Consider the following 62,963-nt stretch of genomic DNA (forward strand, 5'->3'; position numbering starts at 1 on the left):
GAGAGCATTTGGAACAGCTGCAGAGCCATACCAACAACCTCTTTTCTGAAAAAAAAATCCCTAAAAAACGTTCAGCAGGAACCACATGTAAACAAATTGTCTGAAAACCAGGGAGACATTTTATAAGACATTTCACACTCACCAGAAGACAGATTCACTTTTCTCAGAAAAAATCAAATAGGCTTAGGGGGTGTTTTTCCCCAATTCAACACACTGGATCAGCTTACCAAGGGATCAAGGACATCTGAGCCAATTCAAGAGGCACTGGAGCGTGGAGGATCATATGGCCAGCAGGCAAATGCTCCAGAAGTAAAACCCTTTCCTGACAGCAGAGATCTGGTAGACATGCTCTTCCAGTGCCATGAAATTACACCTCCATTTGAAGCATAAACACTCACTAGCAGAGATAATTTTGGCCAGCGAATGGATGAAAGATAAGGGGCTGTCTTCCAAACAGCAGTGTCTGGCTTATCCAGGAGGATGGTTAATCATGCAGCAGCAGAAGTTCCCAGGCAGAGGGATCAGCACAAAGCCAGCATTCTCCTGGGCAGTATTTAATATAGGTAACTTCAGGACCACCATTACCACAAAGCAGAGGCACACAGCAATAGGTGAAGTGTTTGCTGCCTCTCAGCAAACCATCATTTTTGTGAAAAAATTATGAAAATGCTAAACAAAATAGAAAACACATTTTTGAAGGTGTCTGTGATGTGCATGATTAGCAGCACCAGATTGCAAAACCTTAAGGTCTTTTGTAACCCACTACCCAAATCAGTGCTATTTTCCTGTTTTCTGGTGTAGAAGACCTGGCCCTCAGACAACAGGAATCACAGAGCACACATAAGCACTGATGTGCACAAAAGGACCTATCTGGAAAAAGTTACACTATGAATTCTCAAATTAACATAACAGAAATAAGGTTGTTTCCAAACCTCAATGGAGTTGCCTTTGCAGTCGTATAAGGTGTCCTTTCCCTTCCCTAGCTCCACTTTTTCAGAAATTAGAACTCACTGATCAGTCTTTGAGAAGCATCCCATAATGAATTATTAAACTTTTCAAAACCAAAATTATCCTTTGATAGGCATATGAGACTTGACCCTAGCTCTTCATAGTCCAGGACTTCTTAAAGCTGAACATTTTAACTCACACAAAGAGCCTTTTTATTTTCCTTCTCACAAACGGCAAGAGCCCCTTTCGCTACCAGGATTCTATAGCATACACCTGTTCACTTGAGCAGACAAACTTTGAAAAATAATGTAGGGAAAAAAAATCTAATTTGAGTGCAAAGTCTTGAGATTCGTTCCTGTAATCCTGCAGAGAGTCTCAGCATAGTTCATATTTTACAAATAATTCAATGTGGTTTTCTAGAGTTCATTTACATAAATAAGAAAATCCAAATATACAGAGTTCCCCTGCTCCCACCATACCAGGAAGGATGACACAGTTAAATAAAGATAACCTGAAGTTTTCTGTGGAGATTTGATCATTTTCATAAATGCCATGGAGAAAAGATCGACTTCTGTGCCTCAATTCCCAACTTTTCCATTGACTGAGCAAGTGACAATGCTACAAGCAGGATTTTCAGCTTACATCCACCCTGTGATATCTTCAGAGACCAGAGAGCTCTCCATGCACCTGCTGTGACAACCAAACTGAAGTCCATAACTAAACAAATAGACACACAGCCAGAGAGGACTAGGAGAGGACTCATCAGCATGTGTCCTTATCTCCCATGAGCTGGCCTAATGCTCTGCTTCAGACTTATTGCAGAATCCTGTGTCCAGTTCCTGAGATTTCCTTCAATTCTATGTTTAATTTAGAAATTAGAGTAGCTATCTTTTCGCTTCAAGGAGGAAAGTAGCAGGGCAAAAAACAAACTCAAGTGCAAGCATTCTAAAGGCATTATTTTCAGGATTGCCTGATTTCAATTAAAAAAATCAAACCAAACATGAGCTATTTTGATTCAGAAAAATCCTTAATAATATTTGAACCCTTAGGTTGTCCTGGGGTTGGGACCCACAACCATATTTCAAACTCCTTTCAATCACCTTGACTTATGAAAACAGAGGTCATATAATACCAGACTGTCCAAAAGGGATTAAACAGCAGTAAAGTAAAAGGAGCAACAGGCACAAAAACTGCCAGGAGCTACTGAAGCTGAATTTGAAAACTCAGTTGTACAGACATTGACATATACTGACATATCCTTGCACCCTTTTATTCTTTACTGCCTAAAGCATCTCCATGGACTTCACAAGTCTCTTTCCTCTTTACTTGCCTTCATACTGTGCTGCCATTTTGCTATGCATTCATGCTGGCTTTCACACCAAGAAAACTATTTTAAGAACCTCAGATCTTGATATAGTTGCAGAATGCCCAGAGCATAAAAATTAGTGCCCCCTTCTAAATCCTGGTACTGCTAGGCACAAACATGATAGATTTCAAAAATACCATAAACTGAAGACATTTTTATGAATTTAAAACTCACCAAATCTACCCATATGAAAAATTTCAGGTTTGAGCTAGGTCCAGCTGGGCACCCTGCCTCCCCAGCAGCCAGAACAGAAGCATCAGTGCAAGAAGAACGGCACCATGGTGATAATTTCTATGGACATTGTACCTACAGGCTTTCCCGAATCAGAGTTTGTGTATTCAATCTACATCCATTAATTTTAACAAGGACTTCTTGAACCATCTTAGCTCAGCAGTTAATTATTTTGTTCCAATCCAGCATCATGTTTCTTTCCTAGTGCTGTTACAGAAAACAGAGGGCAAATCTGAATTTCCATGGCTTCACCTATATAAAGCAGAAACAAAAAGCAGCATAGGGAACAAAATAGGAATACACAGCCAACCTCAATGTGAACCAAACCAGCAGGGTTATTTTGGCTACTCTGTTTCATGTCCTTTTGAACTTCTAGGACTTACTTAGGCATCTTGCTGCTTCACTTTCATGTGGGCAAGAAACCTGGCAGGAGAACAGAGAGGCAATGACTCTCATTTCAGTCTGAGATTTGGCTGAGTTTTGTTGCTCCAGGTGAAACCTGAGTGAAAGGAAGGGAGTCCCAAGTCAAGCCTTCCATGCACTTCAGACATCAGTAACTTTTACCCTAACCAGTCTCAAAATAGGACTATTCAGAGTCCTGGTAGCAGAGGATGAGATCTCCATGCTCAGGTCTGTGCTTGCAGTGAGGGGTGAGGGAGGGGAGCAGTACCCACTCCTACATCTTGGACCCTTGATTCCTGTGTTGCTACAAACTCTTGCTGTCACCTAATTTGATACTACTGCAGTTTGATGAGCACATGTTGGTAAACAAAGCAGAAATGGAAGGGCAGCATCCTGTTTATATTTCACTGCAGGATGATTCATTTACAGTTCTTCAGCAGGGCAGAGTCTGTAATCATGCAAAAGGTCAGCAGTTTCTGCTAGGGCTTTTGCATTTAGTCAGATTCTGTTTAGGTTAAAAAAAAAATCTGGTGTTGATATAATCCTGCTGAACAATCTTCATCTTTCCTGGAAATCAAGAGTTTGACGTAGATGGAGCTTCTTTAATTTAAGGTATGGAAAATTACTCCCAATGTTTCAAAAGGAAGTTGATTGTCTCCCAGTACATCTAATGCAATCTGCCTTCAAACTGTTCCTTCTGGTGGGCACTGGCAATGTGCCACCTCCCACAGATCTCCAAAACCAGCATTGCAAGACTTGCAAGGTGAAGGAACAAGAAATCACCCTAGGCAGTAATGTCCTCTGTTAAATGGGGCTGGGGGAAACTCTGCCATTGGTTGGATAAATAATTACAATAGGCAAACAATCTAAAGCACTTACACTTCTATTATAAAGCATGGGGCCTTCAGGATCAGCCACTGAACTTCAGCATCAAGGCGTTGAACACCACATCCAACACAGTACGAGCTCATTTGTTTCTGATGAGCTGATTTCCTCATGCTTAGCATTTGCCTGAAATCTTGTCTTCCACCCCAGTCACTGAGCTGCAGCTTTCACATGCATTATGTAACATCTTTTCATGGTGAGGTCTCACAGTGAGAGCAACACATGTAGGCAGTGCTCATCCCCATCTCTGCAGGAACACACTTCATGAAAACCGTGCACGAGCTCCCAGATAAGTTATTGATTTAGAACTTGACACTAACTCCTAAATATAGCAAACCCTCCAAAGGTGTATCCTCTTCAAACACTAATCTTAGCTCGCCTTTACCAAACACACACAAGGAACGACCTTCCCCAGAGCCTGACCTTAAAATGCTGCATTATTTATATTACAATCAAACAAACATGGCCTCTGACAAGATTAGAGCTACTTATTGCTTTCCAAATACTCCCTCACATGCGTACTTTCAAGCCAAAGATGTCCTTAAATCAGTAACTACTTCAACAAGCCCTGGAGGAACTAGGATGTAATTATTACAGCACTAGATCCTGATTAAGGACTTATTTGAAATAGAGTTCATTAGTTTTCGTGCACTTCTGATTGACTGTGATGGAAGGGATCAGACAGAGAGCAAGGCACTCCTTCCCCTGCACAGTGCTTACAGCATCAAAATACACGTCTATTAGAATTGTCACCTGCTGATTTTCCACCTCTGCTATATCTTAACCCCCAAAACCTCAGATCTCTCCTTTTCTTGCTGACCAAATTATTGTTAATAGTTCTGTGCAAGTCTGTCCAGATTGTAAAGATATTCACAAAAAAAGAGTGTTTCGATGTTATGTTATCGGTGGAAAGTCTGACCTGCTTCCAAAGAGTGCACAACAGGAGGGTGGGACACCAGCATGGCTGTGGAAATAACCTGCTGCCTGTTTTCCTCTTCATTCTTCTGCTATATAAAATACAGCCATCTTATAGTGATATGAAAAGTAACTCTCTGCAACTGCTGATAGCATATTAAGCTATCAGCACAGGAAAATGTGAAATTGTGAAATGTGAAAATGTGAAAATGTGAAAATTTAGCTATTTTCACAGGAAAATGTGAATACAGCTCAATTTTATGAGTACATTATAATAACAGAAAGATTTAAATACAATTTTTCGTCCACCATGAAAAAGTTTTGAACTCTTCAAATAGAGCTTATAAGCTTATAAGCCAGGTCTATGCAATTGAATTGTCACAGGCCAGTTGGCCAGATTTACCCGGATACCAGAAGGAAGGCAGCTAAAACCTCACTACTTAAGCAAGACAAAGCCATAGAAACAGGAACTACAGGAATAAAAATACTGGTCAATTTGCCTGGCAATGTTCCCCAGCATCACCTGACAACACCACAAACCCACAGGAAGGAGGGAGCCCTACATGCAGGGAGCCCATGTGCCAGAAAAAATGTCTCCCTCTCTGGTGCCACTCTTGCACACGTGAACAGTTACTTTGCCTCCAGTTTCCCAATACCTGCCTACAATCTTGCTTGAAATACCCTGGAGCTGGTTCTATTTTGATGGAACATTCTGTGAAAAAATGGGAAGAAATGCTGTAGGAATGTCAGGAAGGCTCATTTTCTTCATGTCCTGAAACAGCAGAAAGGCAGAGCTAACAGGCAGAGCTAAAGTTTGCCCTCTCAGATACTTCTACATTTCTTCAATTAGTATAATATTCACTATTTTAAGTCAGACACTAGTGCTGCTTTCAAGGAAGTGGCACATCTTGCAGACAAAATTCTTCACTTTATTAATTCCAGAGAATTATGCCTTGAATAAATGGTCGCAAGCTGTCTGGGAGCAATACCTCTCCTCTATCCTTGTTGAACAGTGTTTGATATTATCAAGTCCTTCACTTGTTTTAACACTTGTTTTAACAAGCCTTTCATCTGCTGCTGATTCCAACCATCCATAAGGCTTTTCCCCCCAAACTCTAGAATTTGTTTTGTTTCATTTTCCTAAATACCCACTTTGCTTGTTTGTCTTGGCAAAAACATTCCTGTGTTCACAGTTAAACTTCCAAGAATCTGGAGGAATCTAAGAGACAACCACCTTTTTCTCTATGCTCTCAAAGTGATGGCATTGGCAGCTGTTACTGCTATGCTGGACATGGGATACACAGCTCTCCCCAAGGCCTGCTTTTCTGCCTCTCCTCCTCCCTAAGGATCAATTCTCATACTCCTGGCAACACAGAACTGTTGGATATCTTGACTCTGGAGAGCAGCTAAAAGGATCACCCCTGAGGTGGTCAAATGCCAGGTATTCAGCCCTGTTAAAACTTTTCCTACAAATACTGTAGAAAGACAAAGAAAAGCCTGCTCTGCTACCTTCCTATCCACTATGCTTCCAGTCTGCTTCCCTTGCTGTGTGTGCTTTTGTTGCCAGTGATAAACACAGAGGATGGACTGATAGCAGTGAACACAGGCAGTCTCTAGTGCCAGTAGTTATTTAGCACCAAGCAATCACAAAAGGCTTAGCAGGGTGGCCACAATCACAGAACCCTAAACTGGCAATGAACTCTCCCCCATCACTGCTGAGGCTCTGGAAGGGCAACGGCCAGAACTGACACACTGCAAAGCCCAGGGCAGCTTTGCAGATTTCTGTGGGCAATTACATTTGAGGAACACAAAGGCTTTCAGACTGTCCCTACAGCAGCAATAACAGGGAAAAATCTCAGAGCAGCAGGGTGGGCTGGCAGCTCTGAGGCTCCTTTGGGCAGCTCTGTAGAGCAGAACTCAGTGCCAGGGCACAGGGCATTTTGGCAGAGGTCACACAGGTTGTGCCCTTGCTGCCCCTGAGCCACAGTGACACAGCCCCAGCAGTGGCACCACAGAGCCTGGAGCCCAGGGGCATCACCCTGGGAGTGACCCCCAGCAGAAGCCCAGGGTCACATTACACCCCCAGGCAAGAGAAATCTCGGTGAATTTTAACCCACTGCCCATCCTTGGGGATTCTCAAAAGCTATGTGGATATGATGCTGAGCAGCCAGCTCCAGAGAGCAAAAAGGCTGGGAAAGATGACCCTCAGCAGTCCCTGAAAGCCTCCATGATTCTGAAATTTGAAGTTCTGTCAGTTCTTACTGACAGAAAAAAGACAGAAGAAAAACAGAAGAAAGCTGTGTAAATCCTTTTAAGCTATATATAATATTCATAAGAATTATGTGACCAACTCCACCCAGTGCTTTTGTTGAGCATTGTAGAACTAGAATAAAACAAGATTTTGAAACTCATAAAACACAAATCAGCATACTTATATGAACAATGCCAGCTGGCCTTAGATCCAAGAAAATCTTCATTTTCAGTAGAAAAAAATAATGGTTTAATCAAGCTGTCCCTGCACGGCTGCAAATTAAATATTATTCGGATGCATGGGATCTTTGCAGTTTATAAAACCTGTGTATAGGGATACTACAGAGATCAAGAAAGAAAAGTAAAAATTGTTTAAATCAATATGAAAATGCTCAAAATCAATAAGACATGAAGTAAATTACTTACATTTCTCAATAAACAGAAGAAAATAAAGATTTAAGATCTGCGGGTGACAAGTCACAGAAATATTGGTTTCTAAAAAAATTGGTTTGCCCCTACCCATTTATTTCATTCATGTGATGGTTTAAAAAGAACATAATAAATAATGTCAACACAAAGCTAATTACTACAAAAGTGTACTTGCATTCCATTTAAGAAAGATCTGATACACAAAAGGCAAGAGCTACTGATTACTGCTTTTGTTTCCCAAATGTAAACCCAAGCATGCTGTAAGGTCTATAAAACCAACAAACAAACATGATGAGTTCATTGGACTAAGTGTTCACTTTAACCCCAGAATATATTAATCTTGGTGTACAAACACTGTGTGAGAAGAGCTCTCTGTTTCTCAATTACGCAGCATATTTTTTAGACATATGGTAAATAACCTTTGGAAAGGTTGCCTCTGATTTCCTTGCATAGTGAGTTGATGCAGTGCTCAAACATAAATATAAATCACATACTCCAGGAAAAAGAATACTGGTTTTCTTGATATGTCCTGAAGAGGGGAACCATTTGTCCTGTGCTTGGTGGGTGCAGTGGCATTAGTGGGTCCCAGAAGTGACCCCAGCAACAGCCTCATGCCCTGCAATACCCCTCACATATGGGAAAGGCATGGCAGAGGGACACACCAGCCTCCCTGCTCTGGGGGGGAACTGCCTGACATATTTAAAAGCCAATGTGTGGTTTAGTAATACTGAAAAATGAGTGGCCAACACAAGGACTGGCTACTGAAGAGCTGCTTTGAGAGAGAGCTGCAGGTATTACACCTGCACAGGTGCCATTTGCAGGTGATGGAACTGGTAGGTCAGGAAGGAGACAGCATAGCTACACCTAATCTACTCTCCCAGATCCTCATTTAGATTTATTCATCCCATACCTACCACACTTGAAAAGAACCTGTGAGTACTCAGGCCTCAGAAGAGAGTTTATAGTTTGGTTCCTCGAGGCAGGATTTTAATCAGTAACAAACATGGACAGTAAGTTGTTATTATTCTCAAGAGGTAGTCTGAACCTGGAGGGAGGATAAGGACACAATCTGTTTACACAAAGCAGCACAAGTTGCAGTCAGGCACTCCTCTGAACTTTCTCAGGTTGTGTCAAACCAGGCACCTTAAGAAAAAGCAGGTTTGCCCACTACAACCACCTATGTACCTTTGGGTACCTGGGGCTTAGAGCCTAAAACAACAGCGTTAAACTTCTAAACAGCATGTCCTTTAGCAGAGAAAGCAGAAAAAATTAAACACTACACAAAAAATGAGATGGTTCAAAAAGTAGCTAAGGGCTGAAATACAATCTGTTCACAGAGTCCTCATATAATTAAAGAATTCTACATATATGCTTATACACACACACTCAGATGCATTTGTTTAAAGAGTTTACTATGGGATAAGAAAAAAATAATTAGAAAACCCACAATGTGTTTTTTTAATAGATTTCATATTTTTGCAACACCATCAACAGGTCACAAAAAGTTTGACAAGAAGAAAACTTCAAGGTTTCAGCTGAAGAAAACTCTATTTCCTGCTTAAAACTCTCACTTTCCAGGGCCTGCTGCACACTTTCATCACATCACAGAGTGACATTTGTGAGATGGTTAGTTACCTCTCCTGTATTTCACCTTGCTCTATTTTCCATCCACTGTAAACCCAGGTGTCTTCCTTCAAGCACCTGCTGTCTCAGAAGCTGATCCCTCGTACTTTGATGTGCCTCATGTATCCTGCCTTTACCAGTGGAGCAAGATCGATTACAAAATGTTCCTTCCTATAAAAAGGAATTATTTGGGCCTGTTTTAGAGGCAATGAAAATGATTTTATGGGCCTGGAGCTGTTAGAATTCCCTCTGCCACACAGCTCTGCCTCAAGCACTGTGATGCCATCTGCTCAGAGCAGTGAGATGCACCCACCACACACACCCCAGCCTGGGCACCACTGCTGCCACCACCCACCTGTGAGAGATGTAATCTGCTCTGCCTCTGGCATGATCCAGAAAAATCCTCAGTTCTGAAACACTTGGGGCATTGCTGCTGAGAGAAGGGAGAACTGAAACGCCCAGGCTCTGTGCAGGGCAAAAAAAGCAGTCAAAGAATTGAAAAAAGACAAGAGCAGAGGATTTCTTTCAAATTACCCTTTTCAAGTGTGTCTTGGATTGGTGTTTTTTCAAAGGTGTGAAAATCTGAGCCCTGATCTGAGTGGCGAACAAAGTGGAGGCTTGCATGAGAGAGAAAGAGAGAGGGTAGAAACTCTTGTGTGGGCAGATGGATTAATTCCTCCAGTACAGAAGTAACACAAAAAAGATCTATGGATTTACTTTCACATTCTTGGATAGATACCTGCTCTTTCCCAAGGAGATAGAGACAAGAGTGGCACTTTTATTTCACCTGGACCTATAGGAATCCCCAAAGCCCTATCATAAAAGAGTTTTGTGCTGTGTAAATGCTTGACCTCCATCACACATGTAGCTTTTGACTTTTATTTATAAAAGTGCTTAAGCAGCTCTCCAGCCCCACAAAGCAGGACAATGTGCCCACAACTACAAACAAACGTGATTGAGGAACTGAAGGGCATTTAACCAAGGATACAAACATCTGCAGCATCTCATTCTCCAATGGTGTAATTAAAGAAAAAATTAGGGAGTGTTGCCCGTCTCCCTAAGAAAGAGAGGCAATATCACCTCATGTCTATAGGGACAGGCTGGCACATTAATATATCTTATATCTTAACTCCCTTAGGTATGGATAGCTAAAGGAAATTTTCTTCTAGTTAGAAGTCTAAAATCAAGTCATGAAGTCTTGTTTTCAGTCATTGTACCTGTTACTCCCACTGGTGAACAGCAAGGGATTTGGTCTCCATCTCTGAATGAGGCAATTACATCTCCAAATAAAGGTGCCTAATGCTAGCCCCTCAAAATTGAAGATTTTTGTCCAAAAGCTACAAAAACATGTTATAAGTGCTCAGGGGTCCTTTCAAACAAGCATGCATCAGCACCAAAACTGCAGGGCAAGACAGAGACTATAACTTCTTATTAAAATCCACTGTAAAAGAAAACTCCTAGAAGTGAGCTGCAATTTGCAGACTACAGAAAGCCATCTTATCCCAGTTCTGAAGAGAAGCCATCTAGCTGCAAATACAAAAATGAGAGTATATTTCAACTATATCTTTTCTGTCCTCTAGTGTCAGCTTTTAGTAATTAACAGAATCAGAATAAGCCTTTTTCTGTTGTCCATTTTAACTGTTTTTTTAAAGCAAGGAACTATCTGTCCTATTGTGAATTGGCAAGCACACATCTCAAAACAGGCCAAGTTTTAACTGAAAAACATCAGCTTTATCCAAACCTAACTGCAAACATTTAAACAGCATCATTGCAGCACACAAGGCAACCTGCAAACCTCAGACAGGGGATTTACTTCAGGGGAGAATCACAGCAGAAGACAGAATGCAACTGATTTTACTTCCATCTTTTCTTTAAACTAATGTTCCTGTATGCACAGAGTTTTTGCAGCTAAAAATATGTCAGAATGTTGTTTCCCTCCTTGATTTATAACAGACCTATCCATGCAGGCTGTTCTGCTTAAGGACATGTTTAGCCAAACTCCAATTTACAACAGACTGCCATTTCATGTATTTTATGAGTACAGGCATGTTTGTATCAAAATAGAGTAGTTCCATGAACAGTGTAATTGTCTCTGAATTTAGGTGCTGGCATAGAAAACTATTAAAAAAATCCTAGAATACTTAGGTACACTAGCTGAGAAAAACAAAATGGTATTAATAGTAGTTCCACGAAAGCTGGGAGCAGAGCAGGAGGAGAGCAAGCAGAAGATCTCCAGCACCCTCTCCTGGCTTCTAGAGCCTGCAGGCACCACTGCAAAAACCTCCCTTCTGCTCGAATGACATCAATAGGCACAGGTAATTAATACACAAGTTGAGGGGAGTGACGGGGTGCTGGTGCCCTCTGCAGCACTGACTTGTATATGTTGTACTATTGTTTTGAAAATTTCAGGAAGAAATTCGAACAGTAGCAGGACCTTTCCTCGCAATCACTGTGCATTAACACGTGATGATGGCAGCAGCCAGAACGTTGCTGCTGCTGGGCACTCCTAAGCTTAGAACTGCTATGAAATACCTTTCCTGGGCCTACAGTGCTCCCTGCATCCTCCATGGAGCAGGGCTTCAACCCACCCACCACCCACATCCCCACCACCAGGTCCTTCAGCTCAGTAAAGCCAACACCACTGTCCCCTGTCACACCGCAGCTCCGCCAAGACTGACACTCTTTCAAAAGGTTTCAGCTTTGCTGAGGCTTGCTACATGCTAGTTTAAAAAGATATCTGTCCTTCCTGGTTTGGTAAATCCTACCAGGATAGCTACCTCATATAGCAGAGAGTGGTTCTATCATCTTTTTGAAAAAAATCAACAGTGAAATAGTGGCAGTATCAGGCTCCTTTGCTCAGCTTTCCTGCCTCCCCCATCCACGTACTGTTGGGAAAGATGAGAAAAGCTTACAAATATGATTGCCTGGCAAGAAATATTAAAGATATAAAGCCTGTGAGTGAAATAGAAATGAAAGCCAGCTTTGAGATGTGATCATGGCAGGCAGGAAGACAGATTAGTTGGAGATGGGTTGAGGGATAGAAAACAAAAGGACCCAAGAATGTAGCCCCTCTCCACCCTGCCAAGGTATCAGGGAAAAGGTAGATAAGAAAAGTAGTCTTTAGAGTTCAGAATATAAGATGATATGGTAATATAGTAGTTCTCATAGGCTGCATGCAAAGTTTGTAGGTTTTGTATCTTGTGCTGGTTGGTCACTGTAGATCAGAATATTCAACACAAAAGGAGATAGAATGTATTGTAATAAGGTCCTTGCTCTCTTTCCTGCCCCAGCGCTCTTAGCCTTCTCACCTCCCTTACCCCTGCTATCTCCCTTACCTCATACCCTCTCTCTCTCTCCCTTTGGGGCTTCCCTTCAGCCCAGGCTGGTGGCTGGAGGCCAGGCCCTTTTTACCCACAACCCTTGCAATAAAACAATAAAACCACGTGTTCTTCTAGAATATCTCAGGTCTGTGGAGTTCCTTCTCCCTGCTGTCCACAGATGCTCCTACAACATACCACTGAGCAAAACTCAGGGCTAAGGCAGTGAATTTCCCCCACATTTCCTCTGCTTCCATGTTTACTCTTTGACGGGGGTTAAACACCCTGTAAAGTACTCAGACATCCACTCATCCACTTGCAGGTATTTGACGCCTGCACCAGACGAAGTCTGCCCTATGCAACAGTAAACACCCACCTTCCATCGGTTGCAGAACCGTAGAAAAAAACTGAGTTGAAAAGGAGCCACAAGGATAACTGAGTCCAACACCCGGCCCTGCAGAGCACCATCCCCAGGAGTCACACCTGTGCCCAAGAGCATTGTTCAAATATTTCTTGAAATCTGTCAGAATTTCTGCTGTGACCACTTTCCTGGGGAGCCTGTGCCAGTGCCCAGCCACCCTCTGGGTGAAGAACCTCTTCCTAATATCCAACCTAAACCTCGTCTGACACAGCTTCAGACCATTCCCTCAGTCCTGTCACTGGTTACCATAGAACAGAGATCAGTGCCTGCCCCTCCTCTTCCCCTCACAAGGAAGTTACAGGCTGCACTGAGGTCTCCCCTCAGTCTCCTCCAGGCTGAACAAGTGCCCTCAGCAATTCCTCATACAGCTTCTCCTCACAGCCTTTCACCATCTTCTTTCACTGCTCTCCTTTGGACTCTGATAGTTCAGCATCTTTCTTACCCTGTGGCACCCAACCCTGCCCCAGCCCTGGAGATGAGGCTGCCCCAGCCCAGAGCAGAGGGGACAATCCCCTCCCTTGCCCGGCTGGCCGTGCTGTCCCTGATGTCCCCAGGACACGCTTGGCCCTCCTGGCTGCCAGGGCACTGCTGGCTCATGTTCAACTTGCCATGGCCCAGGAGCCCAGGGCCCTTTCCCTGGCACTGCTCTGCAGCCTCTCATTGCCCAGTCTGTCTGTACATCCAGGGCTGCCCCAGCCCAGATGCAGGATCTGGCACCTTCCTTTGCTGAATTTCATATCATTGGTTCTTCTCCTTGCAGCTTCTCTTCCTCCCAGGCACATTTCTGGCCTGAGGTGTCACTGTTTGTCCTCATGGCTCTACCCCTGCCTGCTCCCACAGCGTCACCAGGCAGGTCAGACCCAGCTCATGATCCACAGCTGCAGCACTGCTGAAGCCCCTCTACTCAGCACAGCCAAGCTGACCATCCTTCATTTTGACCAGCTGTTTCCACCACCCAGACCTGAGAACTCTGGAGAGTCCTCTTCACCCTTGGTTGCCTCTATTTCCACTCTTCATTGGAGCAGGTTCTGCTCCACCCTTATCTCTCTACCCTCACTCCATGTAGCCAGCTCTACCCATAGGTGTTACCTGTCTTTGGGCATAGGGGAAAGAAGCCAACAAGTCCTAGTGCATGAAGGTGTCTTGTCTATGTCCTGCTCCCTCATTCCAAACATTTTGCTACCAGTTGGCATCACAAAATCTACCAAAAATTCAAAGGTAAGGCCATCTGCCTTTCAGAAGTTTTAATAGCAGCCAAAAGTTCAAAGGCAAACCAAGAAAATGACATCCCAGGAAAAAAATAAAGCAAAAAATAAACAAATAAAAAAATCAGCAAAAAGCAAAAAAAAACCCCACAAACAAATATAAAACCCCAAACACAAACAACCCCCCAAAAATATAACCCAAACCAAAAGGTGAAGAAAAATGAAGGTTTAACATATATTGTAGCTACCCAGTGTTGACCTAGGCCAGACTGTGCATAAATTCTCATTACTCCATTTCAGTTAAGTACCAGTTCACTCTCCTCAGAGAGCTCTGGCCTCTCTCCCCCCTACTAACCCTACTCTAGCAGTGATGCATCTTTTAGATAGGCACACTCCTATCCCCTGGGTTACTTGGAGGATGCCCTCTGAACCTCAGACCCCACAGAACTGTGTCTGCTCCTAAAAATACCTTAGCAATTACACATAAGCTCCAGCTTTTTTCTCATCCCTTCTTCAGTCTTAATTTTCCCATTCATAGGACATGGAACTAACATCTGGACCACCTTTGTGAGGGCTTTAAACTAGGTTTGAAGGGGGAAGGGGATGCAGCTGGGCTGTCTGGAGGCAGCCCCAAGGGTGGCAGGCCTGAGTTGGGGTGAAATCAGCAGCCCAGCTGAGGTGCTGTACACCAATGCAGGCAGCAGGGGTAACAAACCAGAGGAGCTGGAAGCTCCAGGGTTCAACAGCAAAGCTGTGATGTAGTCACCATCATGGAAACGTGGTGGGATGACCCACAGAGCTGGAGCCCTGCACTGGATGGTTACAAGCTCTTCAGAGCACACAGGAAAGGGAGAAGAGGTGGAGTATATGCCCTTCATATACTAGGGAGGCTTTTGATATATTGAAACTAATGATGATGGAGTAGAATGCCTATGGATAAGAACTCAGGGGAAAGCCAGCAAGACTGACATCCTCCTGGGAGTGTAATTGTCCACCCAACCAGGAAGTAGAGGTGGACAACTTATTCTATAACCAGCTGGAGAATGTTTCAGGAACACCAGCTCTTGTTCTTGTAGGTGACTTCAACCTACCAGACATCTGCTGGGAACTTAATACAGCAGAAAGGAGGTAGTCCTGAAATGTGGGGGTGCTGAAATTGTCTCATAGGTTTTTTAGTTGTAAGTTTGATGTGATTTGGACTTTAACCCTAGCCAGGTAAAGTTCTTGTCTTGGGTTGTTCTTATCAGAGGTTGATAAGAGTTGCCAAGACAACCTAATCCTCTGCCCAGAGTTTCGGTCATCCTATTATATTTTCCCCCATCACAATGTATTCTCCCCCACATGCCCATCATCCCCCAGGCCCCAAAACCTTCAGGAGAGGTGTCTGACAGTGATTGGTGGATCTCCCAGGACCCCATCCCAAATTCACCTGATTTGTTAATGTTGTGTATTGCATTTTGGCCTTACCCACCTGGCTTTGTTTCATTGGTCTTGTAACTTGTGTCCACCCCTGAGATTTTAGGGGAACAAAAACCCCCTGCAAAGCAGGCCGGGAGTCACTCCCCAGAGGCACAGGCCTGGAACCAGGGGCTGCCCCTGAGTTTCCCCGAATAAAACCTTTCTCCCTGAGCCCGAGAGTGTCCCCTCTTTCGAACCACGGCCGTGACAGCCAAGGCAAAAGGACTGCGGAGCCAAAGACCCACGCAAAGGTACTGTTGGGCGTATCACAGCTAGCAGGGTGGCCCAGCCGAACGCTGAGCTGACCTGAGAGACAGATACGCGAAGCAACACTGAAAGTTCTTAAGAGTGTGTGGAGGAAAACTTCTTGTTACAGCTGGTGAGTGAGCCCACCAGGGGAGGGACTGTGTTAGACCTGTTGTTTGCAAATAGAGATGGGCTGGTGGGAGATGTGGTGGTTGGTGGCTGCTTGGGGCACAGTGATCATGAATTTACAGATTTCTTGATATTTGGTGAAATCAGGAGGAACATCAATAAGACTTTTTACACTGGACTTCTGGAGGGCAGACTTCGGCCTATTTAGGAGACTTATTCAGAGAGTTCTTTGGGAAGCAGCCCTCAAAAAACAAAGGAGTTCAGGAAGAATGGGAGTGCTTCAAAATAGAGATCTCGAGGGCACAGGAACAGACTGTCCCTGTGTGCTGAAAGATGAGTCAACAAGGCAAATGTCCAGCCTGGATAGGAAATAAGGTTTTGAAGGAACTTAATAAAAAGAGGACATACCATCCCTGGAAGGAGGGTCAGGTCTCTCTGGAAGTATTTAAGGTGATTGCTAAGGCATGTGGGGAAAAAATTAAGGACACCAAAGCTCAGTTCAAACTTAAATTGGCAATGCTCGTAAAGGGTAAGAAATGTTTCTACAAATATATTAACGGTAAAGGAAGGGTAAGACCAACATTTGCTCCTTATTAGATGAGAGAGGGAACTCAGTAACTGCAGATGAGGAGAAGGCAGAAGTGCTTAACACCTACTTTGCCTCAGGCTTTAGTGGGAAGATGGCTTGTCCTCAGGACAACTGTCCTCCTGGGTTGGTAGATGGTGCCAGGGAGCAGAATGGTCCCCTTGTTATCCAGGACGAGACAGTCAGAGAACTGCTGAGCCACTTGGATGTTCATAAATCTCTGGACCCAGATGGGATCCACCCCAGGGTGATGAGGGAGCTGGGAGATGAGCTTGCCAAGCTGTTCTCCATCATTGACCAACAGTCCTGGCTCACTGGTGAGGTTCCAGGTGACTGGAAGCTGGCTAATGTGACTCCCATCCACAGAAAGGGTGGGAAGAAGGATCCTGGTAATTACAGGTCAGTCAGCCTGATCTCAGCACCCAGTAAGGTGATGGAGCAGTTTATACTGAGTGTCATCACACAGCACTTTACAGGATGGTCAGGGTATCAGACCCAGCCAGCAGGGGCTTATGAGGGGTAGGTTGTGTTTGACCAATCTGATCTCCTTTGATGACCAAGTGACCCTCCTGGTGGATACAGGGAATGCTGTGGATGTTCTCTTTGGACTGCAGCAAGGCCTTTGACACTGTCTCCCACAGCTCACTCCTGGATAAGCTGGCAGCCCATGGCTTGGACAGGAGCACTCTTTGCTGGGTTAGGAACTGGCTGGGCCCAGAGAGTGGTGGGGAATGGTGCTGCCTCCAGCTGGGGACAGTCACCAGTGGTGTCCCTCAGTGATCTGTGCTGGGACCAGCTCTGTTCAATATTTTCATTGATGACATGGATGAGGCTATTGAATCTTTCACTGGTAAATTTACAGACAACACTAAGCTGGGAGTGTGTGTCAACCTGTTGGAAGGCAGGAGGGCTCTGCAGAGACCTGGAATGGTTGGATGGACGGGCAGAGTCCAATAGGATGAAGTCCAATAAGTCCAAGTGGTGAGTCCTACATTTTGGCCACAATAACCCCCTGCAATGTTACAGGCTGGGGATGGTGTGGCTGGACAGTGCCCAGGCAGAAAGGGACCTGGGGGTGCTGGTGACAGAGACTGAACATGAGGCAGGGTGTGCCCTGGTGGCCAAGAAGGCCAACGACATCCTGGCCTGGATCAGGAATAGTGTGTCCAGCAGGAGCAGGGAGGTCATTTTGCCCCTGTACTGGGCACTGCTGAGGCCATACCTGAGTGTTGTGTCCAGCTCTGGGCCCTCAGTTTGGGAAGGCCATTGAGACACTTGAGCACATCCAGAGGAGGTAATGAGGCTGGTGAGGGGCTGGGAACACAAACCCTGTGAGGAACGACTGAGGGAGCTGGGGTTGTTTATCCTGGAGAAAAGGAGACTCAGAGGTGACCTTATCACTCTCTACAACTCCCTGAAGGGTAGTTGTATTCAGGTGGGGGTTGGTCTCTTTCTCCAGAAAGCAACTGACAGAACAAGAGTAACACAGTCTTAAGCTGAGGCAAGGAAAACATACGCTGGACATTTGGAAAAAGGTTTTTACAGAAAGGATAATAAAGCACTGGAATAGTCTGCCCAGGGAGGTGGTGGAGTCACCATCCCTGGATGTGTTTAAGACTGGACATGGCACTCAGTGCCATGGTTTAATTGAGGTGTTAGGGCATGGGTTGGACTTGACCTTGAAGATCTCTTCCAACCTAGTGACTCTGTGATTTGTTAAGTGGCATAAGAAAGGTATCCAAAGAAAAATCAAGGTCAAGACTATAAACAGAGAACTTTGCAGAAGGCCAGGAAGCACAAGCACGTCCAACCTTCAAGCCCTTGCAGGCATGTGTTACTGTTTTTATTGCATACACACATACCACTTACCTAGCAGGACATGGACCTAATGCATTATTTGGTTCAGACTTACTTAACACATCATCCATGCCATGCACAAAACACAGAACTACTCCCCTCCTCTGGTACTCCTGTGCCAAGTCCTTCAACATTAACTTACCTTTGCGTCCTTGTGCTCAGACAGCAGTATGGTTTTCTTCAAGTAAATTACCATGGTTAAGATAAGAATTTGCACAAACATCCACTAAAATCAGGATCTTGCTTGCTCATTGCTATACCTGGCATGTCCCAACCAGCTTATCTCAAAATTAATAATAAAAAAAGGAACAAGACATAAGAGAACCACATCAAACCTCCACATAAATCAATAAAGACATTAACTTTTTTACAATGAAACAGCATAATCTGCGATCATCACATGCAACAATGTTCACTGTAATCTAACACAACCAACCACTAAGAGGCAGGGAGGAACACTTCACTGGCATCAGAAGACTCACTTTCCAGCTACATGATCACTACAAACTTATTGCAGAACTTAGTTTTTCAAAATTATGAGACTGTTTGCTCCCATTCATCCTTATCACTGAAATTTTTTCCCCTCTTTTGCCACTGAGTTGTCCACAACTGTATCTGCCTTCAGCACATCTGCTGGGCTCTACCAGCCTGCCGCTGCAGACAGGGAAAACTGGTCCCATAGTATATTCAGCAGTAAGTGACCAGGAACAGATTCTTCCAGTGGAAACATAAGGTAAACATAACCACAGCCAATATCACCAGTTTCATCTACAACAATGTGCTTGTTTTTCAGCAGTTTATAAAATGAAAGACTAAAAATTAAATAATACTAAGTTATAATTTATCTGGAGCAGGAACATACTTACAAACTGCATTTTCAGAATAACTAATTAGTTTATCTCAATTATGAAAATGTGTTTATTCAGTACAAAGATTTGTGCATGCCCACTTTGGAGATGGACAATAAAAGAAACAGAAGCAAAGAAGTGTCCTGTGAGGATTTAGTAAAATTTCTGTGTAATTTACATTCATACTTGAGCTTCTTTTTGAAACAACCTTCCAATGCAGACAGAAGGGTTTCTCAGCTTTTGGTAATGAAGCTTTGCATAAACAGCGGCTTGACTCAGGAGGCTGCTTATAGAGTATGTCAATTTCTTACAGATCAGCTCATTTCAGACAGCTTTCATTTTCATTATCCTTTCAAACAGTATGAATTGTTACCTAAAACAATGTTGTAGGAAAATAAAAAATTAACCCAGTAATTGAGAAAGACACCCTTCAACCTGGCTATAATTTAAAGCAAGAAAAAATGTGATGGTCATGACAAAAGGCAACACCAACAAAAGCAACACCAACCAAGCACAAATGGCAAGCACAGAAAATAAGTTACAGCGAACAATTCTACAATATCCCCCTGGTATTACATTCTAATAGAACACATCTCTGTAACACAGTGTGTGCACATGTAGGCTAAACAACTCAAAGTTCCATTTTTCACCTATCCACGATGCAGTCAAGCCTGGCCAGGATGCTCCTTGACTTGCTAAAAATGGTTCCTCTTCAGCAGAAAGCAACTGCAGATGGAATACACACAGATTACAGTAACACAGAGCCTCCAGACTTGAAGCTATCATACAAAAGGAATAAGGAAGCCACAATACTAAAGTCACCACGCTGGAGTAAGCAGGATCAGAGCTGCATATCATCTCCGATACTGGCAACACTGAGTAGCTGACTGGAGGAAAAGCTGCACCACCTTCCCTGACCCAACTGTAAAAACAGTAAGGCAACACTGGTACTCTCTGGGTTCAGAGTCAGCCAAGAGCACTGTGTTGGTACCTAAGGCACAGCTCTGTTTCAGAACCTCTAGCCTTAGAAGATCACAACTCAGGACAGGACATCACCAGCCTGGTAAACTAGCAAAATGGAATAGCTCAGGCCACCAGGCTGGTCCAAGCTCTCAAGCCTGTGCAATTTCCTGCAACAGTTCTCGAATCTGACACTTCCTGGCAGCAGGAAAGGAGTTTGTTTTCCTTTGCTTCCCAAGCTGAAGCTCCGTAGTGCCTTGCTTAGTACTCACAGAAAGTTCTCTCCCCACATCTCCTAAGGGGAACTCAAGTTCTCCCATACTGACCCAAGCTCCATCAGACTGTTAAGCAGGTGCCTGTCTGGACATCAACAATCGCCAGTTACCAAAAATACTCTTTCACTTCAAAGGTTTATCTTTCATCTGCATAGGAGACAAAACTAAATGAGCACTTGTCCTGCAGGTATGGAATGTCATTTCTCTTCAAAAATTATGCTAGAGCTAGGGAAATAAATAGTTGCATACTAAGAATATCCAGGAGAATGAAGACTACACAGCAAGCTTACTGTCAGGTAGCTTTTCAGGAATTTAAGGAAGGCATGCTGCTCTCTCTAGGAGAGAGACCTGTGAGACCTCCCACATCCAGTAGATGATCTGACCTGCACAAGGGACTGCAATGGAAGCAGACTGTGGTTGACACTGAACTCAGTAACAGAGCAGGAAACTCTTACTGATCCACTGGTTGAAGGAGTGAGTTTTTCTTTAGTCTCAAGATCTCTGCCAGATGGCAACCCAGTAAGAGACAGACCTCAGACCTGGCTTACACATCTCCCGAGGAAGTGCAAACCTCCTAAGTCAGAAGAGTTTGTCACTGCCCTGTGCCCCATCCAGAGCCAGACTGCTTTGCAGATCACTGCCAGAGCTGGTTTAGCAAATGCATTTCCAGGTACCTCTAATGAAGGCAGCAGAGAGATCCAGGCTACAAAACAAATCTCATTCAGTTTGCAGTAAAATTCACCGATAACCAAGAACAGCAGCATGAAGAAATACGACCACCTAGTCAACATATTTATTAACCTAATGAGCTAGGAACCCTTGGTGCTCAAGTGCAATAATCCTTAACAAGATCAAAAGTTCCCTGCAGCTGAGTAAATTGCCTCAGCTGCTGCCTAGCAGCAAACACATAATGGAAAAATAAAGGCATCCTTGACTAAACTCTCCTAGTTTCCAGCAGGCAGCAGTTTAAATGTATTTCCTGAAAAACAGCTATTCTTTTAAAAAGAAATATTGAAGTTGAGGTCCCCATCTCAAATCAAGGAGATGTTCTTCTCCCACAGGCAACTGCATAGGGGAGTAAAAATTAATTTCCTTCACACTTGGTAGGCATTTCTCAAAGACTAGGATGACCATTAAAGTCTTGTTCAGACTCTTGATTGGGTCCAATGAATCAGTGGACAACTTAACTTTCCTGAAAAGAGTGCTAAAACTACAGTAATCTTTCTTCTATCTATTATCTAGCTTCTCTTAAGCTTCAAGAGAGGGAAAGGCCCGGTACAAGTCAGTTAGGGAGGCCTCTGGTCATTCTGCATGAGGCAAAGGACCTCCAGCTCCCCACCATAAACTCAGGCACCCTCCATGCCAGCAGCAGGCAGAGAATACATTCTCCATCAACAAGAGATCAGAAAAATCAGAGTGACTGATCGCTCCTGTTAGCTTTTAGAGAGGGTTTGAATAGGGAGCCAGGAATACATGGTTCTCTCCCAATAAAGGCTGGAAGATGAAGAGAAATTGTAGTGACTTCATGTCTGCATGCAGCCACCTGTGATTACCATCACTGAAGTCAAGCTCTGTCAGCCCAGCACTGACAAACTATCTCCAAAGCTTACTAGTGTTCACTAAGGAAACAGGCAAGCTTAGTCACCAACTTCTCAATTCTTTAAAGCAGACGCCTGCTCAAGCAGAAAAACAAAAGAGGACTTATTCTGGAAATAGATCATGGTTTACGTATGAGAGAACAAAAAGGCCAACACATTACTTGAATTGCCCTGGGAAAGGAACAAAGTAAAAAATGGATAGAGTTGCATTGTTAAATACTAGAGAATCAGATTTCATTCTTCTCTACATCATCAAGCATAAAAAAAAAAAAAAGGGAACCATACAATAAAATGCTTTCATACATTTTATGAAGTATACTACAACAGCCATAGATTGTTTTTAGTGACAACTCCCAGGAAAATAAAAACCTAAAAAGTTCCCACAGTAAGCAACCAAGACTTCCTTAAGGTGACACAGAAGATGACAGATACTCTACTCACCTTTGTCATAAGTAAATATAACATAAGGGGAATCCAGTTCCTCAGTAGAAATACCAAATCTCACCCATTCCGACACTGCCATGAAGGGGAACAGAACAGGCAGATAACCATTTAAGCCTGGGGCCACACAGACCTCTGAGGGGGTCTCTGAACTGGCAGAACCAACCACTGGTACAGGAACAGAAATTAATCCACAAATATTTGCAGACACAAGAGGAGAAATCACACACAAAAGAGTTACAAAGGCTGTAAAAGTGTTTCACTCTACAAAGCAAACCACTGCCCAATTCCTGCTACCTTCATTACAATCAGTGGTTCCATTAACAGTTTCAGGATATAAACTGACAAAAAAGAAGTAACAAGTAAGACTAGTACTTCTGCTTTCTCTAAAGAGGATGTTCTCAATTTCCAAAGTAAATACAATTTTAACACAGCTCCTCTATAATTATATTAACTTCTCAGATATTTAGATACACTTATTACTAAATTAATTAAAGAAGGGAAGAAAGCCTTTTTGGGGCGAAGACACTTACTACTAAACTAAAAGAAGGGAAGAAAGACACCCCACTCTGAGAAATGCTAAGGCAAAACCATTTTCACTTGGTATTAAAATAGTATATCCACATATCACTACACAATTAGGATAGGCAGAAAATCCTTTTGATAGTATGTGAAAACCAAAAACTGAACAAACCACACCTATGTGTCAAAGTCAGTTAAAAAAAATAAATCAGGAAAGGGAGAGGAAAAAGGTGTATAAGGCATGCAGGTAGAAAAAAACATCATTACAGATATGGCAGTTTTCTTTTTAAAAAAGAAACATTTTTATCCCCTTAAATTGAGATTAGAAATGGAGTATTTCAATACACCATGCCAAAATTAACTGCATCAGTATTTGCAAGCCTCTTCTAATACAAAAACTAACCCCTAGAAAAGAAATATCTATTCAAATTAACAATAAATAAGAAAGAGAAACATTGCAAATTTGGCCCAAAATTGATGCCACCTTATAAAAAAATCCAACTATTTTCCTAAAGAAATATGAACAGAATCTCAAGTTTATAAATATTTTTGCTTTCAAGTTCTAAACTACAAATAATTTACTATAAGATGTAGTAGAATTCAAAAACCTCTTGACAGGGAAGCGTCTATATATATATATATGCTATATTATAAACATATGTGATATCCCCAAGAGCAGTTGTGCTTATGAATTAATGCTACACAGCTAGTACAACTGTGGAAAATATTTAAAGAACTAAAATAAACCAAATAAAATTATAAATAATACAATATTGGTTTTTAAATATGAGATAATAAAGAAAAAAATCTGACAGAGTAAGCAAAACAGGTGGTTATTGCACAACCTATACTTCTGCTACTATAAAAGCAAGATCTGGTGGTGAAAGCATTTTTACCTTGTTCTGAAATGCACAACTGCATTGCTGACAGAGTATATGTAATATAAATGCAAACAAACTTAGCAGTTTTAAAAACAACACTCATGATACTATGCACTGAGACAATAGTCTGTAAATCAGTTTATTTCCCAAGTAGTGAAGAAATCCAGTCAGTATAACAATTTCTCTGTATGTTGAACAATAAAATCTAACTGCTTATTTTCCCACACATTACTGTGAGAATAAGGGTCTTTCTATACCTCTTAAAGCTTTCAATTTAAAAGTTAATTCTAGAAATTCGGAACTGTAACATCAGGGTCTTTTGCCATTAATAACAACAACACTAGAAATGGCTAAAGAGCAGTTATCTGTAGAACAGTTCAACAGCGCAGTAAAGGAAAGGAATTTTAGTGCACTTTGCTCATTTTAGCCAACACGCTACATTGCCCTTTTTACGTTAAAAGTGGACACATTGATTTCCACTAAGAAAGAAATGACTTGGCAAGAAAAACACTGTGTCAAGCTGCCTTCTGTTTCCTTAGACATTTTAAGACAGAAGCTTTGCAAGACATGACACAATTCTTTGCTTTTATTATTAAGTGAGAAAAAAATCTGATTTGTAGCATTGTCACATTGCCTAGTCAGAAATGCTTCAATGAGCGAAGTCAATGCTGGGTCAACCCAAGGCCTCATTCTACAACATTCATCTACAGAAAAATTATACTGAGTTTCAACACACCCAATAAAACATTCCTTACTTCCTCAGAGGTAAGTCCCATAATTTTTCCTGTAGTGGGCATGTTACTAAATAAATTACATTTATTTTTGGACAAAACATCCCCAAATCTTCACAAGAACAAATGGGCTTCTACAGGTGTTACAGAAGTCTTCACACATCATCATCATCTGATGTATCACTGCTGCTTGTCTCTGAATCCTCATTCTCCAGAGCAGGTTTGAAAGTGCTGTTTTTCCAGGGGCTAAATTTAAAATTACAGATGAGGCCATTCTTCAAAATGCCGTTTTTCCGAAGGCCATTTTTTTTTAACTGAAATGTGGAAACATGACACATTTAGAGAAAGAAAGTGCCAAACAACAATCTGTTGCAATTCAACACTCTTTGCATCTTCACTACTGGGCTACACTGGATCCACAGCTTTTCCTGTGTACACAGAAAGGAAAACTCCCCTGCAAGCCTTCACCTCTGGCCAGCCACCCATATCCCAGTGTCTCCAGTTGTGCTGAACTCCTGCAGTCACTGAGTGCACCCTGCTCTCACTCATGTGCCCATACAGAGATCCTTCCTCTCAAATGGTTTCTCCCTGCAATCCAGTCCCTTTTCCCACAGTGCTGGAAACATCTGTGCTAAGAAGGGCAAGGGGCAATAGGGAATGGGCTCAGAAGAGATGCTGCTGAGAGGAATAGGTATCTCAGCAACTGGAAAGTCAAAGACACTGAAGAGAAAGGGAACAGCTCATTCTGCAAAAAATAAAGGAATTATTGCATTTTCAATATCATGTAGAAGGTATGCACTAAGGCAAGCACTTCAAAGTTTAACATTCGAAATTCTCTACTCTGTGTGTGTGTGGCTAGACACGGAAATACTGAATGTTCAGATTTAGCACAACACACTGGTCTGCTTTCTGATTACTTCTCACTAACCCCACCAGTATATTCGACACCTAATTTTAAAAAAAGGGAAAGAAAAATCAAGTCTAGATTACCTTTTCATACTTTGTTACTAGGAAATTAAGTGTCTCTCCATTCCCAAAAAAGAAAATGCAACTCTCAGAGTAGCAATGAAACTGCATAAAAACCTTCAAAGAAGACTCTTTCTTTAGGCTAAGGAGGAGCTTAGGAGGCTAAAGCTAAGGAGGCTTTCAAGCCTGTGACCTTCTCCCATCACCAATACTGAAACTACTCAGAAGTACTCTCTACCCCTCCCCTAATACTCCTTGTAAATAGGCCTGAGCTACAGTCAGCACTGGTATCCCTATTTTTTTTGAAGCAACTATACTTCCAAAAGCACAGTACTGAAATGGTAGTGGAACAACATTCCCTAATGATCAAAATTACTGCAAATCCTCCTCAAAGGTAGGCATCTAGGGTAACCAACTACAAGTTCATAATGGAAAATTAACTTAGTCTTACCTGTTCACTAATGACTTGGAATTCCCTCATCTCATCCTCAGTTAGTGGAGCACATGTTTCATCATTTTCACTGTCTTCCTGCCAGCCCATCTCCTTTAACAATCTTTAAATTAAGAAGGACAACATTAAGGAATTTGCTACACACACTCAGACATTTCAAACTCTGCTTACATACATGTCTAAAGACCTGTAATAAATGCATTGATTAATCAGCCTGGGTTTTTTTTAAATGCTTGTGTGAGTTTAAGTCTTGTAGAAGGTATATAAAGCACAGAAGCTGAGTTCTCAGGTCCCTCAAAGATGACCCTGTTCTACCACTGTACGTAGTGAAAACTATACCTTCATTCTAAGGCAAGTGATCTGTGTCAAAACAGTAAGAATGTATTTTCTTAATACAATTTATAACTGTTAGTGAAGCAGCAATGTACTCCCCTGAGAACAGTGTGAAGAGACAAAGGCACAGAGGGACTCTGCAGGTTTTCCTGAATAAAAAAGCAGAGCAAAGCACGAGGAATATTGGTGGTGTCACTCGATGGAAACCAATCCAGGGATGCCCCAGCCTCGTGATTTCTTTTTTATACCACATGCTAATATCAAGAGCTGTGTCAGGCTTCTTCACAACTGAGTCTCAGCCAACAGCACACACTGGTATTTCAGCTCAAACAGCTAGGAGGGAATTTTGGGATAAGGGGAAGAAATGAGGAGAAGATAAACTCTCATAACTAAGCTTGAGATATACAAAGATGCAATAATCAGCATGTTTTGGCTAGTTCCAAAAGAAGTATGGAGCTTCCTTCTGAGCAGGAAGAAAGTGGTTTTACACTTGAAGATGCTGTGGCAACAGGGGTTTTCTGAGGGTAAAGACAGTGACATTTAACAGTGAAGTTTATTTGCTGCAAAGTTTTTGCAAAAAGGATTAGCCTGTTCCCCAGGCAAACCAGGTATCTTTTGACCTTAAACATTAAAGCAGACTAAAGCTATTTCATAAAAAATATACAAGTTTCTAAAATGTATGCCAGAGCTGACACTTAAGAGCTAAAAAACAGTGAATATATTAAAATAGGGAAGTAAGACAAACTCACAGCTGATACCATATCAGTTACCAGGCACATCATTTAGGCAGATATCAGCAAAAAATGCCCTTCAACACAACCCTCCCCACTATATCCCAGTACAGTGGATGTGCACCAGGCAAATTTGCAGATAACCAAAGCCACCAATGACTATTTTTAGAACCATAACAAAAGCCCGCAATTGTAGGAGAAAAGCACTATGCTTAATAAAAAAGTCAGCAGGACAATTACAGAAATGGAAATTGTATCCCCTGTTGCATTTGGATCAAACTGGAAAGCATAACAGGCAGGAACAATCAAATAATCAGGATATAAGTCATCCAAAACTCTAACAGAATAGATTGCACAAAAAACACAATGCCAAATGCAGTTCAATGATAGTCAGTTGAGTTTAAAAGTTTACTGCAAGCAAGCTCAGACCTTAACACTGCATTCAGTGAAGTAAATAGTTACAGAGTCCCTGTTAATGTAAGTTAAATTCAGGGTAATGGCGAATTAACTTTACAGCAACATTCTGTAATGTTAGCAGCACCGCTGTCCCTTTAAATTGACACTATTCTAGAATGGTTAAAAGTGTGAACAATAAAGAAAATTATTTTGGATTAGCAAACTTGATACTGACAGGATTGCTGCATGTTGGAAACTTCCCCAGCAGGAAGGAAGCCCTTTTGTACCAAATGTGCCTATATTGTTACTAGGTATGCAAAAATAACCTGAGAGCTAAGGTGATGGCCCAAAGTACAATTTCCCACATCTGTCCACACACATGCTGAACTCACAGCCAACGGGCTAGGGCAGCATGGACACACAGCCTGCCTCCCTGGGATACCACAAAAGAAAGATATCTGCCCAGAAATCTTAACAAGGCTATTTAAAGTAATTTGAATTGAAAAACTGACTTAGATTTTACTCCCATCTTCCAGTCAAAAAATCATGAGCCTCTAGTGGCCAAAGTTTTCACAGACTCCCAGAATATCCTGAGTTGGAAGTGACCCACAAGGAATGCAGCATCCAACTCCTGGCCCCGCACAGAATCACACACTGTGACTGAGAACACTGCCCAAACACTTCTTGAACTCTGTCAAGCCTGTCTGTTATGATCAGTGCCCTGGCAATCCTGTACCAGAACCAACTATCCTCTGGATGAAGAGCATTCTCTCTGAAGTCACAGATTTTTCTCTCTGCAATGGCAAGCAGCCTTTTTGTAGTCTTCATGTGTCCATGTGTGACTGACATTTAGTGAGGAGGGAAGAAGCCACCCATTATTTTTTCTAAGAGGAGCGGCTAAGAGTCTCCTCTGCACCTGACAAAACCCATCGGTGACTAGTTTTGAATACTGACACCTTGTTAAACTACCAGGAAGCTGAACACTCCTCTACCAACACATGTTAAAAGCTAAACAAACCCCATGAAAGAGCTTTCTTGTCCCAGCCTGGAACAGGTAACAGGCTGGCTCAGGGGAGGCCGAGGGGCTGGGCTGGGCTCCAGCAGCTGTAAACATCCCACCACCAGGCCGGTTCCAGCCCTCCCGCCATCTCTGCCTCCCGAGGAGCCTGCCACCATCCACAACACTCCACTGACAGAACCCATCACAGCTGGTGCCACTTACAGCAATGATGCTCCTACTCCAAGACTAGGCCAAGCCTTTCTGTTTCCAAAGCCAGTGGTGGGGAAAAAAGGAACAGAGCAGGGTGCTTTGTATTCCTCATACTTATGAGGAATAAGAGGAAATGAAAGTTTCTTCTACAGGCACTACAAAATGAAGAGCTGTCTAGTCCAATGTATAGACTCTATCACCAAAAAAACCCCCTGTCTAATCTATCACTGTAATTCTGTAGTGTTGCCAGAAACCATAACAATCTGACAGAGTTCACGACTAGCTCATTTTCAGACTGGGTTGTGATTTTCCAGCAGTATCATTCTCATATCTAACAACTGCTACGTATCTACCAGCTGCTTTACTGGGAAATTAGAATTATTTCAATCCTTTTCATTAAATTGCTCTCTGACCTTCCAACAGACTGTCTTGTGATATCACTAATAGTGTAAACGAGTCAGCTACAAAAATAATTAATTAACTGAATAATGATGAAAAGCTCATTGGAGTTTTATATAAAGTGCAGCATTTAAAATATTATTAATACAAACAGCAATTACATATATTGCTCCTCCCAGACACCTAGACCAAAATCAGAGGGATGAAGTCACTATGTAATTTGCTATATTCTTTACTAAGGAATAAATTTTCTTTACTAAAAATTGGATGCAAGTCAGTACACAGGTTTAAGAAACAAAGTACATCTCATGTTAAATTAGTACATGTCTAAAAGATAAATTTGACATTACTCAAGAAACATTTTATATGTTCTCAGTTTTCAGATTCTGACTTCTGAACTAGTAAGAATTTATGAACATCCTCAGCTACCATGAAGGAACACTCTATGTTCTATAAAGTACATACCTATGCTCTGCCTCAAGTGAGCTTGAAAGAACATCTGCCTGAGGGAAAGCTGAAGACTGAATGATCTGCTGAGGTGTAATTGAAGCATTGCCATTCTCCTGAAGAATCTCATTTTCAAAGTTTCGGTTTATATCTCTCTCACAATGAGGACTGTTGCTGTTATGCAAGTTGAAGGATTCATCATCCTAAACACAAAAATAATTTTGCATTAGAAAATGTAAAAGTGAATTCCATCCAGAAGTAAATACCCAGAAGTGCTGCAATTAAATGGCTCTGTTCAGTTTAAATTAAGTTTAAATGGAAAGACTCTGTACTTCACCCTTCTGGCATTTGCAATACTTGCATACTACAGAATTCCTAAGATATGCTACTGATTAAGTAATGCAGAAAGCAACTCACATGCCTTTCCCCAATTTTTCTGCAAAGTTCACACATTTTATAATTCCAACATACTTCATCTGTCCTTCATACTTACAGAAATAACAGGCTGTTGATTTTTTAACTCCTAATTAAATATCAGAGCTGTATGTGTCAGGAAGTCTGAAAGTAAATGAGTTCTCAAGCTGATTTTAGTCTAAGGGACAGGTCACAACATCCCAAACAGCAAATTCTCTGCCATGAATTCAGAAAGACTACATACTGCTCTTAAAATCCAGACAAGTTCACTTACATACATGCACTCAACCCCAACTTCTCAGGCTGTTGTGAACAGCAACTGTAAATTATTAGCCATGAAATACAGAACAGGAAGAAAACCTATTTGAAAAGCAGACTGTTCGGATTCACTCAAAGATTAAAAGGTCTTTAGCTTATAAGCATGAGGTATTTCTTTCTACTCTGTAAAAAGGTATTTCTTTCTACTGTAATTCTTATTTATGAATGAGCCAAATAGCCTCAGAAGTCTTACCAACTGTAAAAACAAACTACAATCATTATCTAGTTAACACCTTTTCAACAACAAAATCCCTAAACTGGGCATATAACAGCATCACCCATAGCAGAAGGAAATCATGCAATCTTCTGCACCTGTAAGAAATCATACTTCAGAGCAAAGGATCAAGGCCATCATCACTTCCCTCCCACTCACATGTGGTCTGCTTTCAGAAATTTTAGAATAGTCAGCAAGATAATATTAAGAATACATATCCCAGTAAACATACATTCAGCTGTTACATTATACACCTGAAAAATATGTCACATAACACAAAGAAAAACTTACAAATTTATTAAGAAATTCTAATATATAGGGCAAAACAACTTCTTCCAAGTGTGACTCAGCTGCTGAGTACAATTTGCCTCATTATTTTATAATTCTAAATCTCTAGATGGTTCCCAAGATCTTTCTAGTCTTAAATCAAAATCTTTGTGTATTTCCTGAACACACAAACAAATCTACCCCCAATATCCATCTCAGGGCACTCAGTCACAGAACACCTAATGAAAATATGTAAGCATTTTTTAGCTCATACATACAGCTAAGTACTACAGTCCCATTACAGCAAATTGCATTCTGCTTAAATAAGATCATGGTCAAAAAAGTCAATCTTACTTTTATGAGCAAGGTATGCTGGCACTGTTTCCTTTTTAATACCTCAGAAGCCTAATATCTCTCCCTCAAAATCACTTTTTTATCTGGTTGATTTGTAATTTATAGGATTTTTTTGTTTTAATAAGACATTTTAAACCACTCATTTACACAAACAGGCTTGTAATCACTTCATTCTGAATAATAACATACTTATCTTCACTTGGACTATGTATTATAACTTGTTGGTGACTGGTAAGCATTTGACACAAATACTCTCTAATATCAATCAAGCACTGCATAAACCAATGCAGATTGAAAGAAACCTGATGCATAATATACACAGCCATTATAGGCCTTCAAGTTCTGAATTAGAAAAAAACAGTGGTTTATGCATATATTGAGATAATGCTCCTATGATTAGACCAAAACCAGAGAACTTCTGGCTACCTAAACAATAATTAGAAAGGAAAGGGGTTGAGAAGCAGAACCAACTTTTTTGTTTTGTAGGATAACTAGCAGCCAAGGTATGAAACATTGCTCTCCACAAGTCTGTTGGGGCCAGGTGGGATTCATACAAGAGTACAGGAACAGCCAGTTCACTGAGCCACTTCCCATCATTTACCAGCAGTTCTGGATTACCAGAGAGGTCCCAGGCAACTGGAGGTTGGCAAATGTGAAATCCATTTGCAGAAACGGTTGGAAGGAGATTCCAGGGAATTATAGGCCTGTAGAATGGCCAGGGTACCAAGGAAGGTCATGGGGCATCTGTGGCTGTGAGTGACATCACACAGCACATGCAGGACAACCAGGGGATCAGGCCCAGCCAGCACAGGTTTAGGAAAGACAGGTCCTGCTTGGCCAACATGATCTCCTTCTATGATCAGGCGACCTGCTTAGCGGATGAAGGAAAGGTTGTGGATGTTTTCCGCTTGAACCTCAATAAAGCCTTTATTTGACAAGTTTCCCAGAGAATTCTGCTGCAAAGCTGGCAGTCCATGGCCTTGGACAGGTGCACTCCTCACTGGGTAAAAATAGCCTGGATAGTTGAGCCCAGAGGGTGGTGGTGAGTGGAGTTACATTCAGCTGATGGCTGGTCATGGGTGAGGCTCCCCTGGGCTCAGTAGTGGGGGCAGTTCTGTTTAATATCTTTATTAATGACCTGGATCAAGTGCACTATCAGTCCGTTTGCAGGCAAAACCAATTTGGGTGGCAGTGCTGATCTGCTGGAGGGCAGGAAGGCTCTGCAGAGGGATCTGGACAGGCTGGATCATGGGCTGAGGCCAGTGGTGGGAGGTTCAACAAGGCCAAGTGCCAGGTCCTGCCCTTGGGTCACAACAGCCCCAGGCAGGGCCACAGGCTGGGACAGAGTGGCTGGAAAGGACCTGGGGCTGCTGGTGACAGTGACTGAACATGAGGCAGGGTGTGCCCAGGGGGCCAAGAAGGCCAAGGGCATCCTGGCCTGGATCAGCAATGGTGTGGGCAGCAGGAGCAGGGCAGGGATTGTCCCCCTGTGCTGGGCACTGCTGAGGCCACACCTGGAGTGCTGTGTCCAGTTCTGGGCCCTCACTGCAAGAAAGACACTGAGGGGCTGGAGAGAGTCCAGAGAAGGGCAATGGAGCTGGGGAAGGGTCTGGAGCACCAGTCCTGTGAGGAGCAGCTGAGGGAGCTGGGCATGTTTATCCTGGAAAAAGAAGGCTCAGGGGAGGCCTTACCACACATTTCAACTGCCTGCAAGGAGGCTGTGGCCAGGTGGGGGCTGGCCAACATTGTGATAGGACACAAGAAATGGCATCAAGTTGTGTCAGGGAAGATTCAGGTTACACACCAGAAAGACTTTCTTCACAGGAAGGGTAGTCAAGCACTGGAATGGGCTGCCCAGGGAAGTGGCTAAGTCACCGTCCCTGCATGTATTGGAAAGACATGTAGATGTGACACTTGAATACATGGCTTACTTGCAGACTTAACAGTACTGAGTTAATGGCTGGACTTGATGATCTCAAACGTCTTTTCCAGCATAAATTCATCTATGATTAGGTTAGTTTACTAAGCCTATTTTATCCTTTTTATTGCTGCTAAAGACAATACCAATGTCTTGAACATTGTAAGTACCAATGTCATGAACATGCACTAACAGATACTGTAGAAAGACAAAAAGAAACTACAAAGCAGCACTGGAGGAAGAGTAGTACTTCAAACTATGTTATTAAATTCATCAAAAGGTAATTCCATTCCTTCATTTAGAGATCCAAGACCATTACTTAACATCTGATAATTACTTACAGCAAAATAAAAAGTAGGTTATAGTTTGTCTGAAACCTACTGGATCTACAGTAAGTATGAGCAAAATTACCTTCTCTTGCCCATGATGATTCTCATCTTTACGTTCCTCTTTCACTCTCTCCCTTTTCAATGCTTTCAAAAATTCACTCTTCTTATCAGTCCTCATTCTTGTCAATTTTGTTAAACGAGGCTGACCAGATTTGTCAACAGGGGATGAAGAATTTGACCGATTACACTAGTGTAGGAAGTCAGAAAAAGAAAGAATGTTATAAGTGTTTTCATTTAGAAAAAATTTTAAACACAGTTATCTGTTGTTTCAGGTTTCACATATATTCAGTCAAAAGCAGAGGGAAGATCTGCATTTTGGTATATACAGTGTGTCGATGTAAACCCAGAGATGCAGGTTTATGGAGCACTGCTAATGAACAGTAGGCCTTCTGAAATATTTAACAATACCTTTAGCAGTTTTGAAGGCTAAATGTATCAGGCTGTACTTCCTAATATGGGTTTTTATTCTAAATCAAACCTACAAAGGAAACTGTGCCATACTTTAAAGCTGGTGATGTGCCTTCCATCTTTCTCGCACATTAAGTTCCAAAAAAAAACCCCACATTTAATACAATTCTGCATAAAGTTTATCCTCATTTAAACAAATTAAATGTCTTATAGATTTAACTACACCCCACTGCTTTACCTCTTTAACTGAATTTTGTGTTACAGTAAGCGGCTTGACAGTTGATTTGAAAGGACTGAAATTGCCAACACCATATGCAGATTCATGAGGAAATGCATTCCCAAGTTTATTTTCTTTTGCTTGGCTTTTCCACTGTGTGGGCTAGACAGAAATATAAACAGAGATGTAAAGAATCATTAACTACAAAAGGATTCTTTTCAAGAATCTTCAGAAAAATGATTAAGCAAAAGCAAATCATAACTGCAACCTTAATGTAGTGCAAACATCTGTTTTTCTTGTGGAGAGAGGCTGTTTATCAGCAATTCATCTGCTCATAAATACTGTTCACACTGTTTATATGAAGACTAAAATTTCAAAACAATTAAGATCCTCATATTTGAGGTATTGAAAATTAAATATGAGGCTTCAATGCTATTTATTATCTTAGATTATCTATATATTTAGATTACCTATTATTTTAGATTCAAAATGTTACAGAGTTAAGAACTAATCCATTATACGTTCGCAAGGGCACAGAAAATTCCTGAAACAATAAAATAGAGATGAAGCCAGTGAGAACAGCTCAGCTGGTTAGAGCCTGGCACTAATAATGCCAGGGTCATGGGTTTGAGGTCTATATGGACCATTCACTTATGAGCTGAACTTGGTGATTCTTGTAGGTCCCTTCCAACTCAATATTCTGTGATTATGCATATGGAAAGAGACAAAGTGAAACTAATAGGTTATAACATCATTTCTGTCCATAACAGAGAAATTCTGAATGTATTATGCTGACTATACCTCTCTACTATGTACGTAATTTTGTTCTGTTAAAACCATATATACAAAAGGGACTGCTATTCCATAAGTTAAAAACACCATTTTTACTCTCACTTGTACAGCTGCAGCACTTCTCGAAAGCATTAGATGAGAAGCAAAGAGAGATAATTATAATTTAAACAGAAAAAGGCAAAAAAATTGTTTCTATTAAATTTTGGGGTGTGTTGCATTTTTCAAGTGTTGAATACATGATAATCTAGGAACAGTATTCTCAGGAACAAAATAAGCACATTCAGAATGTGCTTATGATTTTTGTAGGCATGTTTTTAATAATACTGGCATCCAATACTCACCTTAGCAGGTGGAGTGACAGGTTTGGGCACTAATCCTTTATAAACACTTGTGCCAGTGCCATTCTTTCCTGGCTGTGAGTGAAGACTTCCCACTACTGGAAATCCAGATATCCGCAGTTCTTTCGTACTGCCTTTTTTAATGACCAGCATTCTCTGAGATCTAGATTTAGGATTTAAAGGATACTCTAGAAGAAAAAAAAAAAGTGTGTATGTATTATAGATATGTGCTTGTGCATATGTGCCTATGTACAATCTCACTAAATTTTAGTTCATAAGGTACAGGATAGCCACATGACCCAGAGCAAACAGGCAGAAATCAGGAACTTAAATCAGTATTAGTCCCACAAATAATATACTGTGGAAATCTGGAACAACACAGGTTCTGTTCCGTTTTCTACAAAAATTTTAAAAATATTTCATTTGGTGATGCAGGAATTGCACTATTTGAAAGAAAATAAATTCTTCCAAGAAGCCTGCTACACAGTTCTAGAGACTGCTGCATAGCAATTCTAAAATCAAAATACAGTTAGTTGTTGATAGTTACACAAACTTCAAAAGAGATTACGGCTTTCATATTCCCCTTAAGGTTTCCTAAAGAATAATTAGCTATATATTTATTCACAGCTCAGTTTAGAGCTCCGCACTGAGGTTCTATAAACATGAGATAAGATGGGCACTGCATGTTAGACCGTGGCAATGGCCAGTTCCTCTAGCTCCATGCTTCAGATGGACATAACAGAACAAAATTTCCATGTTCACTGGAGCACAAACTAGGAGACACAGTCAGCTGTCAAGCTAGAGAAACTGCCACTTAGCAGTCTTAAGGAATGCCTATTAAAAACAGTCCTAAAATTGTCAAAAAATGAAAAAAACGTATTTCTTGTACATGCATTCCAACATTGAGTATAAAGCCTTTTCAAGGATTATGTCCTCTCTCTGCAAGCAATTCTACTTCACTATATCCTCAGTTTAAAAAAAAAAAAAAAAAAAAAAAACAAATCCTATCTAAAAAACATACATGACTTTTGCTTTGTTTAGCAGGTAGATGTTACAAAATAGTTATCATAACTGTAAGCTTCATTCTCATGAAACCTCATGACAAGATTTTTCAGAATACTCACAGGCCCCATCACATATACTAAATAAAATGGAATCTAGGAGATGCCTACATTTTTAACAGATATTAGAAGGGACTGTGACAGTCCTCTGTCCTGAATATTGTTTCCTTCTAAATGGAATAATAACAGCCTTAATGTCAGTTTTTTCAATTACAAAACTCTTTCATTGAACGATAGATTATCACATGAAAGCTGCTAACAATACAAAACCAGAAAGCTGTCCAGCTATTTATGATGCTGCAAAGGTTTACAGCAATGAGATATTTATTTTAAGGGGTTGGCCTATATCTAATGTAACTTCAGCATGCAAAAAATACCAGTTAAGTATGAGAAAAAAACCAGCAAATTAAAATACCTTTAAAATCTCAGTACTAGCATTTGTTTAGGTCAACAAGTAAAAGTTTTCATGTTTAATTATTTTTTAATAAAGAGAAATCTTCTTATTTTGAGTACATTTATTACTTTTAAACCCCTGCCATCTAAAACTACCACCTTCTTAAGGGTAAACAATTGACTACATAAAGCCCATCAGAATTGTTAAGTGACAGAGTTACTCAGATGAGGATGAGAAAACAATCCCAGCAACAGGTCTAATCAATGCCCATGCTCAGGTTTGCATTTGTCATACAAAAACCACACAAATACAACCAACAGCATGAGACATTTGCTTCCAGAAAGAGACCTTAAATCTCTGCAAGCTAACCTACTCTTCCAGCTCTCCCAGATTTCTCTCCAAATTCTTCCAACACATCTAATCAGTCAGAAGCATTCTTTTACAAAGACTTCAGCTAGCAATCAACATCATTAATTTAGATGACCAACCTTCATTGCACTTCCTCTTGAAAATAAAGATGAAGGTTTCTTGACATCTTTACAAAAAAAGAGATGTATACTTGCTCTGGGAAAGAATACTAGTTGTGGCTGCATCTACAGACTAGGTGACTGATATGGAAGTGTTATCCTTGAACAAAAAGATACCTACATTGTAACAATATTGAAGTCTTCTCAATCTCTACCTTTGTAATTCTAAACAGAGGCTTGTATTTCAAATAAAACAACTTCATATCTGCTATATTTTTGCACCTAAAAATATCAAAAATACTCACCCCACACACCTGCAGCTAGAGATTTATTCTGGTTTGGTTCCCTCTCGCGTTCAGGGTTTAAAGATGGCTGAAAGAAAGTTTGGTCATTATTTAATAAATAACTCTTGAATTGTGGGATGAATGAAATAAAGAATCACAGTAACACCAGCAGCATGACCTCTGCTGACAGACTAAACATCTCCCCCATGAACCAAACAGGTCAATGCTCACTTTTTGTTTCTTTTCACCAACAAAATATCACAGGCAACAGCCAATGTCGTTACATGAACTGCCCAGACAAAGCAAAAAATAGAATGTATATTTCTTCAGAGAGTAAGATCACCCTTCCCCTTACATCCTAATTGTAGGTTGAAGCAGGGGATCTCAGAAGGCCGCAGGCATGAAGATTATTTTGTTACTATTTCAGATTCCAATAAAGTAACTGTAGAATTTAATACATACACATAATACAGCAGATGGGAACTCAACTGTAGTTTCACTTAAATACACAAGTAACAAAAATAAACATACAGGGACAAAATCTGGATATAAAATGAGAAGTTAATGGACAAACTACTAACACTCCCTTACCTACAGGAAATTCCTTATATGACAATCTGAAACAGGTGATTTGTAATCGACAAAATGGTACTTGCAGACAAAATGAAACCTTTTTTAATTGTAACTACAATTTACTTACAAAATCCTCAGCCTCAAATTGGTTGGGTACTTCTTTGTCTTCCTTTTTGCGGGTTTCATTATCAAGTACAGTGTTTTCATGCAGTCCCTGACCTTTTCCACAATGGAAGGTGCTGGTACGAGTACGGGAACCTCCACCATGGCTCCCTCCACGAGGGTTTATGTTTTCTGGACCATTTCTGCCTTGTGAACGCCAGCCACTCCTCTCTTTTCGCCCGAAATGCCCTTGATTTTTAAATTTTAAAGAAATGTAATTACAAACTATTTAAAAAGAATATTTTACTCCGCAGAAATTACAAACTATTTAAAAAGAATATTTTACTCCGCAGAATTGTTATAAAAGGTAACCCATAAGCTCTATATACTGAGATACAGTAGCATAGGAAACAGGTTTTCATTTGCATAAGCAGCAGGGAAGAATCTTACAAAACAGTGCCAGAGAAAGAAGATAGCCAGCCAATCCTACAACAAGTCAGCCTCTTCTGGCTGCTCATTTATATGTTGGCTAGAGTATTAACTTTACCCTTTTTCTGCTCAAGACAGAAATGCACCTGGAATCACATTACTTTAACCAATCCTTAGTGCTCACACCCTCTCCCAGATGTGTCTTTCCATTATCATTCTTTTACTGCAGAAAAAGAATTAAGCACAGATGAGCTATCATCAGACTTCCTTTCTAGCTAGCACTACAAAGAAATGACGCAAACGTATTCACAGTGTTCCATAAATTATACCTCCATTTGGCCTTCCATTGTTGAGATCAAAACCCTCTGAAGAATTGTGTCTTCTGCGATTTGCTTCACAACGATTTTCTGTCCACGAAAAATTTTCAGAATGTTTCTCAAAATTCAGCGACGACTGTAAAGAAGAGTAAGTGGTAGACCTGAGATCTAATTAATAACAAAATCATCAGAACTGTAACGTGGACATTGTTCACGGTATATACAATTCACTCTTACAAGAACCTTGAATGGCAGACAATGCAGCAGTCCTCACATTCAGACCCATGTCACCATCTCCCAGGCTAACAAAGTGGAAGCTGCATATTCTGCTCCAGGACACTGAAACAGCCCTCAAGCCACACGTTTGTGACACAAGGTAAAAAGCGTCTACTTTGTTTTGGCAGCAAAACAGGGCACAAGTGACATGTTGCAGCAGAAGAAAATTTTAAAAAAGGTAAGAAAGGACAGAAGATCACAATTTGGAAGGCAGAAAAGAAGTCTGGGATCTTAATCTGGATTTTCAGAGACTACACAAATGCATTCTATAGAAAGCAAGGAATCACTTCCACCCAAGGCAGCTATACCCAAACAAAGCCTAATTCATTATTCTTGCCATTATAACTTAAAAAGGCAAACTTTTAAAATCTTGAGAATAGCACCAAGAAATCAAACCACACCCTGACTAGAATTCATACCCAAAGGGATTAAAGCCAAAAAACATTTTGCCTTACACAACCCATGTCTTCCTCATAACTTCTCCCTGGGTGTACCTTTAAAATTACTTCCCTTTTCCCACCTACCTCACAGAGGAAATCACACTCAAAAAAAGCTAGCCAAAGCTCTATGGAAAATGCCCTTGTAGAGCTCAATGTGCTGTTCAATATTCACTGCTTAAAATTCAAACTCAAATAAGTATATATTTAAAAATCAACCACGTATTTTTAAATTGTACAAAAGTCAAATGTACAGGGACTACCCTCCCAATCTGTGACTTGTGATGTGAATTACTTGACAAACTCTCCTTGAGAAGAGCAAAACCAGATAACTGCAAAAAAGTATTAAAATTAAAGTACTTCAAAAATTACCAAATTAACCTAAATATTAAAGTGAAAGAAAATCCTTAAAAAGATTTTGACTAAGCTGCCAAAACTTCAGAAAGTGATAGATCTGACAGTCTTAGGTTTAGAAGGTGCTTCATGTGTTCATTTACCTAAAACAACCTCTTAATATTGCTTTTGGAATTTAACTGTCATCTTTTGTATTAACTGCAAAACAATCAACATTTTCACAAAGTGTAACTGACAGTATTTTATGTATCCTGTTTGAGCTGTACATGCTATAATGAATCTGACTCTTCTAAGCAGTGTGCAGAGATCATGCAGTTTGCATTTTCCCCACATGATGGAGGTACCCGTCTACGAAGCCTCTCGAGGCAGAGACGCCAGTGAACTTCGCAATCAAAAAGAAATTTACTGGTACCTTCTGTAAGTTGAGAAATTATCTGACTCAGTTCAGCTAATCAAGGAGGGATAGAAACAGAGATTTTAAGAAATACAGGAAGTCTAATTTCTCAACAAGAAGTAATAGTGAACTTGTAAAATTTACTCTATCCATCTGCAATGTCCCCATACCCTTTATAGAGCAATCCTTTCTTAAAAGTTGTCTATATCCCAAGGTGGTTTCACTGTTCACAGCAGCTTCCCATTCCACCTGCCCATCTGCAATACTGACTGCACTGACACACTTTAATTCCAGACCTGAACAAAACCCACTGAGTGACAGATACACAGCAAAATCCACCTAAATAGGTGTGTAATTGACAGAGAGATGAGAAAAGCTTGCTGTTAAAAGGAAATCAGCAGCAATAGATGAGATGGATTTCAATCAAGCTGTAATCTGTATGTCACATTAAAAAGCTCATTCACAATCACAGCTTCTTGGAAGAAGGTTTCTATAGTGCCAGCCTTAAGCTATGTAAGGAAAAAAAATAATCATCTACCAAGGGCTCAGGAGAAAACCAGGGTGCTCTACCTGTAAGACCCGAAAGTGATCACCCTTCAGGAATATAAAAATTGTTGCTTCGCGTATCTGTCTCTCAGGTCAGCTGGGCCACCCTGCTAGCTGTGATACGCCCAACAGTACCTTTGCGTGGGTCTTTGGCTCCGCAGCGCTTTTGCCTTAGCTGTCTCGGCCGTGGTTCGAAAGAGGGGACACTCCGGAGGCTCAGGGAGAAAAGGTTTTATTCGGGTAACTCAGGGGCAGCCCCTGGTTCCAGGCCTGTGCCTCTGGGGAGTGACCCCCGGCCTCGGTTACAGGGGGTTTTTCTTCCCCCAAAATCTCGGGGGTGGACACAAGCTACCAGACCAATCACACAAAGCCAGGTGGGTAAGGTCAAAATGCAATACACAACATTAACAAATCAGGTGAATTTGGGATGTGGTCTTGTGAGACCCACCAATCCCTGTCAGACACCTCTCCTGAAGGTTTTGGGGTCTGGGGTATGCTGGACATGTGGGGGAGAAATACAATGGGATGGGGGAAAATACAATAGGATGATCGAAACCCAGGGCAAAGGATTAGAGTTGTCTTGGCAACTCTTATCAACCTCTGATAAGCACAATCCAAGACAGGAACTTTACCTGGCTAGGGTTAAAGTCCAAATCACATCAAACCTACAACTAAGAAACTTATGATAACATTTCAGCACCCCCACAAAAAATTGACCAAGCAGAGCTCAGTTTTTATTTCTCAAGTTTAAATGTTGTTGATACCACAGCCTCATCCCAGCTCCATTCTGTACCAAACATGAGACACTTTGGCTTCCCCTTCATCCCTCTTATCTGCTGTTCTCTTCTGCTTTTTTGATATACAGCAGAAAATAAGTATTTTAGGATATAGAGGGGACAGGGAGCCACAAAACCTGCAACCTGTCTTGTGGAGGAATCACATCTTATTCTGTGAACTAAGAACTACAAACAGACTTTTCAAGCACTTAATATCCAAATGTGCTGTATATATCACAGAATGCTCATCATTGAGGGAGCAGGTAATACAGGGAAATAAGGTACATTGCAACAACAACACACAAATATTACACCAGAGTAGGCATACAACAAGGAGCTTTTAAAAGAGAAGAAAATCTAACTAAACTCCATGAGGCAAAGAATCATGGAACAGAACAGGAGCCAAGAACTTGCAACAAAATTTCTCACAACTCAGAAGTTAGGTGACAAATACAACCCAAACCTCAGATATTTTCTAGTGGTACAAGAGTACTTCTGGAACTTACTTTCATCCTGCTATACTGGCACAAAAAGCATGGAGGTGAAGCTCTTGCAACACACTCTTTAAATATGTAGTGAAGATTGTTTTGCAATTGTGACACCATATCAAATTAAGCCTCAAATACTTTTCCAATTTAATATATTACATTGAAAAAAATCAGATCACAAGAATTGAATGCATCAGAAATCATAGAGAAAGAAAACAAAGACTGCTTCATAATTTGGATTTTCAGACACTAGGTAGCCCAGAAACAGATGATACTAAACAAAGAATCTAGCTAGGTCAGGGTAGAAGAGACATAAACAGTGTGATATAAATAAGGACAATCAATTAGTAAAATAATGTGTTTATGTTTGTAGACAGAGAATCAAAGCATTAGGAACACAACTAACAGTGCCATCTATCTGTGCATTTAACAATACCACAAGCCCATTGCTGTAAGGTTCTCAAGGCTAAGCACTTTCCATGGATATGAAAGACTTCACAAAGGTTATATATTAAAGAAAAGCAAAGCAATTTTCATAGCAGCAGATATAAATATTGAATTCAAACTATTGTAATGAAGATAGGCCTACAAATAGGGAAGCAGATGACAGGAGTTTTAATATCCAATGCTGACTCTGCTTCTGCATTTGCACAAAATTAGAAAGGGTAGAAAGATAGGCCAAGAAAAACCATTTCTGAGATAGACATACTTAAGACATACTTAGGAATATTTACAAATTCTAGCAATTAAGAGATTATTATTTCCCATTTCCAAGCTGTCCCGTTATATAAAGTAACAGCAGTCTAGATGAAACAGCCAGAGTGAAGATGCCTCACAGTATGAAAGCACCACACTCCACCAGTAGCAACAAGCATTGCACCATCAAATGCAGAGGCATTTCATAAAATCTAGGAAAGCATAGTTTTAATCACTTGGATGACAGAATAATACTACTGTAAAATTTACAAGACACAATTAAAAATCAGAAGCAAAAACGTCAAGTACATGCTCTCTTTGTACTTCTAGCATGGAACATGATTTTAAACACATGATGAAGGCAATTTTAAACCAACCACAGCCAAGGCCAGGCATATGCTTCTTTCCATGAACTAAGCTGCTGAAGCAATAAACTACTGGAGTCATCTGTCATCACAATATTCATGAAGAGATTTGCATTTTTATTCTGATTATGACATTTAGACTTCCCTAAATAACAAGAGTGTCTTTTCAAAGAACAATACAAAACACACCTTTGTTGATGATGGTGGAGTAGGAAAATTAAGCCAGGCTGGAGCAAAGTCATGCTGCGCCATTTAGGTCCAGTCTCTCCGAATCAATGAAAAAAGGCTTAGCACCTCATGGCAAGTCCCTGCAATCAGAAGAAAAGAAATGTGTCCTTTCAGATGCTTATGTTACAAGGGGATTACATGTGCTGTCTTTTGTTCAGTACTTCCCTTCTCTTTTCCCATATTATTTTCCTCAACGATCAGGTTTAGAATCTAACTATCCTCATCTCATTTACAGCATCAAATCTGTGCTTTTATTACAAAAGTGTCACAGAAATAAAATATATCACAAGAATCATGAAAACATAACTAACATTTCTTTATTTCCTCTTATAAATGGGATGAAGCATCTTGCATAAGGTCTGATCCAGAACACTATGACAAAATTGGCTTGCTGAAATACTTTCTGGTACTATCTAGAAGGGATTTTTCAAGGTAGTTTATTAGCTTCCTAGAAGCTGTGTTTTTTTTAATTAATCCCTAGCAGTTAGTCTCAGCAGCCACATGAAAGTTCCTTATGAAAAACCTAGATACTTGGGCACATCACAAACCTCACAGTGTCTCTAGCTTCAATGGAAACAGAGTCTGTATGTCCAGAGTGCCAAAATCCAGTAAAATTCTCTAGTTCAAAAATGGGCCAAAAATTGCAATGGTTTACAATTCAAACACTTTTTCTACCCTACACTCGTCTCGCAGGTAAGAAAATATTTCTCAATAAGCAAGAGAACACAAGGTAATGTGAACTATACTACCTGAAGCTGAACTGTAGCACAGATAGGAAAGAAATTGATAAAACACTTCCCAAATTATACTAGGGCAATTGAATCCTTCTCTGCAGCTAGTCACTGCAAAGTGGTCGATGACTCAAAAATATTTTAAGTATGATATACAAGCTATTAGAAATCCAGGTAGTGAAAACACAATAAACACCCACACACATCATACAGGGAGGCCCAAATAAATGTGAATTCCACACCTCTGCAGAGCAGAATGCAATCTGTTAGTGAGCACAAATATAGTTCATGGCTGCTGTAATGTATTAGCAAGAGATGAGGAATCTGAACTTGGTAACCCATAATTATGGTAGTTCTCTGGCCTGAACCAGAATATTGCAGGCTACTGAAGATTTCCATTGACAGACAAGACTGTTCCAGCTTCTAAAAGGAAGTCTAACAAATTCATTAGATTAAACTCAGTGTAAAACTGTACTTAGTTCAGCTGCTGTTTCTTTTTAGTGAGCTCATATTTAAGTTTTTGGGTACTTCCAATACCATAGTTAAACTGAAAGGTAAGATGTACAAATATTACAGTTAAATAGAGACAAGGTTAAAGGTAAGTCTCACCCAAATAACTAACTATAAATTACACTGCTGAAGTCATTCAACTCACTCCTAAACCAACATCAACAAAAAAATCCAGAGAAATTTTCCAAGTATTTCCAGTTTTCCAGTTATATCAAACTAGTCAAATATAAATTAATAAAATTCTGGAGTCAATGAATCATCACAGAAATGGCTTCTCTTTCTAAAAGGAACCACATTCATTTTCACTGATATATCCCATTCAGCAACAGTATACAAAAGCATGTATGTTTACAAATGAACCAAGAGATGTTAAACTAAGAAACAACAAATCTGAGCAGATTCCAGCAAGAAAAAAAAAAATTATTCCCCTTCACTTAGACAGTTTTCATCTCCAAGCAGAAGAATCATGATATGTTCAGAAATTAAGACAGATTTTCAGTATTGAAAGACTGACACAACAAAGTCTTCAGACTGAGGACTTACAGTCTGAAAAACAATTAGTAAGATTAGATTTTATACCAAGTAAGAACACAGATTCCACAAAACATCACCAAGTTATTGGTGCATCAGTTATTAAGTGCAGGACAGCAAACCCACTAACAATGCAATTTAACAGATTTATCTTACTGTTTTGAGAAAACTAGTCAAGCTTCCTAGCATTCATTATTTATGCAATTGCCATGAGAAGAGTTTGTTATTAACTCACTAACATCCTTACCTTTTATCCTTTGCACAAAAGACTGGGTGACCACCAAGTATCCAAGAACTGGAAAGGTATTTTGTAAAAACACCTTTTCCCACAGCTCACTGACACTGGATGCCTACTTCTTAATGCAATTTTTTTTCTATAAGCAGATTCCTCATGTTCTCAGCTAAAAAAGCTCTAAAATTTTTTTGATAGTGCTGCTCTGTCAGATGAGTCAGTCCTTTTCTTAGAAAGAAATAAACTTAAATGGTAAAGACAGAGATCTGGGCCAAAACTACACAATACTCAGAGAACAAAGTCAGCAACAGAATGCATATTTAAGTTTCAATAAGCCTATAAAAGACAAACTTTTAGGGCTAATTCTTCCAAATAGCTTTAACAAAAAAAAAACCAGCAAGAAAAAAGCACAGATGTATTTCTAGAACACTACCTGACCTAACTCAGAGGTTTGCAGTTAAGCATTAACGTGAATAACAACTCCTGTGGATACTCCACACCGAAGCTGAGAAAACTTTTTTTTCACCTAATTGTACATATGCCGGGTCTGGCAATTAGACATGGGAACATAGAGTACTTTCATTATTAAACCTTTCTAACTTTGAATAGGCACAAACATCCCAGCCATAATTTAAATGGGAAACAAAGGGCAGGTCAGGAAAAAATATTTTAGAACTACTTCAGTGGACACAGCCCACTCAGCTGAAAGTTGCTGGTTCCACATTTTGCAAAGTTTCATAAGCATTTTTACCACTGCTAGCTTTCTGATATTGCCAACAAGTTTGCCCTATAGAGAAAAAAAATTTACTATAATCATGATCCCTGTTCAGATCATCTGACACCTATTTGATAGCAAGGCACCTCTGCTGCCACAGGGAGGATTTACTATGCTTAAATGCTTTGTGATCAGCTTGATGGCCAACACTAGTGTGTTTCTTGCTTGCTTTCCAACCAAAGGTGGACCAACAACTAGCAAATTACTCTGCAACACATTTTAACACTAAAAAGGTTCCTTCTACCTCCTTTCCCTACTATTCAGGTCCCCTGCCTAAGCTATTCCAAAAAGTCAGAGATGTGTCTGCATTCTGTGTCCACCAAAGCACTCGCAACCTTTATTCAGATACATACTATCTACTACTTTTAAATTAAAAAAAGGCAATACTTAAAGTATTTGAATAGAATGAAAGTCAGTAGCATAAAATTGCCTCTATTACACTGACATGAAATCATACCTCTACTAGCAAGTTCTCTTGCATACACAGCACACAAATGCTGCTCAGTAACACTAACAAAGCAGCTGAGGTACTCCCAGCATTAACACAGCTATCAGAAGTATCCTTAGTGCAGTAAACACCACAGATTCAGACAGTTCCAGGGCTTTCAGAAACTCTCTTGGTAGCAAAAGAGCAGGCCCAAAATTTATCATGAATGTTTAAGCCACTATTCCCTATTAGCATCTGGCATTGCCTTAGATCTGGCATTCTTCAACCAAACTGTGGCAAAAAACAACTTGGCTGAGGCTCTCAGCTGCTGAAGCAGAGCTACACAGTTCTAGAAAGGTAAGAAAAATATACTGAAATACTGCTATCCTCATACTATTAACACTCAAATACATCTAAACATCTTCAGTCAGACTATTGTCCCATGTCAGCAACAGCCTGTTGTAATCAATTCAAGTAATGTGTAGTCACCTTACTGACATCAGTAAAAAAAGTCTTCCATAACCCATAAACTTACATAAAAGTAATGTGTTGATGTGTTGTGGATAACGAAATAGTTTAGAGCAAAGAATGAAATCCTGTTCTTAAGTTTCACATTTTGAGGGGGGATCTGAAAGAAGTCTGTGAAGAATTTTGCTTTAAGTAACATGCAGTAATTAATCTGATATTCAATTAAATAATATTTAATTCTATAATTTTGTGAAATATGATCTTCAATAAAAAGGCAGTGACTGCCAAGGAATAATGAACAGCTGTTTCCAGATGATGTACAGTGAAGAGATTTTCATAAATATTACTCAGTCATCTACTTTGAGCCACATTTGCAGCTGAAATAAAAACAACTGCACAAATACACTCGACTACTACACACAAAAGGTTGGGCTGGGCTTTTTTATGATTGAGTCAACAAGGTTCTTTACAACAGAAACTATCTCTCACCAGTTGTAACCAGCAGGAAACTATATATCCTAAACAAATTTGAGTTATCTGGATAGCACCTGGGAAAAACTTTTGTATTGTCTCCATTCTACAAAAATAAATAACGTGTTATGAAAACAGAATCAGAAAGCAACTGCATGAATCAGGAGTCAAAATTTCTGGGAAAAGGCTAAGAAACAACACCTAGGGTCAGCACCCAAACCTGCAAAAACAACAAAAATGAAGCTACAAAAAGTACCATTGGTTTATCTTGTGATTACTAAATTAAATGAAGAAACCAAACATTAAAGACTACAGTAAATTTTCCCCACACTACTATATTTTTCTTTCTTAAATTACCACAGAACAAGTGAAATCACATGTAAGAATAACAGCACAAAGATTAAAGAGAACAAATTATTTCAGTGATCAGGGACATGAAAAGTCTAAGGAAACTATCTGGCTTACTTTGCCTCACAAAATGAAGACATAAGACGTATTTAAAAAGTGGTTATGAACACTGGAATGAGAAAATTTCAGCAAGAAAAGAGATGTGTTAACCCAAAACATCACCAGCACCACAAAGTATCAATCACAGTAGATTGAAGATGGACAGCAGACGCATGGTCCTGAAGATCAGAAAAACGATATTCTGAAACAGCTTTAACACTTAGACAAATATTTGAACCTGTTGATTTCTACTGAAATTCTAAATCAGACCCTAATAACTGCAACGCAGGATGATGCATTATACAAAGGTAGCACTGTAAAAGCTAATCCACTTCTTCCCTATTTTCAGTGCTAACCCTACAAGAGTGATGTCTCTCTAGCAACTTTTTTATCTCTCCTCTGCTATTTAAAAACAATATATAATTTCTAAAACTAACTTTTTAAGCAGAAAGAATAACCATTACAGCCAAAATGTAAATAAAATTCCAGGGTCTTTTCCTGCAATAACACAAATGAACTCAATATGATACAAAAGTGGAAAATACCCTTCTATTCATGAACTTTCATGTGAAGCCAAGTGCTTCCTCAAACTTCATCTTATTAAAACTTTCACCTTATCTGCAACTGTTAATTCACTATTACTGGGACAAACAAACTTACTAACATTTAAGTTTCATTTGCAAAGCTTGTTCATAAACTAGAACCTCCAGCACTCAGTTCTCACATAAAACAAAGGCATGAAATACATGGACCAAGGAGATCCAGATAAACAAACTAGCTGAAATATGTTACGGAGTACATCTTGGCTTTAACAAACACAATTTGTCACATTTTAATAAAGTTATGTAACTTCTTGCAGTAAAAATTAATTTATTTTAGTATTTGTTTTTTTCTCGTCTATTTATTTACAGGGGGGAGGGGGCGACAGGCAGAAAAAATGCTTGCTCATTCTCACACCATTTGTGCTAAATTTGGGACTGCTGCCACCACAGTCATGTTAGTCATGGATTTCATGCCTTTCTCTCTGGGGTAATTCCACCAAGCAGGCAGACTGGCAATACCTTCCAACCACTATTGAAGCCCAAGAGCAGCACAGGCTAAGAACAATGCAGAACCCCAGCAAGCATCTGTTACTCCAGATTGTATCTCTGCATAGCAAAAAAAACCAAAAAATGGGAACACACTGCAGTCACATAGCAGACTCAGCACAGGTACCTGCAGAGCCACTACAGACAGAACCATGAGTATGTACCTCACCTAAATGCAGCATTACCCCAGGAAGCAGTTGTGCTGCCAAACATTATGAAGAAAAAGGGTAAGACATGGAGACAGACCTAGGCTATTTTTCCCCCATGCCAGGCAACTATAAAACACTAGAAACACAGACAAAGCTTTACAATAAATAAAATTAAATCTAAAAATAAACTAAAAAATAAGCTAAACTAGAAATAAATTATAAATAAACTAAAAACAAAATTAAAAATAAATGAAATTTTAAAAAAATAGAATAAGGAAGTTTCCAGTTCAAGCCCTGGAAAATTTACAGCGTAAGCAGACTACCTTCACTACTTTCTACTTGATAGAAACTCATATCACATCTTCTGCACTGCTTCTGACAACACAGCAGAATAGCAAATTGCTTTACAAAGGTATTTAATCTGGCCTTAAATGTATCATGAAAACAGAGGCTATTGAGCTCTGGAATAAACTGGTTACAGAAAAACATAATTCACCTGACCACTCATGGTCCCTTTTAAAGGCAATCCTTTACCCAGAATCTCTTCTAGCTTTAATTGTACTCAAACCTTTACAGAGTTAAAAAAAAAAATCTCTAACATTTACACAACACTAGAAATAGGCACAGAGTATCTCTGGAAGAGCACAATACTCTACAGGAATTGGAAAAGCGACTGTTGTGAGTACTGAGCTGGAGGTAATCGTGCACTGTCTGTATAAGTAGACACAAGAGCCCACAGACAGCAGGGCAAAACAAATCACCTCCTAAAATATTACACGATGACAGGGCAGAGAAAGCAGATGTAATCAAAGCATTTGGGATTTCAGTACTCCTGTACCTACAGTCTCTAGTCCCACCAATAGTATTAACAAAACTAAAGTCTCCCTCATCATTTGCACCTTCACACAATTCTATGTGAGAAGTGAGGGTAATGGCTTACTAAATTTGAATTTGGAAAGGACCATCTGAAAAAATTAAAGTATAACATCCAGAGATAACTCTGAAAGACTAATGGCCAACTTTTCCTTCCCTAGGACTTTAAACCAAGCATGAGCCTGTGCCTATTGGAAAGATACTGAGTTCTCTTTATCATGCGGTCCTTAAGGGAGCTCTCTCTACCAAGTCTCACCCTTTCTTGTATCAGGGAGCCTGTAACAGTGTTACACATCCTGGAAGGGTGACACAGTCCTCCACATGGGGCCTCCCCAGGGCTGCATACAGGACAAAACTGAACTCCCCTTGACCTGCTGGCAACACTCTTCCTACTGTCTCGCAGGGATCTTCACTTTATTCCTTACAAGCACTGCTGCCTCATGGTTGGCTTGCTGTTCAACAGGACGCCAGGTCCTTCTCTGTAGCTGGCACATGCAGCTGCTATTCCAAAAAATTCATGCTTTTTCTTTGCTTTGAGGATCCTCTATCCACATTTTTCCACACAGCAGAACACCAAGCATGTGTATCAGCCAGCTCCCCCTATCCTGTATCAATGCCATAAGTTTCAGCTTTCATGTTTTTCACATTCTGTGCTACGTAGGGGTGTAGTTCTGAGCTTCACAGTAAGTGCTGGTAAGCTCTCTTCACAAAGTAGGTAGACAAAACAAATTCTCTTCCTGCTGAAAACCAAGGACAACTTTCAAGCCCAAAAGCATAAACAACAGCGAACTGAAGGGAGAAACAAGGACAGGACCTCACAAACTGAAGCTGTAATTGAACAATTAAACCTCAATATGCAAATGGACCAAAACTTAAGACTTCATGACAGGTCAGCCATTTTGTGAGCATTCTTAGTCCACTTTGGTGTAGCCCTGGGCAGGCCCTGTCGTGCCCAAGGTGTACCCTTAAAGGCCTTTCAATAAATACCTGCTTTATTCTCTAGCTCTGTCCAGTCTCTGTTCCAGGTGAGCCTTCTCAAGGCATCAATATTATCTGCAATCTTGCTGAGGGTAATTCTGCCCCGCTGTCCAGGACTTCAATGAAGATATTCAACAGCAGAGGCTCCAGCACTGAACCCCGGGGGACACTCTAAAAGCTTCTTCAGAATGGCCTTTGTGCCACTGATTGCATCCCTAAGGACTGTGCCTGATGGTTCAAATAGTTCTGGATACACCCCACTGGTCACTTCTCCACGCATACTTGTCACCTGTTCCATGACAATGTCAGAGAAGACAATGCCAAAAGCCTTACTGAGGTGAAGATAAACACCATCCTTTGCTCCCTGTCACCTCATTGCAAAGGGTTATTGGCTTGCCGAAGTGGGATTTCCCCTTCATAAAGCCATTCTGACTGCTCTCACTCACCTTCTTGTCCTTCATTAGTTTGGAAACATGTTTCCAGGATTAGCTGGTGTACAACCTTCCCATGGACTGAAGTGAGGCTGACTGGCCTGTAGTTCCTTGGATTCTCCTCTCATCCTTCCTAATGACAAAACTAATAAGTGCTCTCTTCTATTAGCCCAGAACCCCTCCCAATGACCATTAGACCTCTCAAAGATAGTAATGAACGGCTTTGCAATAGCATCAGCACTTACAGAAGAATGGAACACCCATCATGGAACCCCCCTCTGTACCCATGGAAGAATCCTGTCGAGACCATCGACTTATAAGATATTTAAGTGTTCCCTAATCTAACTTTTTAACTGACGGTGAAGAAAAAAGAAGCACAGGATAATTTGAAGATGACAAGGACATGAGACCAGAGACAGTCCCCACCCAAATTTAAGGAAGCTTGTTTAACTTGTCTAACCAGTATTCAGCTGGCAGAGACATTCCCACTAGTATTGAACCAACCTCAGTAGTCCCTCCCACTGAAGAAAATAGAAGTATTTCTCTAGCTCAGAAACCTTCAATACTTACAGTAAGTTTCATTACTATGGATAAGATACATTTGGTAACAATACGTGTCTGAACTGTGAAAATAAAAAACAGCTTTACTTTTTCATAATGTTATAACATGAAGAAACAGACAAAATAGTGCTATAATAAGAAAAAACAGACCAATAATATAGTAAAATAGCCAAAATGTCTACATTTTAAAAATTTAATCTACTAAAAGTTGTGTGGTTTTGGAATGCATCTACCATAGTAAAACTACATCCTATTTAAATTGAGCTGACCAAAATTTAGTAGGAAAAACTAATTTTAAAATAATGCCAAAATTGGGAAAAAAATACACAAACAACCCTGTCTGCTGAACCCATCAGCAGAGGACAAGGAAAACCAAGGAAAAACAGTTTTGTATTTTCAGGTTCTATGTTTAAACTTTGCCTCTGTGTAGCCTGTATCATTTCACAGGAAACAGTTTCTGTGACACTTGGGAACTTGAGAGACTGTAAGAAGACTATTAAAATAAAAGGCAATATAAACTCAGCTAGGAATACTTGAAACTTGTGAATGGAATTTCAAATTTAGTAACAATGGGGGGAGGGGAGGGAAGGTTAAAGCCATGAGTTCACAAAATTAGAAAAGAGATACAAATTTCTTAATCCTCCCTGAAGACCAGTTTAGAAGTTCAGCCAACTGATTTGTACAGAGAAAACCTCCAAGAAAATAAATGTTAAAAGCACTGAGATGATATACACATTTATATTTTCCAAGGGAATCTAAAATTAGTATGTATGCATATCTAAGTGGCACATTCCTATGAGCTTTTATCTAATGCCTCACAGATTATTATCGCAGTAAGTACAGCACACCACAAATTACATAGGGGACCCTTAACTTCACTTTTCAACTACACACATCTGACAAACCACCCTCACTTTGTCAATGTAATTTTTAGCATAATATTTATAAATGGGGAACAAGAAGGTTGTAAGCCATGAGAATTAAAGCACACTATAGTGCTGTTATGAGAATATGGGAAAGAGGTGTCTCATTTTGCTGCTACTGCTTTGCTTCCTTGATAATGAGCTCCAGTATACATATCAGATTCCTATTTCATCAGAAGACAAACAAGAACATATGTATGAATTTCAGAGGTTCTAACAAGGCAGTCAGAATACTGGCCCTTCAGTCCTCCCATCACAGACCAGCTTTAAATTTTGTCTTCAACTCTTTATCATGAGCCAAAGGAAAACTACCAAGTATTGATCTGAATTAGGCAAAGAAACTACCAGCAAACACAGACTTTTTTCAAATTAAGCAGACCTTCGAAATAACCCACACCAATCAAAGGTTTTTTTCTGCCATAAAACACATCTTCAGTCAAAAGAAAAATTTCCAGGGATACCAGATCTTTCTCTGTTATCCCTCTCTGCTATCTCTAGTTAAGACTAGCACTAATTTGAAATCAAGTTGCTAAATATAAGGTCTAAACAATACTTTTATTTAAAATCTATGTATCTCAATTTTCTTTCCCCTTTAGAAGACAGTTTATTAGACATTTTCCTTACTATTCTGTGATTCATGTAGTCCCAAGAAATCAAAATAAGTTATTTTCAAGTTATTTTGCATGTTAATAAAACAGCAAATAACATTCAAACCCTTACACAAGTTTTATGAGTTTTTGAAACTGGAAGGATTCCTACTGATGACAAATTGCTGCAAAAGCATGACAAATGCTCCAACTGAAGATTCTTTCTTTCCTCTCTGTGTGAGTGAAAAACCACAACAACAGAGTAAGTTTACATCTTTACAGTCAAACTTTTAACACTGCGAAGGGAAAGAGCGTCATGTCGTCCCTTGTGGCATTTCAATACAAAACTATTTTTTAAAAAAGATTAGGTTTGGGTATGGTAATTCTCTCAAGATAGTTGGTTCTCTAAAATTTATTGCTTAAAACTCATACCATCAATAGAAAGGAAAGGGAGCTGAACTTTTGAAGGTCTCTCCCATAAGTTAAACAAAAAAAAAAATTCTGAAACACTTCAACTGCAGCCTCTTATTTCTCAACCATGCTACTGCAGAGAGAGCAAAATCCCTAGTTTTAGTCACCATGACCCCACCATCCAATACAGAACTATCCTCATATATATTCTATAACCGGACAATGCAGAAGAACAAAAGAAGACATCCATACAATTTATAATTTACCTTCTTGTCTGATGTTTTAAAAAGAAGTATAAGAAGTAAGGTTTCCTGCAGAACACTAAGGAAGGAGCAAGGTGCTCTGTTAGATCTGAACACTTATGCTTAGGTAGGAGGAATACAGAGTCAAAAATATAGTGGCCAGTCTTTTAACCAATCAAAGCCAACACATTCTTTACTACAGCCACAGACATAATACTTACCTTCACAGAGACTTAACAAAAATATAGAAAAAAAAATCTACGTTCATTTCAACTTCAGGCTCAAGTTCCTTATGGGAGAATGAACCAACTAAAGCACACCCTGTTTTGCATAAGGATCTGGAATGTGAGCACTGCTCTCTCTATCATACAGCCCCCTCTTCTATGCACAGGGTTCACAAGCAACAGGTTTCAACATCACCTCTGCACATCAAAGCATCTTCTAAGAAGTGTTTTAGATATAGATGAACCTGCTAAGTCCTTCAGATAATATAATGATGACTTTTTAACAAAAAAAGTTTGGTTTTGCACTTTGTACCAAAATGTAGATTAAAAAAAAACCCCAAACTATTTCATAACATGAAGTAACTTCACATTTGAAGGTAAACTACAGCCAGGTTTCTCCTACTTGAAAGTCTAACACCCTTTGGTATGTAGCAATTCCACCAAAAGGTACTGACCATTTAGCAAAAGCCTGATAGATACTCATTTCTTGCCCTTTAACAAGGCTCAAAATCAAAAGCTGAAGTGTGAGTTCAATTACATCATTGCCCTAGTCAGCATATGTTCTGTAAGAAATTACCAGGAACTCTTTAGCACTTGGAATTGTAACAAGGAAGAAGCAGCAGCTGAAAAAGGTAGACGTTTATATGTTGAGCTTATAAAAGAGATAAACTCTCTATTTCAGCTATTTCTCTATGTTTACTCAAGAAATGAAAGGAAGAGACTGTGGAAGAATTGATAGCACCACATAGGGCATTATCATCAGTTACTACATCCAGTTACTCAAACACACAGAATAAGAAAAAATGAAACAAAAAGCATGCCAAGTTTCATTCGCATCTGTTTGAGTCCTCAGATGTTACTGATGAACTGTAACAGTTTCATCCACACATGTTAAACAGAATAACCTCATTAGAATGGAGAACAAAAGGAGCACTAAGTACATTAATTTGTACAACACTAAATATCTGCACAATTTGCCTCTATCATTTTACAGATGTAATTCCGTTCCAGCGTTGCTGCAAGATTAAAGAGTACTTACTCTCAAAAGTTTCCACCAGCGGGTTTTCCACACAGCAGAGCAACCTGCACCTGCACTGACTTAGCCAGTACAAATGTACCCGTTTTATGAACTTACCAGAATAAATACATCAGTAAAAGACACAACATGCTGACAGTTATCATTCCACTACAAAATGGGATATGTTTATCAAGGCGTAAAGTATAAGCGCTTGGGAGCAAGGACATGACCTTCACAGTTGTCTGCAAAGCATTTAACAGACTGTAGGCACTTGGAAAACAAAAATCTGGGGAAGAAATTAAAATGGGCCAGCACACTTAGCATTCTCTCCTCAGTGGGTATGAATTTTGTTTAGGGTATAAGGGCACAGCTGTAAGCCATTCCTGAATCCTTATCAAACACATGCACACACAAATAAGAAAAAAATACACTTCTGTAGAATCCCAGAGGATAAGGGGCTAATCAAACATCAATAGCTGGATGACTGCAGAGCCAACCAACAGTTATTGGTAAGTGGGATGTGGCTGGAAAAGAGGCCAGCAGAGGTAGGACAGGATTCTTCTGGGACAAACATCTCATTCTAGCTCACGGAGACACAACAAACAAAAGACATCGCCAACACAAGAAGCAGGCATGAACTGCTGACCAAAGACCAGTGCAGTACAGGGATAATGAGATCACCAGGGATGACCCAAAACCCTCCAATCTATTTCCAGAAAGGCTTCAAACAATGGACATACAAGATAACTGATATACATAGAAAATTAAAACCTTAGCATCAGGGCAAAAAAACTACATATAAAAACATACCCCACACCAAGCCCTGTCTACACACCCAAGGACATCCATCAGCCAGACCAACACTAGGAACAACAGCTGGTGATCTCTCATTCTCCCTTTTTCTCTCCCTCCCTCCCTCTCCTTAATTCATCTCTTCCCTTCTACCCTATCCCTTCTATGTAAACTGTGCACTTACACAGTAGGCCAGGGACTGACATACCCATTCCAATGCCAAGCGTGCAATTTATGTATAAAACCTGGTGCTTTTTGTAGACCCTCCAATTTTTGTTGTCCCTTTCAACCACAAGCATTTATGAATCTTGGGTGCTCCCTTCCCCTTAAGTGTGGGACACTCCAACCTCCCAAGTGTATGTACTGGAAAAGGAATAAAAGAATTATTCTACCAGCAAATACAGAGGTGTAAAGACAAAATTAATTTAGTGAAGCTAAAAAGCAAACTCCTCAAAATTTCCTGGAGAAGAGTCTAGAAAAAATATGTCACCCCAAATAATAAGTGAGGGATATAGCTCCTTGATTTCAGTGAGAGCATCTTAAAAAGAAATAAAAGTATCTCACTGCACAGGAAAATTAATAGCTTGGAAAAACAAGCAACACTTCAATTTTTCTGTAAGTTAAGAAGTGAATATTGCTATTACTCTCATGAGCATACAATAGACAAGAATCAAATGAAAAGGCCACTCACACCTGAACTCTCCATCTACCAAATGCTTTCAAAACAAAAATACTCATGCAAGTAAAGGAATATACAAGATCATTCTTTTCTATTGGTTTGGTCCCTTAACAAGTGGCTCAGCTCACCAGTCAATCCCAGCCACAAACAGACTCAATACAGAAGAGCCACAAGCCAAAGCCAGAGATCACTGAAACAGCCCCCTACTCATGTTCCAGTTCCCATATTTTCAAAACGATAAAACTGAAATAGAAGTTAAAACAACAGAACAGCAAGATCATTCAAAGCAGAAAACTCAGGATAGTTGAACTTTTAGATAGTAGCAACACAGATAAGAACTTTAGTGAGACTGACAATTTACAAAATTTATGTAAATGCAAGTCCCTCATTTGGGGCCAAAATAACAAGCTACAGGAGTTAAAACACGCTGCAGTAATTTTTAAATGAAATTTCACATGCTTAACTACACTTTTTCTACAAGGTTTTAACACAAGCAATGTTCTGAAACATCTTTGCACCGCCCTCAGAGAAAACCTTATTTTCATTAGCTCACTACTACTAATACTTCAGTATTGTAGAAGCCCTGAAAACATTTCAAAAGGTAACAACAAATGTGTAACCTCTACCAGATGCTCAGTTTAAAGACTACCCAATAATACTTTAATTATTTAAAGCCTTATGAATCATCAGGGTGGGGTAGGGGATAGAGAACTTCAGTAAAATTACCACTGACTTTTGAATTAAGTTGCTCTGTCCATCCTAATTTTCTTTCAGCAAGTAGCAGTTCAGTTGAATGCAAACCTAAAAAAATATTATAAACACATTAATGCCAAAATTAAAAAAAAAAATTAATCACTGTGGGGTGAAGGAAACTACTATACTCTAAAAATAACAAGGAAGATAAGCCAATTCACCACTAGATTTAATTTTGAATCATTCCAAGGAGAAGGAGCTTTTTTTGAAGTGTTGTACTTGCAGACCAGTCAGACTAATTGTCCTGGTTTTTAGGGACACCTGTCACGCCAGGACACTAATTCATTCCCATTACAGAAGAGGAAAATACACTGAAGTCAATCTTAAAATATCAACACAGAAAAAAGCTAGCATGCATAAACAGTAAAATATTTTTGGTGAAAAAACCCTCTAGCTTCCACACGTGACAAATAATAGTGGAGAGAGAGGAAAAAAAAAAAAAAAAACCACCACAACCTCTCTTTATTACTACCCTGATGCTGCAAACATATCTAACACAAATGAAAGGACTGATACATGATGCAAGCTACCCAGAAGACTTGGTCAAAAGAATATAACATTCACTGCTGGGATTACAACATCAACATGAAGGCTAAATTCCTTATGGATTTAGTCTAGATATAGGTACTTTTTAATCTCACATAAAAATCACACCTACCTACACACTTCTCCTTGTACCTGTATTCTTCAAATTCTTAAGGAATTATTCCATTAATTATGAAAACCAGCAAGTAAAAATTAACAAGTTTCAACATTCAATATTCTCCAAAAACAACAACAACTCAAAGAACTTCTAACCAGTACAAATTACTGGTTTATCTGTTCTACTAATAAAATGTTTTTCCAAGTATAAATTGATTCATGAACACTACAACACTTACCTAATCCAAGAGGACCGCACAAGGTGTTAGTACTGCGTGATCTATACTTTTCCAGTTTGCTTTCCTTGAGATAATATCCCGAGTTCCCGTTGATACTACATTTGTAGCAGTTTGACATAGATTTGACCTCACAGAAATCAGCTACCCATCCTTCTCGCTTACTGATCCCGCAAGGCTATTTACAAAGTCTGCCAATGTCTGTCTCAAAAACCTTTTATTTTCTCTGACAGTCTCTTCTCCTGTCTATTCCATGGAGATACCACTAAACGCAGCATCAGCTCCAAGTGAAATAAATACAGGTTTTACTCCACGAACTGTGATGCCAAAAACCCAAATTTCACACATGAACTGTAGAACATTTCCTACCTTCCGGTAGCAGAGGCATTTGTAAACAGTTATCTGGATACCTCCATACTGCTTATCGGCAAGAACATTTTCCAACAAAAATATTAAATAAAATACAAAAGAAAAAAGGATAAACAAACATCTATTAAATTCTTCATTTAGAAAATCGGTCTCACCGCAAAACGAGAGAAGACTATGTCAGAAAATCTTAAAAATGAAAATAAGGGGAAGAAAAAAATCTGCCATGAAACTTTTCAGCAAGGTCTCCACAGTGACTCAGGCCACATTTAACCTGGAGTCAGTTAAGAAAACTGGTTATGCCTCTGACTCAGAAAGAATGTTGCCGAGAAGGAAAAGAACATGTAAAAAGAGAAAAGTACTTTATTATGGCACCTGAAGTATTCAGAACTTCATTAATTTAGCTGTGTATCCATGCCATGCGGACAAAAGAATCCAAGGGTGATGTGCTCGACACTGCGAGAAGAAAAAGCCTCACGACTTCCTCAATTCTCTTCACAGATGTCTACTGATTGTTTCAGAGGCCTCTTCAGACGAAGCACGCAGAAATAATCCCAGAACAGTGTCGGATATTTCTTCCCTTTCACAGGCAGCAACTGCTGCGGGGTCAGTGTCCACCTTTTTTTCTTCTCTGCCAGCTGAAGCAGAAGGCTGCAAACATCCAGGACTGACTCTATCGTTCAAGGCACCTACGGTAAAAAGAACCAGAAAAATCAGCTTACCCTTATAAAACCTGGACTGGCGTTAGACAGACACAAAACACGCAAACCCCAAAACCTGAACCTTAAAACCAGAAGCCCAGAGAAGGCTGGATGGCAAGGAGCAAACAGGGATGCGGGCAGGAGCCGCGCCGAGGACGGAGGGCTCGGTTACACCTCCACTGGCCCCGCGGAGAGGGCGCAGGAGTGTTTGACGGAGGGCGCAGCCTATCAGCAAAAACCTCCTCCTGCCGCTCAAACCCCAGAGAAAAACAGAGTGGGGGGAGCCAGGGGGACGGGCAGTGGGGGCGGGGAGAGCGTAGGAGGAAAAACAGCCAGAGAAAGGGTCATTTCTCGCTTTATTGGGGAAGCTGAACGCATGTGTAGGAGGCACCGGGGCGGGGTGCGCTGACCTGGGCCAGGGGCATTTCCCGGAGAGGCGGCGGGAGCAGCCGGGGGAAGCCCCGCGCGGCCCGGGGCATGCTGACCGACAGACAGACCGACAGACAGACCGGCCCCGCAGGGACACGGAACCCCGGATTTCGGGGCGCGCCGAGCGCTCTTGCTCCGGCCTCTCGGGGGCCGGCCCGCCCCAGCGGCCGGGGGGCTCCCCCTGCCGTCCCCGAGGGCGGCGCGGGCGGCCCGGCGGGGGCGGGAGAGAAAGAGGCGGCCCGGCCCGGCCGCTCCGTGTCCGCCCCGCGCCGTTCCCGGGGCTGGCCCGATCCCGACCCCTCCCCGCCCCCCCCCGCGCGCGCGCTCGCTCAAAATGGCGCCGCTCCGCGCCGCAGTGCTCCCCGCGCGCACGCGCAATAGGACCCGCGCGCGAGCCCGGGGGCGAGGAGGGGCCGGGCGGGGCTCCCCCGAACCGCCCCCGCCGTGACGTCACGGGAACCATCCCGAAGGTTCCGCGCGGGAATGGGAATCCCCAGCGCGCGCCCCGCCCCGCGTTGGGAGTCCCCGGCGCCGCCGTCATTACCCGGCAGCGCCGCCGGCGGGGCCGCCACGGGCGGGAGGCTCCGCACGCCGCGCACGCAGATCAGCCCGGTGTGCGCCCGGGAGATCCCGCCGCGAGAAGCGGCTGCAGCGGGCAAAGCGCAGTCCCCTGGCGGGGCCCGGAGCTGCGGACACAGCAGGAGCTCCACAGCGCGGGTTGATCGCGGCGCCGGCGGGGCCCGAGACCAGTAAAAAACAGTAACTACCAACTAATAAAACAATATCAGCGTCTTCGCTAAATCGACAGAGACTACTTCGGTGTACAAGCGCACGAGTGGAAATACCCTGGAGGCCCGCGCAGTTATTCCGTGCGTGCAGTTTTGAGAGAAAAAGGTTTTGATGGGTAGATTCTTACTGCCTGGGATCTAAGTGTCTAAATCAGCGGTTTGCAATTTTGAAATTATTTTACCAACGCAACCTAAACTGGTTTTTACCTAATTAATTGAAAAAAAACAAGTAAATTAACGAAATTATATTTAGGTATCATTAGAAAGAATGTCAAGTGTTTGTAGCCCCTGCATTTCATTCTCGATTTTTTTTTTTTTTTTGGAAGATTCCTCCAAAAGTTTTAAATTATTGTAGAAGCTGAGATTATGCACCGACTTTCAACAAAAATTGTCTCAAGCTGTAGGATTCTTTTTTAAAATGTACTTTACAGGCATGTATATGTGGCCAAAGTAAACTATTTTTCATAGCTTGATAGAAATCACTAGAAAGCAACAATTACCAGAAACTTTACTAACAATCAACAGCTGAGAAAATAAAGTAGAAAAAGCAAATGATAATTTCATCTTTAAACTAACAGAAGCTCTGAAACAATTACAGTTACATTAATCTTGAGCTCAAGTCTAAGTAGTTAAACTCCAGTTCTGATTTTTAACATGTTTTTCTAGGTTCCCATCATAATCTCTAATTTCAGAGCACTGAAATCTCCTTTCTCCTCATCCTTGAAATTTTGTCCTTTTATTTGCCTGTGCTGCAAAAGCAAGGATTCCCAAGAAGGGTGAGAGCATTCCCTGTGTCTCATAGTTATTTGCATAGCCTGATGCCAAACCTGAAACCATGAACAGGAAAGGGAGGGCCGTGCTGTGAACCAACAACACAGGACTTGGCCTTGATGAACCTCACCCCACTGGCCTCAGTCCATCACTCCAGCCTGTCCAGATCCCTCCCTTCCTTATCTCCCAACAGACCAACACTCACACCCAGCCTGGTGTTATCTGCAACACTGAAGTTACACGCTCAAGCCACTCGTCCAGATCACGGTAAAGATATTAAACAGAACTGCCCCCAGTGCTGAGCCCTGGAGAAGTTCCCTCGTGACCAGCCCCCAGCTGGATGTAACTCCACTCACCACTCACTGCGCCATCCCAACAATTGTTACCAGTGAACAGAGCACCTCTCCAAGCCATGGGCTGCCAGCTTTCCAGGAGAATTGGAGACAATATCAAAGGCTTCACTAAAGTCCACCTAGACAGCATCCACAGCCTTTCCTTCATCCACTAAGCAAGGCACCTGGTCACAGAAGGAGATCAGGTCGGCCAAGCAGGACCTACTTTTTCTGACACCCTGCTGGATTGGTCTGATCCCTTGGCTGTCCTGCACATGCCATTTGATTGCACTACAGCACACAAGATGCTCTGTTCCATAACCTTGCCAGGCACCAGCGTCAGGCCTGTAGCTCCCCAGAACCTCCTTCCAAACCTTCCAGTAGAGAGGTGTCACATTGCCAATCCCCACTCACGTCAGCTGGGACCTCCCAGCTTAGCCCAGGCCCTTGGTAAATGATGGAGGGTGTCTTGGTGAGCTCTTCCACCAGCTCCCTCAGCCTCCTTGGGTGGATTCCATCCAGCCCTCTACACTCTCGATTGTCCGAGCAGCTCAGTAGGTCACTAACTAACTTCTCATTAATTGAGAGAGGCTCAATTCTGCTCCTTGTCCCTGTCTACCAGCTCACAGGGCTGGTTGCCTTGATAATAACTGTCTTGTTAAAGGCTGAGGCAAAGCAGGCATTAAATATCCTTTTTCTCATCTTCAGTTACAATGTTTCCCTCTGCATCCAATAAGGTATGGAGATTGTCCTCGGTCCTCCTTTTGTTGTTATTTTTTTTTTATGAAAACTCTTTTAATTATCTTCCACAGGAGTGGCCAGATTGAGTTCTAGCTGAGCCTTTCTAATTTTCAGTCTCCGGCTCATCTTTTGGCAAATAGGGATGGGCTGCTCTTGTGCCTTTAAGATTTCCTTCTCAAACTATGTCCAGCCTTCCTGGATCCCTTTGTTTTTAAGGGCTGTGTCCCCAGGGACTCTGAACCACTGTCCTGAACTGGCCAAAGTCTGGCCTCTGGCAGGCCAAGGCAGAAGTTTAGTTGATACCCTCTCTTCCTTCACTGAGAATTAAAAGCCACCATTTTGTGGTCACTATGCCCAATTCAGCCTCTGACCACCACATCACC

At 40.8% G+C, this 62,963-nt stretch overlaps 1 protein-coding gene across 1 annotated transcript; it reads right to left on the reverse strand.

Annotated features, from left to right (window-relative positions):
• Positions 1 to 23,908: 23,908 nt before the first annotated feature.
• GPBP1 (GC-rich promoter binding protein 1) lies at positions 23,909 to 59,733 on the reverse strand. Its single transcript, XM_083883362.1, has 13 exons — positions 59,602 to 59,733; positions 58,456 to 59,507; positions 57,555 to 57,622; positions 43,235 to 43,353; positions 38,726 to 38,849; positions 37,993 to 38,216; positions 37,314 to 37,380; positions 35,090 to 35,274; positions 33,978 to 34,118; positions 33,354 to 33,518; positions 29,476 to 29,660; positions 25,942 to 26,044; positions 23,909 to 24,838 (listed from the first exon to the last, which is right to left on the reverse strand). Exons 4-13 carry the CDS (start codon positions 43,295 to 43,297, stop codon positions 24,680 to 24,682), a joined length of 1,416 nt encoding a protein of 471 aa, XP_083739488.1. The 5' UTR covers positions 43,298 to 43,353; positions 57,555 to 57,622; positions 58,456 to 59,507; positions 59,602 to 59,733; the 3' UTR covers positions 23,909 to 24,679.
• Positions 59,734 to 62,963: the final 3,230 nt, after the last annotated feature.

This window comes from Zosterops lateralis (genome assembly GCF_965231275.1).
Source record: "Zosterops lateralis genome assembly, chromosome: Z".
Lineage (NCBI taxonomy): Eukaryota > Metazoa > Chordata > Aves > Passeriformes > Zosteropidae > Zosterops > Zosterops lateralis.

Excerpts from the sequence above, each read along its gene's own strand:
- GPBP1 (XM_083883362.1), bottom strand. The coding sequence starts at position 43,297 with ATGGCGCAGCATGACTTTGCTCCAGCCTGGCTTAATTTTCCTACTCCA. Across the intron at positions 38,217-38,725 it reads CAATGGAAGGCCAAATGGAG|GGCATTTCGGGCGAAAAGAG; the intron begins GTATAATTTATG and ends TTAAAAATCAAG. Across the intron at positions 29,661-33,353 it reads ATCATCATGGGCAAGAGAAG|GATGATGAATCCTTCAACTT; the intron begins GTAATTTTGCTC and ends TTTTGTGTTTAG.